The 60,948-nt window shown below is 54.2% G+C and overlaps 2 protein-coding genes across 3 annotated transcripts; both read left to right on the top strand.

Moving 5' to 3' along the window:
- Positions 1-1,316: 1,316 nt before the first annotated feature.
- CARD10 (caspase recruitment domain family member 10) lies at positions 1,317-26,393 on the top strand. Of its 2 annotated transcripts, none has more exons than XM_074375511.1 (21): positions 1,317-1,526; positions 1,708-1,959; positions 2,902-3,039; positions 4,632-4,957; positions 8,639-8,830; positions 9,744-9,899; positions 10,497-10,622; positions 11,839-12,030; positions 13,055-13,189; positions 13,526-13,641; positions 14,505-14,533; positions 14,975-15,098; positions 20,113-20,272; positions 20,712-20,823; positions 21,298-21,541; positions 21,705-21,774; positions 22,828-22,930; positions 24,143-24,301; positions 24,390-24,505; positions 25,003-25,118; positions 25,371-26,393. In XM_074375511.1, the coding sequence occupies exons 1-21, from the start codon at positions 1,388-1,390 to the stop codon at positions 25,606-25,608; spliced, it is 3,243 nt and encodes a 1,080-aa protein (XP_074231612.1). In that variant the 5' UTR covers positions 1,317-1,387; the 3' UTR covers positions 25,609-26,393. The 2 variants fall into 2 exon arrangements, with proteins under 2 accessions (XP_074231612.1, XP_074231613.1); XM_074375512.1 differs by having other exon boundaries at positions 1,318-1,526; positions 25,006-25,118.
- Positions 26,394-29,026: 2,633 nt separating this feature from the next.
- Positions 29,027-42,963, top strand: MFNG (MFNG O-fucosylpeptide 3-beta-N-acetylglucosaminyltransferase). The gene is made up of 8 exons (XM_010960344.3): positions 29,027-29,531; positions 33,336-33,384; positions 33,795-33,897; positions 34,333-34,486; positions 37,443-37,528; positions 39,551-39,716; positions 40,469-40,554; positions 42,006-42,963. The coding sequence occupies exons 1-8, from the start codon at positions 29,280-29,282 to the stop codon at positions 42,070-42,072; spliced, it is 963 nt and encodes a 320-aa protein (XP_010958646.1). The 5' UTR covers positions 29,027-29,279; the 3' UTR covers positions 42,073-42,963.
- Positions 42,964-60,948: the final 17,985 nt, after the last annotated feature.

The raw sequence follows: 60,948 nt of genomic DNA, 5'->3' as shown, positions 1-60,948 counted from the left end.
TACTAGAATATATAAAGTTAAACCAGTTTCTTTATGCAGGGCTTTTCAGGGCCTTCATTTGTTGAAAACTTTTATTTCTTTGGATAAATAACACAAATGTACATGGTGTTTAATTCAGACAGTATGGAAGGAGTTCAGGGAACTCACACCTCTTTGCTGTACCAGCTCTGCCCCTCCACTCCTCACTTGCAGTGGGCCCCACTGGCAGTTTCTACGGCATGGAGAGATGGTATCGCCTGCGCCGGCAGATATGGGTATGCACCTTATCATGGTAAGTGCCCACGAGTTTCCTAAGGGGGGAGGGGGGAGAATGGATGCAGTGTTTCTCCAACTTACTTGACTTGACCACAGAACCACTCCCGAGCACTTCTGGATCCAGCAGCTGGAGGAACACCCTTTGGGAAATGTGGGGTTCCTGGTCCTGTCTCCATGTTCTCCGTTGAGACTTTATGTAGGAGGGGAGCAGGCAGGGATGCCCTGAGAGTTCAGACTCTCATCTCTGAGAAGGCAGCCACAACCTCTGCCTTTGCTGCCCACCCAGGGGCTGCCCTTTAGCTTGAGTGAAGGTGCCAGAGCTGGCAGTCTATCTGGGGACACTGGGGCCAGGTCAGGAGAAGGTCAGAGGCCTGGCTGGGAACAGGATTCAGTGTTCCTGGACAGTGCTGTCACCGAGTGTCCCAGTAGGCCCACAGCTAAGCCGAGCCATGGAAGTGCTCTGCACCTGGGAGAATTCTGAAGGAGAGACCTGTGAGAGTTCTTGGAAGCGTGGGAGCCCTGCCGCACACTGCACGGTCATTTCCTGAGAAACGGAGCGGATAGGACTGTGACAGGGTGTGTGGTGTGTGGCGTATGCACAAGGTTGGTGTGACGTCCAGGTTGTGTGGGACCTTTGAGCTCAGAGTACACTGTGCGCTGGCGTGACCTGTGCGACAGTGTGACGTGTGCGCGCTGTAGGGTGACCCTGTGTGTGATACAATGCTGTGTGCTGGTGTGACCGGGTGTGCCACGTGCTGATGTGACGTGTGGCCGCCGTGCAGGCTGCGTGCCAAGGTCGGCGCCAGGTGCGAGCGGTGGGCCGGCGGGGCCCCGGGCGCGTAGTGGGCCAGGGGAGCCGAGACCGCGTGCCCCGCGAGCGCGGGAGAGGGTGTGTGGCGGCGAGCGGGAGGGTGTGAGCGAGCGTGTCCCGTCGGGCTCCGCCCCGCCCCGAGGCCGGGCAGGTGTGGGCGGGCCGCCGGGACCCCGCCGAGCCAGGGCCGGGAGAGCCGGCGGGAAACAGGAAGCGTGGGGCGGGGGGAGGCGCGCGGCGGCCGGACGGCGGGGAGCCGGGCTTGCGGGCGGACGTGCGGGTGGCTGGCCGGCCGGACACTCGGCAGGGACCGGGGCGGCGATGTGGGGCGGTCCGGGCAGCCCCGGCGGCCGCGGGGGAGGGGGCGGGGCCGGGGGCGTCGCGGACCCCGCCCCCCCGCGCCGGCGGAGCCGCCGCCCGAGCGCCGACCCCGGAGTCCCAGGCGGCTGTGGCGTGCGGGGTGAGTTCCCCGGGCGCGGGGGCTGGGCACCCCCAACCCCGGGCGGACCGGGTGCGCGTGGGGCCGGGTGGCTCCGGCGGCGACGGGCGGCCCGTCCTGCGGGCGACGCCCCGAGCTGGGATCAGCCCGCGCACCCGGTCCCCGGCGCCCTTGCTGACCCCTGTGCGCCGCTGGCCCGCAGATCCAGAGGACGCTGCCATGCCGGGCGGGGCTGAGGCGGGGGAGGCCGAGGAGGAGGCTGGGGCCGGCTCGGGGTCCGAGGCGGAGGAGGACGCGCTGTGGGAGCGGATCGAGAGCGTCCGGCACCGGCTGACGCGCGCCCTCAACCCGGCCAAGCTCACGCCGTATCTGCGCCAATGCCGGGTCATCGACGAGCAGGACGAGGAAGAGGTGCTGAGCACCTACCGCTTCCCGTGCCGTGCCAACCGCACCGGTGAGCCGTGGGGGGCGCGCGGGGTCCGGCCTGAGCGGGCGGTGCCCCAGGGCCTTCCCTGGGGCCTTCTTCTGGGCCAGCCGTGTGCTTGAGCGTCGCGCACAGAGTCCTGGAGCGCGAGGCCAAAAGCTCTGGTTCCCGGGGCCTCGGTCTCCACATCCGTAGAGTGGGGTAGTTGTTGTGCCTACCATTCTATGTTCTCCTGAACCACCATTACGACCCAGCGTGTCCGCCGTGCCCACACCGCGTTTGGGTTTTGTCTATCTTGGGTTTTTCTCCCACTTCCTGGGCCCACCTTAGAGCAGGGAGTTGTCTATGGTTACCAGGGCAGGATAGGCTTGGGACCTCCTGGTCACAGCTGGTGGACTTGGCATCTTTCCTGTATTCTTTCATCTTTTCAATTCTTTCTGCCCCCTGCCTTCTGTGTGCCACTCACTCCTTAAGAGTTATTTTTCCTCAAGTGCTCAAGACCCATCTCAGTATTATTGAGGGTGCCTTCTCCCATAAGTTGTGCCTTCGAACCAGAGCTGGCAGAGGGATGAGGGTCTAGTGGAATTTCAGGCATTGGCCAAGGAGAGAAATATTTTACTTTGTGTTTAGAGGTGGAGGGGGCTTCTCCTTGCCATTGAAAAGGCAGGCTGCACTTGCTGGCCCTGTATCTGTGTGTGTGTGTCGGGAGGAGGCAGGGGCTGTCAGAGGGATGGCAGGGGCTTGGGGAGCTGTTGAAACACGGGTGCCATGGTGGGGGGTGGGTCCTGGCTCTCCTGGCTGTGGCAGACGGGTTCTCCTCCATGATGTGTTGAGACAGGCTCCTGTGTGTGTCACTGATTTAAAAATCTGGGGAACGTGGGCCCTGGAGTGTTGGAGGGGAGGGGAAGAGAATGGCTAGGCACTGGGGGAAGCCCTCACCTTGACCCTTGGGCACCCTTTGCCTCTCCCCAGGGCGACTGATGGATATCTTGCGCTGCCGTGGCAAGAGGGGCTATGAGGCCTTCCTGGAAGCCCTGGAGTTCTACTACCCTGAGCACTTCACGCTCCTCACGGGCCAAGAACCTGCCCAGCGCTGCTCCATGATCCTTGGTGAGTGGGTCCGCAGTGGGTGCCAGTGCCTCGGACACCAGTGCAGAGGTTCCTTTCTCTGTCCATGTGAGGGAGGCACTCCCATTATCCTTGCTGAACAGATGGGGAAACTGAGGCACAGAGCGAACTGAAGCTATTTGCCCAAGGCCTCCTAGCAGGCTGAGTGTGGGGCTGCGATTCTAACGCAGTTAGTCTGAGTTCAGAGCCCACACTCTTAATGTGGCTCTTTCCCCCTAAAATTGTTCTCTGACGTGTGTGTCAGGCGTGCACCAGTTTACAGTTTCTTCTGTAAAAAATTCAAGTACTCCAGGAGACTTTAGAATACATAGGAAAGATGTTTACTTCTTCCTTCAGCTCTGGTCTGTCTGGTAACAGTTTGGCAAATCCCCCTTCTCTGCATTTACACACACACACACACGATCATCTTACATATCTTGCTCCGTATTTTGCGTTTTCTCAGAACAACTGCTTTTGTGATTTGTCTACATCTATTACGCTTGTTTTAAATGACTGCATAGGCTTCATTAGTAACGTGCCGTAAGTAATTTAACCCGTTCCCTATTGATGGATGTCTAGGTTGTTTATAGTTTGCAACATTACAAACAATGCTGGGAACATCCTTCTAGGTGTGTCTTTGTGGAAATGTGTGTCTCAGGAGGAGAGGTTCCAAGAAGTCAGACTTCTTAAAGAGAATGTGTATTTTATTTTGTTTAATTAGTTAATTAATTTATTTTCCCATCCCCTTGTCTGAAGGTGACTGACAGCAATGGCTAAATTAGTCATGCTGCTAATTTATCTCCAAAGGTTAATTTAGCACATTAGCAATTTCTTTTCTCTGAGAATGCTTATTTTAAATGTTAACTAAACATACATCCCTCCAGCAGTGTTTGAGTGCCCATTTTGCAGGACCCTCATCCATCCTGGGAATCATTTAAAAACATTCTCGCAGTCAGATATGTCTAAGATAATATGTTGTTGTTTTAAGTTTGTACTTTGTTGAGAGATATTCACAGCTTACTAGTTAGTAAACCCTGGGTGAATGACATTTCTGTGCCTCAGTTTTTCTGTCTTTAAAATGGGAACAATAAATAGTACCTACCTTAATTGTTATTGTGAAGATTAAATAAATTAACGTGTATCTAACCCAAAGAGTAAAGTCAAATGTTAGTGGTACAATTATTATTGTTATTATTGCTAGTGAGTTGGAACATATTTTCCCATGTTTACCAGCTATTTTTGTTTTAGGATTTGCCTGTTGATAATTTTTGCCCACATTTTTATTTGGTTGTTTGCTTATTGATTTGTAGGAGCTCTTTATATATTGTAGCTCTGAGTCCTTAGTTATATTTGTTATATTTTCTCCCACTCTGTTGCTTGTCTTTTAACTTTGTTGCATCTGTCATCATGCAGAAATCTCCTATAGCTCTTGGATTTTGCGCCTTGTTTAGGAATGCCTTCTCTACCCCGAATTATAAAACTAGACTCCAATATTTCCTGCTAGTGTTTTTCTGGTTTGCATTTTTCTGTGCAGTCTGCTATCCTCCTGGATTTTATTTGCCTGATTTGACTTTTCTCTCCCCTGTCCCTGGCAGATGAGGAGGGGCCCGAGGGCCTGACCCAGTTCCTGATGACAGAGGTGCGGAGGCTGCGGGAAGCCCGTAAGAGCCAGCTGCAGCGGGAGCAGCAGCTGCAGGCCCGGGGCCGGATGCTAGAGGAGGAGCGGGCAGGGCTGGAGCAGCGGCTGCGGGAGCAGCAACAGACACAAGAGCGCTGCCAGCGGCTGCGGGAGGACTGGGAGGCGGGGAGCCTGGAGCTGTTGCGGCTTAAGGACGAGAACTACATGATTGCCATGCGCCTGGCACAGCTCAGTGAGGAGAAGAACTCGGCCGTGCTGCGCAGCCGGGACTTGCAGCTGGCGGTAGGCCCTGGGGAGATGGGCGGGGACAGTGGGGAAGGGGCAGCTTTTCAAAAAAGGATGGTAATGTGGTAGCCAGCTGGTGTCCCAGAGCCACCAGCTGCCTGCTATTGGATCGTGGGCAAATCCCTTTTCTGCCCTGTGCCTCAGTGTTCTCATCTGTAACATGGGGATGTTGATAGCACTGATTTCATTGAGTTATGACTGTGGTTCTCAACTGGGGGTGATTGTGCTCCCCAGAAACAATTGGCCATGCCTGAAGATATTTTTGGTGGTTACAACCAGGAATGTGCTGTTGGCATCTAGTGGGTAGAGGCCAGGGATGCTGCTAAAAACCCTAAGCGCACAGGACAGCTCCACAGTCAGTGGCCTGGCCCAGAGTGTCCGCATGTGCGGGGGCAGTTGGTGCTGGTACACAGTGCTCAAAACTTGTATCATCTTAGCCGCTGTAGTGAATATTATTATTATTAAGTGCCACTCTGTGCCATGCTGGTTATGTGCATCGTGTCAGGCAATCTCACCAAGGCACCAGGCACCAGGTTCTCATATTGACATACAGACACAGGCTTAGATGTAAAGAGACCTACTCAAGGTCACAAAGTGGGAAATGGCACACCTGGATTTGAACCAGGTCTCCTGGCACCAGCGCTGGCCTCTGCCCCACGCTGCTGTTCTGCTTACTCCCGTCCCGGTGAAGTCTCACCCGGTTTTCTCCATGAGTGAGTGAGGCTGTGCCTCTTACAGGCTGAGAAACAGAGCCTCTCCTTCTTGGTTTCTTGTTGCGACTTAGCATGGGGATAAAGCTGGTATTTTATGGCCAAAGGGACTTGTCCCAAAGATTTAATTAGCTAGTGCTGGGCAGGATTTATCACTGCCAGTGGCGCACAGTAGGCTGTGCCCAGCAATACTGTGCGAAGTTCTACAGGGGGATGCTGACTGTGGGATGTGAAACCCCTGACCCCATGAGCCTCAGTGGTGGCTGTTGCAGGGGGTGACAGGTGCTTGTGGATGATGGGTGGCACATGTGAGGCTGTAAGTGCAGGGGCACTGGTGTGATGGAGCTCTCGACTCTGTGTGCGGAGGGGTTGACGTCTGGGGAAACGAGTCCTGACTGGGGACTTTGAGGACACAGATTGACGAGCCCAGGCTGCCAGGCCCACTTGAGCCTCAGTTTCCTCTTCCTCGAAGCAAGCAGTCACAGATGCAGATGACATCACAGCAAAACATCATCTCCTGTGAACTAGGAATGGTCCTCCAGGCTTGACATCCATCAGTTCCTTTAATTTTCCAGCAACTCTGTTGGGAGGGGGGTTGGCGGGGGCACTGTCCCCATTTGATGATGAAGGAACGGAGGCACAGAGAGGTTGGTTGGAGCACTTTCCCAGGGTTCCAAGATTGAGAATTCCTGACTTTGCTCTGGGCACTGCTGGGGGTGGAGTGGGGTGGGTGGCAGGCAGGGTGAGCCTGCTCGGAGAGGACAGCATGATGGCTGTCGGCTCCCGGGTGTTGGGAGGGGCTGTGGTCGGCACGGTTTGTCTCACCTTTGGGTTGGGTGTGATTGTGAGTTAGGCCCCTGAAGTGGCTGATGTGTGCATATGACTGGGGGGATGTCCTGTGTGTGTGTGTGTGTCCAACCACCTGGGGGTCTCCTGGGATGGGGTAGGGGGATGAAGAAGAGGTTCCTCTGTGTGTCTGTGGATCAGTTGCAGGTGCACATAGTGTGGCCACCTAGAGGTGCAGAAATTTACCAGTAGGATGATAATGACTGCTTTCCCCCAGTTTAGTGGGTAGAGGGTAAAGGGTGAAATTCAATTCATAGATAAGATTTTAGACGTAGCTACTGTAAATGTGCCTTAACTTATTGGAGCTTTTCTGCCACAAAATTTACAAAGGCTTTGCAGATGGAAATGAGCAGAGCAGCTGATCCTGCTTTTCTTGGCAGCTTGGGTTCCCTCCCCTCACCCCCTACCCATGGACAGGTGTGTAGTGGCTGTGATTTAATACTGTGTTTTATAAGGTGCAAATTTAATGAGCTGTTATTTCTAAGCAACATAAACTTAAGGGAACGAACGCTGTAATTTTGTGCTAAGTGAGTTTGTACACTGGGATTAAATACATCTGTATTTCCTGGCGTTCGGTGAAGACTCCGGGTGCCCTGTCCCCTGAGCTCATCCGGGGAGCCTGCTGGCCGCGGATCAGGTGGGAGGCCATGGTGTGTGGCTGCGGTTTGCTGGAGAGGGTGTGACCATGCTTGCCCTTGTAGCTAGCTGTCTTTCTCTGGTGGTTCACAAAGCATGTTTTGTGAGGGGAAAGGAATGTGAGAGTCATGAATTTCTTTCTGAGTCCTTTGCGGAGGAGAGGAGCGCACTGTTAATTCATGGAACTGCCTGACCCAGCTTCCAGACCCTTGCGTGTGTGTGTGTGTGTGTGTGTGTGTGTGTGTGTGTGTGTGTTGCCATGCCAGGCCCTGGCGGGGGTGCTGCAAGGCCTTTCCAAGCGAGGCCAGGGCACTCCCAGGGCACCAGACATTGGCACGCCTGAGTGTAGCCCCAGAGGCCATTGTGCCTCTTTTCCAGCAATGACTTCATTTTGTGGCTTGCCACCTGCTGCCACTCTTGTCACTGTCTAGCCACCTCAGACCCTACATGCATTTGGAAAATCACTCTGGCTGATTGCATTCATAATCCAGCAAACTGGCCATGCATGTCTGCTCTCTGCCAGGCGGCTACCACCCAGCCTCCTACTCAGTACCCCTGGCCAGCTTCTGGCTGCCCACGCTGAGCTGGTGACAGCCTGGGGTTGTAGGATTTTATTTAAAGCTGTAAAGACGGCCACTGTCACACCCCCAGCAGCTTTACAGCCAGCCTCTGACAATTTAAAGGCCTCTGCCCACCTGCTGTCTTGTTTGATTCTTGCAATGACTTTGGGAGGCAGGTGGTGGAGCAGGGGATTGAATGGGCCCATTTTACCGATGGGGAAACTGAGGCCCAGAGGAGGTAGGTGACTTGCTTAGGATGGCAGAGGGTAGAGTGGTGCCATTGAAACCTGGACCCTGGACTTGGAATTCTTGTTGGGGATGAACCTATAGCACAGTCTTCCCGAGTGGAAGCTCTGGTGGGAGGATCTTTAAGGGCAGGTCACACTCACATCTGTTCCCTGAGTGTATGTTGAGTTGGGGGGGGGCTGGGTGAGAGGGGGACATCCTGGCTCTTGGGCTGGGTGAGACCCTCAAAACCATCCTCCTCCTTCTCCCCCCCGGGGAGATAAGGAAATGGAGGCACAGAGGGGGGCCATGACTGCTCAAGGCCACACTGAGTCAGGGGCAGAGCGGGGCCCAGCCCCTGGGTCCTCCTGTTCTTGGTGCAGCCCTCCTTCCCCGTCACACTGGTGCCGTGCTCAGCTGCCTGTGCCCAGCGTCGGAACTGCGGTACAGATGCACGCATTGTGACGCACCCACAAGTCCTTGAGGCAGACTCTCCTGGAAGGGTGGCTGGCCTTGCTGCCTCCCTTCCTTCCTCGTTGTATTTTTCCAGTCTGTCCCTTCTTCATAGACATGTCCGGGGAGGACTCCAGCTCAGGCCCCTCTGGGATTTGGGAAGGCACCCAGGAGTGAGGGAGCGGGACCTCTGACTTTTGGCCTGGCTGGTGGTCCCTCTCTGGCCTGACTCCTGTCCTGGGCCCCAGGTGGATCAGCTCAAGCTCAAAGTGAGCCGGCTGGAGGAAGAGTGCACGCTGCTGCGAAGGGCCAGAGGGCCACTCCCTGGGGCCGAGGAGAAGGAGAAGGAGCCCGACAGCGCGGACCTTGTCTCTGAGCTGCGCGCCGAGAACCAGCGGCTCGTGGCGTCGCTGCAGGAGCTACAGGAGGGCCTGCAGCAGGTATGGGGCGGGGTGGGGGGCACGGGACATCAGACCCTCCTGCTGCTCACTCTTCCCGCTGAGGCCTGGAGAAAGAGGATTCTAGATCCTGGGATCTGAGATCTGGTTGGAATCCTGGCTGGCCTCTTGTCTTAAGCTCTGAACGGAGGGCCCTCAGTGCTGGGTTCACCCTGGACTCAGTCTGGGGTCTGTGGGTGGCCCCAGGAGGCCTCTGAACTCCGTGAAACTGTGTGTGAGCATTTTTCTGGGGAGAAGGCCCCAGCTTTCCTTAGATTTGTAGAGGAGTCTGACCCCGGAAAGGTTGAGACCCCTGAGGTCTGGGTGGCGCTGGGGCTTGCTCGGTGTCCTGTGGCAGGTCAGTGCCAGGTCATTGGCAATGTGGGCCTGCCACCTGGCCATTGTTCCACACAGGAAGTGGGAGAGGGAGCTGGGGCCCTAATGTACTTCATGGGATTGGGGGTGCCTGGCTGGGGCATGGGTCTGAGGGCTGGACCTTGGGCTCATGGTCTACTTGCCTGGGCCAGGCTCAGCCCCTGTGAAGACCCCTTGTTGGGGCCGGAGGAATAGGCCTTGGAAATGGCACCCATCTGCTGTCCTGGGCGACGGTTTGGGGCCAGAGCAAGAGAGAACAGGCCTGGTTCTTGTTGAGGAATAAGTTTCCGGCCCAGCTTGTCTGAGCACGCCCTCATCCACTTACCTCATTTGTACCTCAGATGCTCCCTGGAGGGTGGGCAGGGCTGATGGGGCCACACCTACTCACATAAGGGAAGCGAGGTCCAGAGAGGTCAAGGTCCTGGGACAAGATGGCAGAGCTAGTGGGGGTGGGGCCGAGGGCCTTGTGTCCTCCTTACTCCCACACTCAAGGTGGGCCCTGAGCCAGAGGCTGAGGCAGCCCTGAACTCTGAACCCCCAGGAGGCGAGCCGGCCTGGAGCCCCAGGCTCCGAGCGGATCCTGCTGGACATCCTGGAGCATGACTGGCGGGAGGCGCAGGACAGCAGGCAGGAGCTGTGCCAGAAGCTGCATGCCGTGCAGGGGGAGCTGCAGTGGGCCGAGGAGCTGCGGGACAAGGTGGTGTCCACATGCTCCCCTCCCCACCACCTTCTCGCTAACAGCCTGGGGAGGCTCCTGGGGAGGGGAGGGTGGTGGGCATCACCAGTTTAGCCAGCCTTCCCCCAGCATCTGCTGTGTGCCCAGTTCCTGTGCCAAGAACTGTGCACTCAGTTGTCCTCAGATATTTATTGAGATACATCAGTGAACAAAACAGAGGACCTGCTCCTGTGGAGGGCAGATTCTAGCTGGGGAGACAAACAGGGCGCAATACACGTAATCCTCAGTCCGTTCGTTCATGTAACAAGGTGATAAGGGCTGTGGAAGAAGCAGAGCAGAGTAAAGAGGCAGACCAGAGTTTAGATGGGGAGGCTGAGGCGGGCTGGGATGGGGTCGTTAGCCCTGTTTTAAGATTAGGCAGCTGAGGCCCAGTGAGGTGAAGTCAGTCGTCCCAGCCGCCCAGCTGGGAAGGTGGGCACTCATTACTGGGGCTCAGGCCTCTCTCTCTGGATCTGCTGGGCACCTGCTGGGCACCTGCTGGGTAGCTTCCCCTGGTCCCCAGTCCTGGGACCTGACCCTGGGTGTGTCCCACCCTGCTCCGCCCTGCCCTGCCCACAGTACCTGCAGGAGATGGAGGACCTGCGGCTGAAGCACCGGACGCTGCAGAAAGACTGTGACCTGTACAAGCACCGCATGGCCACCGTCCTGGCCCAGTTGGAGGAGATCGAGAAGGAGCGGGACCAGGTGAGGCCGTCCTGCAGTCTGCACAGCCCTTCTCTGGCCGCTAGTTCTCATCCTGGGGAAGATGAGGAGGGGCAGGTGGGACCAGAATTGTAGACAGAGGTAAACAGTGCACTCATTCATTTAAGATGGGGCAGGTAGGCCAGGAGAATCAGACATGGGACCTGAGCACTCGAGATGCTCCAGCCTGCCCCCCGAACACCCCTGCCTCACCTGGGCTCCTAGGACAGTTACAAAAGTTGGTCCTGGCAGCCTTTCCATCTGAATCCCTTGTTCTCCCCACAACCAGGGCAAGGTCTACATGGGGAGGTGCTTACAAATGTTTGCTGATGAATAAATTCTCAAAAGTTCTGGCTCCCAGGCCCTGGGTACCATGGCCCTCATCTCCTGAGGCTACAGGGTGGGCTGAGGGCCCCCAGGCCTCCTTGTCTGAGGCTCCCAATGCAGTGGGGCGGGCAGGAAGTTTTGTCCTTGGACCAAATTTGAGTCCCACTAGAGGATTTGAAGTCCACGCATGAGAATGGGCCTTAGGATCCCCTGGTGGGCCTGGTGAAAATTCAGATTTGAAGTTTCGTCCCCAGACATTCTGATTCAGGTGGTCTGGGTAGGCCCAGGAACCTGCATTTACCCACCTGCTCCTAGCCCGTAGGTCTCTAGCCCTAGCTCCCTCTCAGACAGTGAGTGGCAGGTCCCAGCCGTGGGCCCAGCTCTCAGGGACCCTGGTCTTCATTGTGCAGAAAAGTGCTTTTGGTGCAGTGGCTGGGTTTGGACCCTAGAGGCTGGGAATAGAGTGCCCTGCACACCGTAGATCTCACAGGGAAGTTTTATGGTTTTTTTTTTTTTTCATTTTAGTACTGAGGATTGAACCCAGGACCTCGTGCATGCTAAACATGCGCCCTGCCACTGAGCTATCACCCTCCCCCCTTAAGTTGTTTTTGGGAAATGCTCAGAGCCTGGATTCTGCAGCTCTGTCCCTGCTGGTTTGGTTTCCCTGTGTATAAAATGAGCATAACGAAAAATCTCTTAACTTGGAGAGTTTGTCTGAAGATTAAATGAGCTGATATTTAGCATGGGGCCTGGCCCACGGGAATTCTGTAATAAATGTTAGCTGCTGTGCCTGTTGCCACCACCCCCATCTGAGAGGTCGGAGGCCAGGACAGCTGAGCCAGCCTGGCTCCTTCGGCTGCTGGCCCAACACCTCCCTGCCCGTTCTCGCCAGGCCATCCAGAGCCGAGACCGGATCCAGCTGCAGTACTCACAGAGCCTCATCGAGAAGGACCAGTACCGGAAGCAGGTGCGGGGCCTGGAGGCTGAGCGGGATGAGCTGCTGACCACGCTCACCAGCCTGGAGGGGGCCAAGGCCTTGCTGGAGGTGCAGCTGCAGCGGGTCCAGGGTGGCCCCTACCTCAAGGTGAGCGGGGTCATGAGTACGAGCGGGAACTCTTGGCCAGGGTTGGTGCATCAGGGGACAGGCCAGGAGCATGTTGGTCTCTGAGTTTCTGGGGTTGCACCTAGGGCACAGAGAACAGTTTGAAGTCTGTCTTAGTATACACTTGGAGAAGCCTGGCTGCCCGAGGGCCTGTGAGCATCTTAGAATGCAAATCATGGGCCATACAAGTCCCTCAGAGATTAGCTAGTCCAGTTCCCACAGGGCCCAGAGAGAGTCAGAGGCTTGCCCAAGATCACTTAGCCAGCCAGCAAATGGAGCTGGGCTCTCAGACCACTTATAAACCAGACACTGGCTCTCAGACCTCTGCCAGGAACTCTGTCTTTTCCCATCTTGGGTTTGCTTAAACTGCTTGTCAATTAGCCAGGAGTTTAATGCCTGAAGAAATAGAATAAAGGGAGCATGAATCTGTGATATCTGACTGTTAAAAATCCTCAGTGGGTTTTAGGTGAAAGGCAAAGCCCCTTACCATGCCCTAGAGGCCCTGCAGAGGGGCCCTTTACCCCAGCTTCCACACCCAGCCTGGTTCCCTGGGTCTCAGCCTTTCAATTCCTGGAATGTGTCACAGTCCTGCCTCAGGGCCTTTGCACATACTGTTCTGTCTTTGCACATACTGTTCTGTCTGCCTAGACCATCCTTTCCAACTTTATCTACTTAACACCTATTTATCCTTAAGCTCTCAGTTCTAACCACACTTTCTCTGGAAGGCACTCTGATGCCCCAGGCTGGGTGGGGCTTTTGAGTGCCTTTCCCACCCTGGGTACCTTCCTTCCTGAGTCTCTTGGCAGCTGGGCTTTATTTCCTTCATCTGTCTGCTTGTTTATAGTTTGTCTCCTCTGCTCGGCAGTGAGCTCCACGAGGGCAGGGATCCAGCTCCCTCATTCCCAACCGTGTCCCTGGTCCTGGCACGTGGCAGGCATTTAGAAAATGGCAGTGGCTGGCCCTGGCCCAGCGCTGCTGACCTCTCCCCACCCTCTTCCTCTCCCAGGCCTGTGCATCTTCCCATTCCCTGTGCTCCAACCTCAGCAGTACCTGGAGCCTGAGCGAGTTCCCCTCCCCACTCGGAGGCCCGGAAGCAGCAGGGGAGGCGGCTGTCATGGGGGGTTCTGAGCCCCACACCTCGGTAAGACAGCTGTCCTAGCCCGGATATCGGGGGGTACTGATGGCCGTCGTGTAATTACTGACATGTAGAGTGCTTTCCAGTTTGCTAACAGTTCTGTTTCACATGAGAGGAAATCGATGCCCACGAAGGCCAAGTGCCTTATTTAAGCTTATGCAGAGAGCTCAGAGCTGAACCTGGGCACCCGGAGACCAGGGGAGCCACTCACACACCGTAACCCCACAGAGCCCACTCCTCTGCTCTGGGCCCTAGTTCTCATCTGTGAAATGGACACAAACTAGATATGTTCAGTTTTAGGCAGGTACCTGGGGGTGACCAGGCCCTGCCATGGCGTTGCAGGAAGAGGCCACCGACAGCGAGAAGGAGATCAACCGCCTCTCCATCCTGCCCTTCCCCCCCAGCGCTGGTTCCATCCTCCGCCGGCAGCGTGAGGAGGACCCTGCACCCCCTAAGAGGTAAACAGGCTGGGAAGAGGGCAGCAGTGGCCCAGGGAGGGGGTGCTGCTGTTACCCGAAACAGCCATCTCCCAGAATCCCTGATGCCAGGGTCAGGTCCAGGCTGTCACCTCCCTTTACTGCCCTTGAATGGCTGGAGCTCTGGAAACCCAGGTCCCAGGAGTCATAGGTGTAACTGAGGTCAGGGATTAAGACAAGGTCAAAGCACAGAGTGGGCTCAGTCCCTGCTGAGCACCCTGGCATGAGAGTCATTGGAGGTTAAGTCTCAAAGATCCTAAATCCACGGGGAAGCCTGGGTGGTTCAAGACTAGGAGACACGGAGGCAGTTCCAAGGGGTTGGGGACCTCAGGCAAGAAAGTCAGGCCTCAGGTTCAGGCAGTGGCAGTAAATGGGAGCTGGAAAAACCGAACTGTGCTTGCTGGCGCAAGACCGAGGGCAGGGAATGTCCTGCCTCCTGGTGTATGTCCCCCTGTCAGATGACTGACCCCGCCATGATGGGTGTGTGATGAGGAGGTGATGGTGTAGTGTGGGAGGCAGACCCCAGAGCCATGAATGACAGAAATGGAAAGTGGGGCTGAGATGAGGTGTGAGAGGTCAGGGCAGGCTTCTGAGAGGGAGTGGCATTAGAGGACAGGCCAGGCCTTCTAGGTGGAAGGACACAGGGCAGAGTTCAGGATGTTAGCTTCTTGCCCTTAAGGGGATTGGATGGCATGAGCACCCTGTGCCTGAGACCCCCGCCTTGGGTCTAGCTTGCATGTGCTTGAGTGTTGCTGGCCTATTGGTGGCCCAGGGGCGGGAGCAGGGGTTGGGGCTGAGCACCCACTGTGCCTCATGCCGGCCCCTCCCGTCCTCTGTCCGCCCAGGTCCTTCAGCAGCATGTCGGACATCACAGGTAAAGGCCAGGGGACTCCACGGGGAGGGTGCATCTGGGGGCCCACCTGAGCCCTATGCCGCCTGCTCTGCCCTTGGCCTGCATCCCCTCCCTGAGGCTTTGCTGTCCCCTGGTCAGGCAGGGGGATTCTGCCCTCCTGGGGAAGTTGGTTCACACCTCTCACCCTGAGCCCACCCTGGTCCTCTCTCCCTGTCCTGGCTGTCCTGTATGGGCCTCCTCAGTTCCAGTCCACCCTCCACCTTTTTCCAGGAAACTCAAGGGTCACCCTGGCCAGCCCAGGCTAGTGGGTCCAATGTGTTCCTGGAGCATCAAACCTGCGAAGTCCCAGGCCTCTGGGCCCTGGGCCATCCCTGGGCTCGAGGGGCTCAACCCTTTCTCATGGACCCCGGCCCTCTCCCATTGCTCAGTCTGGCACCCCTGAACCTCACTTTTCCTCCCCAGGGAGCGTGACCCTTAAGCCCTGGTCTCCCGGCCTCTCATCATCCTCATCCTCTGACAGCGTGTGGCCTCTGGGAAAGCCGGACGGCCTTCTGGCCAGAGGCTGTGGCCTGGATCTCCTCAACAGGTATCCCAGCCGCCTGCGGTGGGTGGAGCAGGGGCAAGGTGGGAGGGAGCAGCAGCAAAATCTTTGCCTTATGCAGCTGCCAGACTATTAAGGTCTTTAGACAGAAGCAGAGATTGGATTCAAAACCACCGCTTATCATCTGGGAGACTTGGGCTGGTCACTTCACCTCTCTGGGCCTCAGTTTCCTCATCGGCTAAAGGGGCACAGTTATCTCTTCTGCAGATGGTGTTTGGAGGTTTAAGACTTGTCGCAGAAAAGCACCCCGCTTCGCCAGGCGTATGGTGGATGCTCGGTAAATGGTAGCTGTTACTTGTACCGACATTCTGCTCGCCTGTCCTCCTGGCTTGGAGCTCCCAGCAGGAGTGAACCTCCCAGCAAACTTCGTGCTGAGGGTCGGGTGGGGCCGCCCTGGGAGCCCCTGCAGCTGGGCTGGCCTCAGGCCCACGACCGGAGTCATGAACCACATCGGCTCAGAGCGAGCTGCAGGCAGTGTGCTCTGTTCTGGTGGATGAGTGGCCTCCCTGGTCAAGCCCGTCAGTGATCTCAGGAGGGTGGGCAATAGAAGAGGCCGATCTGAGAATGTGGCCTTTGAACTCAGACAGCTGGGTGACGTGGAAAAGGAGGCTGTCCAGGGCCTGGAGTATGGTGGTGACTGGAGCAGGGGGTGAGGGCGGGGGAGGGGAAAAGGCGAAAGTCGAGGCCAGGGCAGGCTTTGTGAGTCAGGCTGGGGAAGTGTGGATTTTGGCTTGTCCGAGCTGGGAAACCTGGGCTGGCTTAGCTATTGCTAAATGCAAGGCGGGCTGCTGGCTGCCTTACAGCATTCCCTCTGTTCTGGGAGGTAGGTGTTATTATGATTACCCCTGTTTTATGGAAGAGGAAACTGAGACTCAGAGAGGTTAAGCGATTTGCTGGAGGTCACACAGCTGGGAGGTGCCAGGGTCAAGGTCCAGAGTGAGCTGATCAGATCTGGGTTTTGGAGCGGACATAGGAAGCACTGATTGTCAGAGCTATAATGCAGGGATGCTGGATAGAGAGGACAAGAAATCAGAGCAGAGCAGAACCGGGGCCTCCTGCCTCCTGGAAGCAGCTTGGCCAGGCCCCTGGCCAGGTCCCTGCCCCCACCCTCACCCTCCGGCACAGGGCCCAGTGTGACATTGTTTCTCACTGTGCAGGACGTGCTTCTAGGGGAAGGGGCGGAGGCGCCTCCCTTCCTGCCTGCCTCGGCCCTTCCTCCCTGCCTCCGCTCTGGCCTGCAGCAGGGGTCCTGGCTGCTGTCCAGGGGGCGCCGGGATGCAGCAGAGGGAGCTGGAGTTTCTGGTCCAACCCCCACCTGGGCCCCATGATCACATGGGGCCACCTCTGCTGCCCACACAGTTCCTGGGAGGGGGAAGATGGGGGAGAACACAGACTTGGGTAGGGGCAGGGTGGTGGTCTGAGAAGAAAGGGGTGGACAGATGGGAGGTCAAGGATGTTTTAGCCCTAACTGGCTGGGGGTTGCTGTTTGCATGTGTCCTGAAGTGGGGGCAGGGTTCCAGCTCGGAGCATAGTGGGGAAGAACAGACTTGGGAGCCAGCTGAAATCCCAGCTCTGTCACTTGTGACCACGGGGCCTTGGGCAAATTTCCCAGTGCCTCAGTTTCCTGCTCTGTAAAATGGGGTCACAGTAGTGCCTGTCCCCTGAGGTCATTGTAGGGGTTGGGGTATTCCTATCAGAGTGCTTAGAACAGCGCCTGGCTCTCAGGCAGTGATAAGTTAGCTCTTAGCTATTATGATTATTGCTGTTGTGGCTTAATCCTCAGAGTAGCCCTGCGAGCCCCATTATACAGATGAAGAAAATGAGGCTCAGAGAGTCAGGAATTTTACCCAAGGCCTCTTGGTGGTGGAGCGGGGGATTCCTTGTCCTTTCGTTCTGTGGAACCTGCGTTGACTTCATGCTCGGGTTGAGCGCTCACTGTGTACTGGGCGTTTTCAGCCCTCCGCTCTCCTCTGCCCGTCTTGGCTCCCAGGGCCTTGGGGCGAGCTGGGGCGGGGGGCATGTGCAACGCTGGGGCAGGCCGGCGGTTGGACAGGCCGGTGGGAAAGAGTGAAAGTGAGTTGCTGAGTGGGGAGGGCATTAGGAGAGTATGGGGGTGCTGTCACCTTGGCAGGGCTGCCCTTGCCCACACTTGTCACACAGACACAGGGTCTCCGGCACCGGCCGACCTTGCACAGGGAGGGTTCGAGTAGGTCATTGCCTGACTCACCACCCACCAGCTGTGTAACTCATCAAGGTATAAATTCCCCGGGCCTCAGCTTCCCTCTTCTTTAATAACAGATGGCCCCCTTAGGGTTGTCAGGATGGTTCAGTGAGGTAATCTGTGTGACATGCTTAAGTCTCAGCTTCATGGGTCCCTGACCTGACTAGGGATCTTCCCATAGTGCTCTAGGGTGGGACAACACTCATCCAGGCCACTTGGGTCATCACTGCTCAGGCTGGCAGAGTGAAGGACTTGGCCCCGTTCCCCTGTGCCCCCAGGTCCCCTGTGACCTGACACTGGGGGAAGGGGTTAGGAGTTTTCTCCTGTCCTTCCCACAGGCAGGGTTGGGGTCAATCAGATTATGTTGCCGGAGACCCAGGAGTCCTGAGAGGTTGGTGTAGGTAGACCCCCACTCGTGTTCTTCTCTCTTCTCCCACCCACTTGTCTGCTGAGGCCTGGGGCTGAGGGACCTGATCTGGACCCTCCCCGCAGTGAGCCCCCAGGTGGTAGCCTGGGGCCGTGGAGGCCCAGAGAAGTCACTTGGTCCTTCAGGAAGGTGGGCAGGGCGTCTTGAAGGAAGGGATGGCTGAGCTGGGTCTCGGAGCATGAAAACCTTGGGGTAGCCGAGGACTTGCCCTGATGCTGGAATTGCAGGGAAGGGAGGGGTGTGCCGAGGCAGGGGCTGGGGGCTAGCAGGTGAGGCCTGGAGGGCCTGGGTGCAGGCTGCTCACCGGGCCCTCGACTAGGGAAGCTGTGATGGTCAGTTGTCTGTGGGTTTGAAATGGGTGGGGAAACAGGGCCACAGGGAGGTGACTTGTCTTGAATCACACCTGTTGACAATGAATGTCTAATTTTTATTGAGCACTTAGTTTTCTTGGGCACTGTTCTAACAACCTCCTATGTTTTAACTAACTGAATTGTACAACAAGGTAGTTAGATGCAGATAGGATGGCTGAGGCCAAGAGGTAGGCTGCCAGGCTGCCTGGCCCCAGAGTTCCTGCTGGCGCCCTCCATGTCTTTCTCAAACTCTTCTGACCACAGCCCACACTGAGAGAAACCCAGTACATGTGCCTGAAACAAAAGGGGCACAGGAAGATAGTTGGATTTACTTGAAGGGAGGCAGGCTTCTATTTTCTAACCCATCTCATTAAAAAACAGTGTTAATTATGACCCAGTGAATTGCACAACCCATTTCGGGGCAGGCCTGCAGCTGGAAGGTCCTGGAGCCCTCTGGTTTCCACCTCTACCTGCATTATCTCTACATTTGCCTGACCCTCACAGCCACGGTGGGAGATGCGTGCCCTTGCTTTATGCATGTGATGGTAGAATCAAGTGGCCACCTCACTTGCCCAGGTCTTCATATGGTTAACACTGGGGCTGGAGCTGGACTGTGTTGCTTCAGCTGTACGGCCATTGGGCAGCATAGCCAGCCCTGGCCTCAGGCCTCTTCTCTCTCCCCAGGCCTTTCTTGCCACATCAGTGCGGCCAGGACAGTCCCAGGACTGAAGAAGCCTGCAAAGGCGGCGCTGGTGCTTCCAACATCCATGTCTAGCCACAGCCCTTTGGGCCTGGCTCTCTGTATTGACTGAGGGGGCAGGAGCTAGACGGACTCCCCAAGGCTGGGGTTTCCCCGCTCTGCATGGGTGCTGATTGGCTTAAGGTCCTTGCAGCCTTGCCCACTCCCGGCTGGCAGCAGGAGGCAGTGTGGCAGTGTGGCTGCAGCTGCCAGGGTGGGTGGGTGGGGAGGTGAGTGAACGCCCCAGCTCTGCCTGGGCCTCCCCTCCAGCTGGGGAACACCCACTGACCCTGGCCTCTCCCTTCCTCAGAGCCATAGCAGAGGGTTTATGGGGAGACTTCTGGTCAGTTTTCTCTGAATCTGGCCACAGGGTGCCACCAGTTCTCATCCAGGGACAGGCAGAGTCCTGCCATGATGGGGATCTTGGTGACTCTTTGTGTTAACTGTCCCGGTTCCCACTGCCCATGAGAGGGAGGCCAGAGTTCATTCCATGCCCTCCACAGGCTGGCTCCAGCGTGCCTTGGAGCTATTTCCCTGGATGTTAAATGAGTTAATTAGGGCAAGGAGCTTAGCATGGTGTCTGGCACATGGGAGGCACCCAGTAAGTGTTTGCTTCTCCTGTTATTATTGTTGTTATTAAATTCTTCCATCCTGTATCCTGTCCTCCACTCCTTTGCCCATACCAGCCCTTCAGCCTGGAACCATGTTCTCCCTTGTCGGTTCCCAGAGTGCTTCTGTTCTTCACTGTGATGCAGCCCAGCTGCTGCTTCCTCTGGGAAGCCGTTCCCCTTTGTGCTCCCACTGCTGGCTGTAACCATCTCTGATCTGTGTTATGTTCTAAGGGCGAGCTCCCTCCCTGGGCTGTGAGCATAACAAGCTTTTAAGTCATCTGCTATGTGCCAGACACAGTGTTTGGGGCTAGGGATCTGGAGTTGAACATGATAGCAGGCTGGTTCTCAGGGTGTTCTTTCTTAGGGAGGGAACAAAAGGAAAAATACAAAACTACGGCACTCCGGCAGGAAGCCTCCGCCTCATTGTGTGCAGGGGTCTTGGAGGGAGCAGCCTCTTTTGACCTGAGCTTTGAAGGATGAGCATAATTTGCCAGGCGGAGAATGAGGGGGAAGGGCATTGCAGCAGGTGCAGTGGCCCGATGGTGGGAGTCATGGCATCCTTGGGGGAATCACTGTGGTTTTCCAAGAATGTTGAACTGAATCAAAATACCTGACTAAACTCGAATTCCCATCTTCTTTCTCTCTTCTCAGGTCTCTGGCCATCCGAGTGTCAGGCTGGAGTCCCCCAGGGGGGCCCGAGTCCCAGGACAAGGGCTCAGATGGCTTGTCGTTCCCTGGGGATAACTGGCCTGGGGCCGTGGTGCGGAGGGTGCTCTCTGGGCCAGGGTCTGCGAAGGTGGAGCCAAGAGAGGTGAGGCCCCGCCCCTCTAAGCTGTGGGCGGAGTCAGTGCGATAGCTGAGGCGGGATGTCCTCTGATTGGTGGAGCTAGGTCACTGCGCAGTTTTGGGGGATTGGCCAAAGCAGAGGCGGGCTCAGTGACCAGCTGCTGGTTGCCCCGCCTCAGCCAGCATTAATTGAAATCTGATTGGGCGGGGGCTGGGAGGTGGGGCAGACTGACTGTACCTGGACATCTCCCCACCCTTACACGTGGGGAAGACCAGACTGAACCAGGCTTGGGGCAAGAGTCCTGTTGCTGTGAGCACTGATTCTACTGGGCACATGCACTATGAGGTGGGGGCATCTGAATTTTGAGACATAGCCACCCCCACGCCCGGTGTTCTCCAGCCTCAGGGCTGTCCTGGGAAGCCCTGGGAAACTCACTTCCCTCCCTGCCTGTGTTTTCTCCCAGCCAAGGGCAGAGGCTGCTGGCTTGGAGGGGGCAGGCCTGGAAGGGGAGGCCCAGCAGAGAACCTTGCCCTGGAACCAGGCATCCACACTCCCCTTCCTGATGGACTTCAAGGGTAAGTCTGGCTTGGGGGAAGGTACTGGGAACTCAGGAGTCCTGGATGGTCAGAACTGAGGGCGCAAGAGAGGGCTCATCCTGCCCATGGTGTGAGTGGGACAACTGAGGCCTGAGGGAGGACACTCCACCTCCTGACTCCTGGCCCTTCCCTTCTGCACTGCTGCCTCCTGGCTGGTCGTCTGTTCTTGTGCCCTTCCTCTGTCCTGTCTTCAGTATGCAACTTACAGTGAAAGGAGCACTGGAAAGGAGTCCGGAGACCTGGGTTCGGGTCCTGGGTCTGTCCCTAGAGGGGTTGGTGGTTTTGGGCCAGTCCCTGCCCTCTATGGGCCTTGGACTCTCATTTAAGATGGGGGAGATGGGGTCCTGGCCGCTTAGGCCTCGAGAGGGCCATGTCTGTGGCCTCTCCGAGGTTGATCCCTGACTTCCTCCTCCTCTTATCCTCCCTGCTACCCCCTGCCCTGTCCATGCCCAGCCTGCCAGTCCTTCCATGAGGCCCTAGATGCCTGGGTGAAGAGGCCAGGTGCTGAGCCCTTCTACATTCGAGCCAACCTCACCCTGCCTGAGCGGGCCGACCCCCACGCCCTGTGTGTGAAGGCCCAAGAGATCCTGCGGCTGGTGGACCCTGCGTACAAGCGGCGGCAGGAGTGGTTCTGCACACGGGTTGACCCCCTCACGCTGCGGGACCTGGACCGAGGCACTGTGCCCAATTATCAGAGGTGACACAGCCAAGAGCCCTGGGAGCTGAGACTGGGATGGGGGACTCTTTCTCCTTCCTCGCGCATTCCTTTGCTATCCTCTGGGATAGGATGGGGGCCTGGAGGAGAGGAGGTGAGGGGCTCCCTTTCTCCCTACAAATGCATGATCCCCCAACCCCCACAGAGCCCAGCAGCTCCTAGAAGTTCAGGAGAAATGCCTGCCCTCCAGCCGACACCGGGGGCCCCGCAGTAATGTAAGCAAGGCTGGGAGGGCAGGGTGAGGGCCTGGGAGGGGGGTTCCAAGGGTGGGGCCCAAAAGGGAGAGGACAGGCTGCACTCTCTGGCAGTTGGGGGAGGAGGCCCCACCCAGACTTGGTTGCTCACCTCTTGGTGATCTCCTTGGTTGCTCCTCCACTTGGACTGGTTGAGCCTCTACGATGTGCCCAGCAAAGGGAGTGGCAGGGCTCCCTGTTCAGATAGTTGAGAGGAGGAAGTGAGGCAGGGTGCCTGTTGCCCAGGAGCATGCGTGGCATGTGGTGAGCACTTAACAGAACAATGACCACACCCCCTTCTCTAATCCCTGGACCAGGACTGGGCTGGGTGGTGGTCCCCACGTCCCCTGGGGCAGAGGGAGGCTGAGAGAGGTCAAATATCTCAAGAGACCATGGTGCTAGAGAGAAGGTGGGGAGCCTGGGTTCTGGAGCCAGGCCGCCTGGATTTGAATCCCAGCTCTGCTCCTTCTCAGCCCTGTGACCTTGGACAACCACCTGACCCTCCCTTGAGGCTCTGTTTCCCCATCTGTAAATTGAGGGGATTATGCTGCCTGCCTTGTGGGCAGTGGAGGGCTTCAGTGAATCCATGCACACGTGGGGTCTGGGCAGTGTTTGTCTCATTGTAGGCTTTCGATACCTGTCAGCTGTTGGTATCATCAGGGCTGTCGTTACTGGTTTCCGTAGTCTTCCTACCCGAGGTCACGTTGCTAATTCATTGGAAGAGACTCCAAAGTGTGTATCCTTGTGTGATTTCTGGTCCTCGGTTTCCCCATCTGTAAAGTGGGGGGAGATCTAAGGCTCCTCTGGCTCTAACTGGCTCTGGCAGGCTTGCTTCCCTGGGCCCTTAGAAATGGTCACCCTCCTTGCCTCAGGGGCTGTGCTGGGCCCGGTGGAGACGGGGGGAAGCCTGGTGGGTGGGGGCTCCTGTGCTGACCTGTGAGCCTGGACAGCACTGGCAGCGGGGGAACCCCCTCTCCGGGAGGGTGGGGTGGAGCTGAGCTCTCAGGTGCCCCTCTTTCCCTACCCCCACCCCAGCTGAAGAAGCGAGCCTTGGACCAGCTGCGGCTGGTGAAGCCCAAGCACGTGGGGAGTCCTGCTGGGGACTCCCCGGAGCAGCTGCTGCTGGAGCCCTGCTCAGGTGGGTGCAGAGGTGCGAAGGCGTGTCCTGCGCTGCCCAGTGTCCAGGAGTGTGCACATCTGGAGGTCTTTTGGCCTTGGTGGTCCCTCTGGTCCTGAAGGGCCTGTTGGAGGGTTCTGGTGGGGGGCAGGGCCCATGCCAGGGCCTGGTGGGAGATGCCAGGGTTGAGGGAGCTTGCTGGGGGAGGCACATGTGTCCAAGTGTGACTGTGGGTCTGTGTGAGTTTGGGGCCCGCATGAGCATGGGCCTGTCCTCGTCTGGCAAAGCACGCGGAGCTGTGCTTCTAGCCTGTGTGTGATGGCAGGTGCCATGACAACCCTGGATGGAGTTCCTGGAGGCAGGAGGGTGAGGCCTGGCCAGATCAGGGAAAAGGGACTAGGGGAGCCCAGATAAGGGAATAGCAGTTCTGAAGGGCAAGGAGGAGAGGGTGGTTAGGAAAGACTTCCTGGAAGGGAGATGGTTTGAACGGGGGCCTTCAAGAATGAAGAGGCATTTGTGCCAGGCAGAAGGCATAGCTTGTGCAAAGGCTCAGAGGCATGGCTAAGTGTAGTGTGTTTGGAGGACACAGTACAGCAAGTGAGTACTGAGCACTAACTCTGTCACGCATTGTGGCCTGATGGGAGCACAGGCTGGAGACCCTGCCCATCTGGGGACCTGGGAAAATGTGACTTGGGCTCTGAAAGGAGAGTTAACTGGGCCAAGAGGTGCAAAGGTGGGGCTGTGTCACCCCTGGGCATGCAAAAGCCCATGGTTAGAGCCGTTGAGCTGTGAGGCAGGAATGGAGGCTGTTATGATGGGGCACGTGGCTCGCTGCCTCTCCAGGCTCTGGCAGGGCTGGGTCACCCGCATGGAGGATGTGGCCTTCTTCCTGAGAGTTGTGGGAAGTCACTGGTGCTTTGAAAGCAGGGGAGTTAACAGGATCTGACTTCAGCTTTAAAGCCTCTCTCCAGCTGTTGAGAGGAGAATGGCCTGTAGGGGGCAAGGGTGAGGCAGAGGATCCGGGAGGAGCCCACTGCACGGGTCCCAGAGAGGGAGGGGCAGCTCTGCTGTGGCTGTGGGAGAAGCAGCAGTGGGACTTAGGAATGGAAGTGGGTGGGGTGACTTTAGGAGAGGCATTGGGGTTTTGAGTATCGAGAGGAAGGCCGCCCCAGGGAAGATGAGCTGGGGCCCTGCCCCCACTCTCATCTTTTCCGCACCCGCTCCGCCACCCAGAGCCCGAGCAGAGCCTCAAACCCTACAGCCTGGTGCGGCCCCTGCTGGTGTCTGCCTTGCGGCCCGTGGTGCTTCTGCCTGAGTGCCTGGCGCCCCGGCTCATCCGCAACCTCCTAGACCTGCCCAGCTCCCGTCTGGACTTCCAAGTGTGCCCAGCGGGTGAGCCTGCGTGCCGGACAGGGGAGGCAGCACCCTCGGGGCAGCCAGGCCTACTGGCCCTTCATTCTTGCCTCTCCTGGCTCTTCAGAAAGCCTCTCTGGGGAGGAGCAGTGCACATCCTCAGCGCCTGGAGCCCCCAAAGCCTGGCCTGCCCCTCCGGGGCTGGGCAGCAGGATCCGTGCCATCCAGGAGTCTGTCGGGAAGGTAGGTGCTTGGGGCAGGGTGGCAGTGAGTGGGGGCGGTCCTCTGGGCCCGAGAGTAGAGTCTGAGTGCAGGCCTGTGCCGCTCACCTGCAGAGTGACCCTGGGCAAGTCCCTTCCCTTCCCTTCTTTGGGCCTTTTTCGTCACCTGTGAAGTGAGTGGGCTGGGGCAGCCAGCCTCATGTGGGTCGCCCTAGAGGCTGATACATTTCACCTGTTCGTCCTTGTGGTCAGACTTGCCGCTTCCCTGGAGCTGGCCCGGGCTGCTGGGGGTGGGGTCAGCTCCATTCTACGGATGGGGAGGCTGAGGTCCAGTGGTGGGTAGTGACTTATGTCCCTTGGTCTTGGGCCTACCCTTCCAGTTCTTTCCTTGTTGCCAAGGTCCCTCTGGGTGAGGACACAGGACCTGTAGGGGGCTGTGCTTTCGGGCCCAGTCAGGGGGTGGGGGGTTAGTGGGGTCTCTGGTCTGGGAGTAAAATGTAGCCTTGACCCACCCCCGAGAAGAAGCACTGCTTGTTGGAGCTGGGTGCGCGGGGTGTGCGGGAGCTGGTCCAGAACGAGATCTACCCCATCATCATCCACGTGGAGGTGACTGAGAAGAATGTCCGGGAGGTCAGGTGAGACGGGCTGGGAGGATGGGGAGGACCCCTCTTCCTCCCTTTCCGATGCCTCTGTCTCTTTGTCTCTGTCTCTGTCTCTTCCTCTTCTCCATCTCTTTGTTTGCCTCCCGTTCTCTTTTTATCTCTCTTTGTCCATCCTCTTTCTCAGGCTCTCCACATCTTAGTCTGTCCCCTTCTCTCCATCTCATGGTCCATCTTTATCCCCCACTCTGACCACCCTGACCACCGCCTACTCTCCTCTCTCCGCAGGGGTCTGCTGGGCCGGCCGGGCTGGCGGGACTCCGAGCTGCTGCGGCAGTGCCGAGGCTCAGAGCAGGTGCTCTGGGGGCTACCCTGCTCGTGGGTGCAGGTGCTGGCCCACGAGTGGGGCCACTCGGAGGAGCTGGCCAAGGTGGTGCGTGGCCGCATCCTGCAGGAGCAGGCCCGCCTCGTGTGGGTGGAGCGCGGCAGCGCCAGAGGCTGCAGCAGCAGCAGCAGCGAGGCCTGAGGGGCCCCTTCTGATGCCTGTGCCTTCCTCACGCACTTCAGAAGCCACCAGCAGGGACCCTGGTGTCTGCGGTGGAGCCGGGTCCTCCCCATCCTGAGCCTTCCCAGATCCTGGGATTTTTGCTTCTGGGCTCTGGGCTCTCTCACCCGCAGGAGCCCCTGGGGCAGAGCTTCCGCCCACCCCTCTACTTGCTGCTCTGGGCCTTCCCGTGGCCTCGTGTCTCCATGGACCCGTTCTCGTGGGTCTCACGCACACCTGTGTCCTCTCCCTCGTTGCTCACCTCAGAGCATCTGCGTTCTCACTCCTGTGCACTGGTTTGCACACCTGGGTTCTTTTGGGGCAGCTCGTGTCTGTCCCTCCCTCCGGCACGAGGTCTCCCGGCTTCGGGGCCTCTTCTGCTCACAGGGGCCCCGAGCCCATCTCTCGTGACCCGCCCGTCCAGCTCACATTTCCTGTGTGTACCTCCACAGGGGCGTTGTGGCTTCCCCCGGTCCACTGTCACCTGTAACCCTCGTGTCTTACAGTCACGTGTATCTGTGGTTCTCCCCTGTGTAAATGTCATGCCCCCACTCCCATGACACTTGGCACTAACACATGTGTGTTCCTGGTGAGCACACCCAGGACCATGTTCTCATGGCGCCCCTGCCCTGCCCTGCCTCTTGGAGGGTTGGGTGGGGAGGGGCCAGCCGCTCAGTTACCAGAATGTACAGCTCGTGAAATTATAACGGGCCTTTTTTTCACTCAGAAGCCGCACATTATGGAACATTAAATAGTTTGTCATAGAAGCTGGTGGCCTTTTGCTTGCTTGCATCCCTGGCCTGGGGCCCCCCCTTTCCATTCACCCACTTGTCGCCACCCCCAGCTGAGGTTGATACCACCTTTCAGGTCTCTGCTTGCCCGAGGGGAGGGTCAGATTTCACCCCTGACTCATCCCAGAGCTGCCTGCCATCTGTGCTGGCATCACCTTACCTGCCCCTAAATGACCGGAGTGGGGCCCCACAGATGGGCCACCCCTGTGCTCAGCCCTGCCTATGTCTGAGCATCAGAGGAGTGCCCCTGGAGTGGAGATGCTGGGCCGGCAGGGTGTGGTCTTAGGCTTAAGGGGCCCTGCTGCTGAATCCAGGAGACTAAGAGCAAACCCTCAGTATACTGTCAGGGCCCTGAGACTGCTCCACCAGAGAGGATGGTCACTACCAATGAAAGAAATCCAGGTGGGCTTACTGGAGGAGGTGCCGCATGAACTTGAGGTGTTGGATTCCTTTCTTCAAGAAGCGCTTATTGGACTTACATGCCTATATATTGTTCTTGGTCTTCCTACAACTGTCCTCAGTCACAATGATGAACTCGGGCAGGCCTCTGGGAGGTTTTTGGGGGAGTGGGTTTACTAAGTGGAGGGAACCTCAAGAACAAAGTCTCAGAGGCAGAAAATGGGTTGAGTTTGGCTGCCTGGGGACTGTAGGAAATAAGGCTGGGAAGGCCAAGTCCAGGGGTGGAGGCTGCCTAAATCTCAGTGTCCTTTGAAGTCTGGGTCAGGCACCATTTCCACGAAGCCTGCCTGAGTCTCCCAGTCCTTAGGAATTCTGGGCCATGCCATACTCTGCTTTGTGGCAGCATTATGGGTCTCTGTGGGCTTCCTGGGTGTGGAGACTCGGTCATGCTCATTTCAGTAAATGAACCTCCCCTATTGCTTGCTGTGTGTCTGGCCCAGTGCTCTGTCTATGGACATAGGAGTCTAGGGGAAGATGCAGGAGCCCAGTGTCTCAGCTGTGATTGCCTGGTCCCTTGTTAGATGTCCTTTCCATGGGGTGGAGAAGCCCACCAATCCTTTCATCTTCACCAAGTCTTCTTTTTGTCCCTATTTTACAAATGAAAGTAAAGTTCAGAGATGTGAAGTAACTTGCCCCGAGTCACACAGCTTTTGAGTGGCCAAATCAGGATCTGACCCCTGGTCTGTGTGACACAAAGCCTGAGATCATCCCTTGATGATGCTGTTCTGAGAAGATGGGCAGTGAAGAGGCCTGGCACGGGGCTGGCTCATAGGAGAGTGAGTCCAGAGGATTGATTTTCCTTTGCTCTCCCTCTACAGTGCTAATGCAGGGTTGGGCCACAGCAGGCCCAGTTCAATTCACCAGCCATCTGGTACTTTTTTCTGTTTAATTAACAAATCTTTATTGAGCTCCTACCATGTGCCAGGCATTCTTCTAGGCACTGGGGATTCAGTGAATAAAAAGAAATCTCTGCTCTGATATTCTCATGAGGAATACAGACAATAAATAAGTAAAATATACAGGATGTTGGCAGATGAAAAATGCTATGGAGAGAACACAGCAGAAAAGGGGACCTGGGAAGGAGAGACCTGGGGGGCTGGGAAGGAGGGAGAAGGGATTGCACTTCAAATAAAATAGTCTGGGAAGGCCTCATGGAGAAGAAAACATTTGCGTAGACTTGAAGGAGGTGAGGGTGTGAGTTGTGTGGATCTCTAGGGAGAGGCTGAGGCAGGAACAGCATGTGCAAAGGTCCTGAGGTGAGTGTGTCCTTGAGCTGGCCAGAAGCCCACTGGGTCTGGAGTGAGCGAGCAAGGGGACGATAGTAGGAGAGATGGGGTTGGAGGTAACAGGGGCCCAGCTTACACAAGGCCTGTAGGCTGGTGTCTGATCTTTGGCTTTTGGTCTGAGGGAGATGGGAGCCAGTGCAGTGTTCTAGTGGAGGGAGGACAAGATGTGAGTGACCTTATACAAAACAAGACAGAGATGGTAGCTGGAGAAGGTCCTCCATTCACTGGCTTGGCTGGGAGAGAGGCAGAAATAAAGACTGCTGAGTAAGATAGAGTATGGTGGACCACAGCAGGACATGCACCCTCAGGGGAACTCCTGTGAGCCAGATGAGGGCCAGAGACCTGGGTTCCACCTGGCTCTGTGGCTGAGCTGCTGGATCATCTTAGATCATTCTGAGCCTTATGTGTTCAGCAATAAATTGGAAATAACAATTCTAGTACTGTTGTAAAGATTAAAGGAACTACTGTGGGAGCCCCCGAGGTTGGGGGGCTTCCTGGAAGAGGGAACAATTGAGTTGAGCCTTAAAGTCTAAATAACATCAAGCCTGGTAGAGGGAACATGAGTGAGGATGGTGGGGGCTGGGGGAGAGCATCCAGGATGAGGAATGATGTGAGCAAAACCTGGGAGGCTGGCTACCAGGACACCAGAAAATAGAGTGTTGAATGAGCTTAGCCAGTGGTCCCTGGGGAGTGGGAAGGCTGGAGGGCCCCTGCCTCCCATCCAAGCATGGAGGGGTTGTTGTTGCCCCCACCCCCACTGTGGCAGCTGGCAGAGCCGGGGCTGTCCCTTCAGCCAGTGCCTCTTTTCAGCCACCTCTGGGGCTTCCCTGGGCCGGCCCCGCCCCTGGGCTGCGCTGGAGGCAGAGGCGGGGCCAGGCGCTCCAGAGCCCGCGGTGGCGGTGGTGGCGGGAGGGCTGCGGAGCAGGTGGAGGGCTGGTGGCGGCGGGGCTGCCATGGCTCAGCCTCCGGGGCCAGAGCACCAGCTCCCACTTCTCCCCTCCTGGCCCGCCCCTGATGCCTGGCAGACTTTTGCCTTTGCTGGGGCTCCCTCCTGAGCAGCCTCCCCTCCCCGTCTAGTTGGGATTTGGGGGCTGAGCTGTCTGAGGTCCCAGAGCCAATGCAGTGCCGGCTCCGGGGCCTGGCCGGAGCCCTCCTCACCCTTCTGTGCATGGGGCTCCTCTCCCTCCGGTACCACTCCAGCCTGTCCCCGCAGGGCGGGCTGGAGACCCCTGGGCTGAGCCCGCCAAGCCGTCTGTTCCCTGAGCTGCAGCTGCACGACGTCTTCATCGCAGTCAAGACGACCCGGGTCTTCCACCGCTCCCGCTTGGAGCTGCTGCTGGACACATGGGTCTCCAGGACCAGGGAACAGGTGACAAGTGGGCGGCTGCGGGCCCAGGAGGGACTCACAGAGGCCTTTCTACTGAGTTGAGGTCCTTGGCAGCCTCGAGGGAGAAACTGCTCACCCACCTGCTTCACCTGGGCTGTCTTGCCCTCCTTGCTCCCAGCATCAGGGGCTCCTGTGGCCCTGACTGTGCCCGTCGCTGGCCTCAGAGCCAGGTGTCCTCTGCTTGGTTTCTTTTTGGGGCCAGGCTGGGCCCCTACCCTAGGCTCCTGGGTCCCTCCTGGGGGTCCCTCTATTCCTTAGTTGTTACAGTGCAGGCTTCCTTCCTGCCCATCCTGGCCCAGCCTGGCATCGGGGGCAGTGGTGGGTGTTGGGCAGCTGGGGCAAGGCCCTGACTCTGACATGTGTCCAGGCCCGGCTGCCCCTGTCCAGGCCCTGGGTGTTGTCCTCCTGCCTTGGCTGTGAGGGTGGAGCACAGGGGCTGAGCTGATGAGGAGGGGAACGTCCTGGTAGGACCTTGTTTGGGGAGAGGGGCAGGGGGGTATCCTTTCAGAATTCCCGACAGCCCCTGCCCCCATGCCTCTGCTGCCCAGGGTGTGCCCAGGGCACTGGCACCTCACCTCCTGTGCTCCATTTCCTGTGGGGCGGTTTCCGAGGGAGGGAGGGAGTGAGGATGTGTGCTGGGATGGTGGTGGCTGAGGCAGTGGTGGGCAAGAGGTGGAGGGAGAGGCCTGCCTGGCCTGCAGGATTTCATGCGTATGTGTGTGTGTATACACATGTGTGTATGCTCACATGCATGGAGCCAAGGTGTCAGTGTTAGATGTGCAAACGATGAGGCGTGTGTGTGACAGGGGTGCATGGCTTGTGTCTTTCTGGGAAGGCGGCGCTGACAAGCAGAGTCCCTTCTGGGTCTTCCCCTCCCCACACCCAGTGCCCTCCTCAAGCAAAGTCAGTGATTTGGGGGTGTTGGGAGCCGCCTCTGGGGGAGGTGGTGGGGCAGATTTGTACACGTACCTGCGCACGTGCGTGGCACACACACGTGCTGCCCCACTTTGGTGGCTGGTACAGTGGGAGGAAGTGACTGACTGAGACTTTGGAGGGGGTTGGGGCTCCTGGAGACCAAGGAGAGGGGAGGTGGTACCTGGAAAAGGCCAGGGCCCCCTAGGGAGGGGACACCCCCACCCTGATTTCTTGGCCCTAATGTCTTGGCACCCTGGATGAACACTTCCCTTGCTGGACCGCCCACACCTCGGGCTTTTCCCTGGGGCTCTGTGCGGCTTCTCATCTTGGGGAGGTTCTGGTTCCGCTTGCGGAAGCCGCTGAGCCTGGCCCTCCCCACAGACCTTCCTGTTTATGGTGCTGTGTCTGTGTGTACCCGGGAGCATGGCCTCACGTGGTCTGAGGCCCTTTCCTGTCTTGTCTTGATCACTATGGTGGTGCCCCTGCTCCAGATGAAGGAACTGAGGCCAGAGAGGAGGAAGTGCTTGCCAGCATCACCCGGGAGGCCTGAGGGGGCGGAGCCCAGTGGGACCCAGCCCCCACCTCCCGGCAGGGGCCTCTCCTTCCCTGTGGAGACCTGGGATCCCACAGCTACCCGGTCACTTGCGCCTCCAGCCTGAGGGTCTAGGTCTGGGAGGACCAGGCTGCTAGAGGAGAGGCAAGCAGCCACCCGGTCTGTGCCATGAGGTCAATCCCAGATGCTAACCAGGCAGCCAGAGGGAGTACCCGCCAGCTCGCAGCATCTAAGGGACATACATCAGGTGTATCCATCTATTTAAGCCTCACAACAACCCAAGTGGGAGGTACTGATAGTCCCATTTTACAGGTGAGGAAACTGAGCCAAGTTAAGCAGATGTAGGAGATGAATTCGCTTAGTTTTACACTCCCATCCCCCCCATCCTTGCCCCTAGCACAAGGAGCAGAGTCTAGAATCTTGTCCTTTCAGGCAGAGTCGAAAAGAGGAAGGATGCTCAAACAGAGAACGAGGAGAGGAGACAGGGAGACCCACTCTGGTCACTGCCTCTGGGCCCCCTTTGTCTCCACCCTTTGGCTCATTTCTACCGGTGACCTTGTCCAAAGGGCTTCCCTTTCAGCTCTCAGTTTCCCAGCTGCACAGGGCAGGAGGATCTCGGCGCCTCTCTCAGCTCTGCCATCAGGAGCAGGCCTGAGCTAGTTAACTCCAGGGCTGGGCACCCGCCCCAGCTGGTTAAAGGCGGCCGGGTGGCAGGTGGGCCTTTGTGGCAGCGGGCCAGGGCTCGTGTGCAGCCTTTGTCCCAGGCAGAGGGGGTGGGCTTGGGGGAGGCACGTTTTTTGATCCAGGGGGAGACTTTCTCTTCCCCACTGTCCTCGAGGGCAGGGGCGGGTGGGGGGAGAAACGACAGCCCCACATCTCCCCTCCTCTGTAGCAGATGGTCCCCGGCCACCCCCTCCCCTGACCCCAGCAGGCTGTCTGTCCCTTTGTTTTCCTGCGAGGTTTTAACCATTGTCAGGGTCCCTCCTTGAAACAAATCAAATGCAACCCTCAGCTTAGAAGAAATTCTGCCTACCGCCCTGTGCCAGCCTCAGGATTCCCGGGGACCAAAAACACCAGCCTGCCGGGCTCTGCTGTGGGACCCGTCTTCCCCTCTCCCCACCATGGATTCATTCACAAGCATTCCCTGGCCCATTTGGCCCATGCTCCAGACTTCAGAGAGTTCCACTATCTGGTGACTGTTTGGTGGCAAAAGTTTGCCAGGGAGCAGGGAGAGAAAGATCTGACTTACTTCACAGGCTCCCCTGGGGCTGTGTTGAAAACAGACTTAGGGTGGGCAGGACAGAGCAGGCAGAGCAGGGAAAAGGTGATGGCAGCAAAGTGGGCAGGAGGTGACGAGGGGGGCTGGACTGCGGCTGGCCGTGGAGGCTGCGGGGAGAGGACGCATGCTGGTAGTTTGAGAATTGGGTGGACAGAATTTGCTGACAGATTGGATGTGGGTGTGAGAGAAAGAGAGGAGGCATGGTGACCCCAAGGTGTTGGGTCCCAGTGAAAAAGGGAAGAGTGAGAGGGGCCCAGGTCTGGGGGCACACGGGCGCTCACACACTGAGTCTGAGGCCCCTGCTAGGTCCCTGGGGAGATGTCTGGCCGCGGTGGGAGGTGACAGCTAGGGAGAGGTCCAGGCCTGTGGGTTCGAATCTTAGCTCAGCTCTGGCCACCTGCACAGCCATGATCCATCACTTAGCCTCCATCTGCCATCTGCAAAGGGGACAGATCACAACACCTGTCTGGAGGTCTAGTGAGGTTACAGGGGACCAGGAGTGTGAATGCTATTGGTCGGCACCTGTCCTATTAGGGAGATGTATAAGGGCCCTGACACTTACGCAGGGAGTTTGCGTGGCTGTCAAAGTCCTGCCTATCTCCTTAAGGAGTACAGTGTCCCAGTGTTGTGTATATGTGTTTGTGGGACTGTGATGTGTGTGTGTGTGAGTGTGGTTGAAGAAGGTGTGATTCTGCCAAGGGTGTGTGATTCTGCCAAGGGTGTGTGATTCTGGCAGGGTCCCAGTGGGTGCTGGTCTGTAAGGGGGCTGAGTGTGAGACTCATGGGCTGGTGTACACTTTAAAGTTGTGTGTCTACAAAAGCTGGCTTATGTGTGTTGTATGGGGGAGGGGGGCTGGGTAGCTGAGAAAGTCATGTTGTCCTAAAGGAGTGTGTGACTGTGAGAGGGGCATGTGCCCCTCACTGAAGGAGGACAGAGGTCTGCTGTGTGCCTCCACCTGGACTTGGCGGTGGTGGGCTGTGGGCTGGCACCGGCCTCCCCTTGGCTGACCCTAGTTTTGATTCGATTTCTCTTTCCTAGACATTCATCTTCACTGACAGCCCGGATGAAGGTCTCCAGGAGAGACTGGGTAACTCTGGGTTGGGTAGGGGCACCTTGGCTGTTACCAAGGAAAGCTGGGGTGGCTGCTCCCTGGCCTGGGGGGTCTCCGGGAGACAAGGCTGCCCACCTTGGCACATGGGGATTCCCCCTGTGCCCAGGAAGGGAGCAGGCTTCTTGCCTGGCAACAAGGATGGGTGTGGGGAGGGACTGTGCTGGACAAAGCCCTGGACACCTGGGTCCCAGCTCTGCCTACTGTCCATTAGCTCTGGGGTCCTGAGCAGGTCAGCCCTCCCTGGCTTCAGTTTCCTTATATGTAAAATGGGAGTGGGTGGACCGCTCCAGGCTCTCTGAGGCCTCTCCTTAATCTGCATGCTCACACTGTGCAGGGCTCTGGGGAGGAGCTGGGCAGGGGCCCCTGACTTGTCCTCACTTCTCTAGGGTCCCACCTCGTGATCACCAATTGCTCTGCGGAGCACAGCCACCCTGCCCTGTCCTGCAAGATGGCTGCTGAGTTCGATGCCTTCCTGGCCAGTGGGCTGAGGTGAGTTCACCTTGGACTTTGGGGGCAGGCGTGACCTTTGCTTTAGGCCAATTCCTTATTGGAATGGTTGTGTCAAAAAAGTAAAGTTGTTTAGGTCTTGTGAATTTAATTATGTAGGGCTTGCCTGGGGTCTGTCTCTGGGCAGATAGTCTGGGTTCGAATCCTGCCATTCACTGGCTGTGTGACTTTGAGCAAGTGTTTTAACCTTTCTGAGTCTAGGTCCGGACCTGTGAAGTGTGCACAGCTTCCTCATGAGCTTACACAAGATGCTGCTTGGCACAGAACAGGTGCCTTAAATGTTAGCCACCCCCACCCCATAGCTGTTTGTTGACTCCTTATCGGGGCGCAGGCGGAGTGTGGCTGGCTGGCTGGCTGGCTGGCTGGCAGCCTTTGGGACCCCCTGCAAGCTCACTGTCCCCCCTCGCACCCCCACAGATGGTTCTGCCATGTGGACGACGACAACTATCTGAACCCTAGGGCGCTGCTGAAGCTGCTGAAAGCCTTTCCGCAGACCCTCGACGTCTACGTAGGCCGGCCCAGCCTGAACCGGCCCATCCACGCTTCTGAGCCACAGCCCCGCAACCGCACGGTGGGTAGCTCCCTGCATTGGCCGCTGGTCCCGGGGGCGGGGCCACGCGGGGGCGGGGCTGTAGAAGGGCCTGATGGATTTCCTGGGTTTCTGATTTGTCTGCATCCCTGCCTGTCTAGGCTGGTGGCTTGGCCTCTGATCCTGTCTCCTCCTTTATGAAATGGGGAGACTGAGATAACGCAGACGAGGCATCGAGATGGCACTTAGTAGGGCCTGGGCCACTGAGGAGCAGCGGCTCGTCCTGGGCACACAGTGAGATGGGGGTGGGCTGAGGCTTCCTGACTCCATGGCAGGGCGCCTAACCACCTGGTATCACCATGCAGTTGTACAGGTTGTTAAAATGCTAAGTACTGCTGGGCCAGGTGGGAAATTGCTGCTGCCGGGAGCCCTGAACCCTCCCCTCCCCTAGGTACCCCTCATCTCTAACCAGCAACTGAGGAGTTGACACTTGGCACAACAGGGTCCCCAGCACCAGCTTCAGCTCCAGACCTGAATGGACAGATTAAGGTCACTAGATTTAGAAGACAAACGAAAAACCAGGATACCTGTTAAATTTGACTTTCAGAGAAACAGTGTAGAATTTTTTTTAGTAGAGGTATGTTGGATGGTTTTCCCTCATCCCCAGCACCCACCAGGCTCCCAGTGTTGGGATGGCACAGGACCCTCGGGCTCCTTTGGCCCCAGTGAAAGGGCAAGTCAGGGGTCCTCCTCCCTAGAGGCAGCGCCTGGAGCGGAACTGGGCCTGCTGTGGGGCTTTCTCCCTCCCGGGGTCACCATCTGCTTCACTAGGGAAACCAAAGCAGGAAACACAAAACCTTAATTATCTGCAGCTAATCAGCCTCTGAGCCCTAATTAATCCTCCTGGGCCCTGGAGGTATGTGTGTGAACGAGCTGATTCCAGGTGAGCTGACAGGTCCCCGAGGCTCCCACGCACCTGACCCTTGGCCTGGAGTTGGGAGCTCTGCTCTGGGACCTGACTCCCAGAGTTCACACACCTTGCTACCTTTTGGCTTTGTGACCTTGATTGAAGTCATCTCACCTCTCTGTGCCTCAGTTTCCTCATCTGTAAAATCAATAATAGTCACTACCTCATAGGGTGGTTGTGGGCAAAAAAAGAATTAAATGAGGTCATCTATCCAAGTGCTTGGGAAGGGGCCTGGCATGTGGCAGGCACTACTGAGTCTTACAGATCAGCACCCGGCTCAGCTCAGCCTCATGACTCCAAGCCGTGTTCTTCCTGTGCAGATTTGGAGCCCTGCTGGGCACACCCACGCCCCAACCCCACAACGTGCATGAATGCCCTCCTTTAGACTCCACAGGTGGGATCCCAGGACTCTGACCCAAAGGTCCTGGCCTGTTCAGACCCTGGCATCCCCTGGGGTGGGACAGCAAACGGGGCAAGAGCTCTGGCTCAGGGTCAGTCCCAGCTCTGGGACCTCAGGCAAGCGACCTCAGTTCTGTGCACCTTGGTCACCTCACCTGCATTACAGCTCTTAGCGCAGGGCTCGGCACAGTCAGCGCTCGGGGTTAGGTGCCTATACGGTCACCGCTGGTGTTACTATAATTCCTTGGGAGTGGGACCCCTGCCCTCATCAATTCATTAAACTAGTAGCATTTATTGGGCGCCTCCTGTGTGTCAGGGCCTCAAGAAACCATTCATTCTGCCTGGTTGAGGCCCGACCTCTCTCTAAGAGCTCAGCGTCTCAGAAGTAAGCTCACAGAGGTCTTTAGGAGGAGGACACCTCTGGGCCAGGAGAGCCACTGGATTTCAGAACTGGAACCAGTGTTGTACTCACAGTTGACAAATCTGAGGTCCGGGGAGGGGCTTTCTCAAGGTTACACAGCTGTGCAGTGGAGGAGGCGGGGGGCCCACTGTCAGACTTTCCAACTCCCTGCCCAGGGCTCTTCTCACTGCTGCATCGCGGGAGATAACTCAACCCAATGCAACACGCATCAATGAAGCACCAACTGTGTACTTGGGAGAAGGTAACCTTAGGGCACTTGTTTGACCAAGAGGTGGTACAGCTGAAAATGTAGTGTTTCTCAAAAGCTTTAAAGAAATCCATGGGTGAATTTCCAGGTCCCCGTAGAGGAGGTAGAAGAGACTTTGGGCCGTGGTGATGTTGGGTGAGGGCAGAAAGTGGTTGAAACCCCAAAGGAATGGTATTGGTTCCTGAGATTGAGATGTCAAGGTGTTTGCTGGCCTCATGGGCTCACAGGCCTCTGCCCTTCTCTCTACTCCATAAGAGGCCTCATTCTCTCCTTTTGTGGAAAAGCATTCTTGATCCCAGGAGTTGGGAGTGGTAAGGTCAGTGTAAGTAGCCTGGTGGAAATGGCATCAGCATTATATTTACTGGTGACCCTGTAAAAGCATCTCTCTCTCATAGCATATGGAGCTCAGGAAAGGACTCTGATTGGCTAGCCTAAGTCATGTGCCTGCTGCTGAGCCAGTCACTGGGTCAAGGGGTGTGGTCTTGTGATCCGTCATTCCTGGGGCACTTTCCCGCCTCTGTGGCTTGTGGGAGCAGGTGCTGTGTTTAGCAGCCCCTCCTGAACCGCATGGGGTGAGGCAGAGACATTTCTCTGGGGATAGGAGTAAGGTGAAGCGGTTGGACAAATATGATATGTGGCCTCTTTAACTGAAATCCAGCCAGACTGAGGTCTAACTGGTGTCACCATCATTTTTTTTTTTTTTTAAATTTAGTTTTTTATTGAAGTGTAGTTGATTTACAATGTTAGTTTCAGGTGCTATCATTCTTAATTAGCTGTGTTACTTTGGGCCTCAGTTTCCTTATCTATAAAATGAACATAATAATGCCAGGCTGTAGCAAGACTCTAGACAGATGTGAAATGCAAAGCTTTTGAGTCATGCTGGATGGAGGCAAGGGGTGGCCTGGCTCTTGCCCCCACCCCCAGGCTCACCCTGCACTTTGGCCCACCCCCTTTCTCCCCTCAGAGGCTTGTACAGTTCTGGTTCGCCACTGGAGGTGCTGGCTTCTGCATCAACCGCAAACTGGCTTTGAAGATGGCCCCATGGGCCAGGTAAGTGGAGACCAGCAGGCAGGTGGGGGAGGGTGGGGGTTGCAGAAAAGGGGTGGTGGCTGGTGTGTGTGTGGGACTTTGCAGCAGGAAGGATTTGAGAACAAGCTCAAGAGGAACTCCCTCTCATTCCCACTGAGTCACAGATTTACACATTTAGTGGTGGGTAAGCTGCCTGCCACCTTGCCTTTGGGGGTACACAGCCTAGTGCACTCTGCCACACACAGGCAAGTTGTGTAATCTCCTGGAGCCTCAGTACCCCCATCTGTAAAATGGATCTGATGGTCGTCCGTTGTGAGTAGGGTTAAATGAGAGAGTGTCTGGGCTGGCACGTGGTCCAAGCCAGGCAAATATTAGGTTCTATTTTAGCCCTCTTCTGACTGGTCACTCTTGCAGGGGAGGTGAAGGCCAAGTGCAGGGACACTCAGAGGAGGAAGTAGGGCCTTCTGCTTGGGGATGGGAGGGCAGGCTTCCTGGCAGAGGTAGCATTTGAGCTAAGGTGGTCTGAGAGAGGCCCAGAGTGAAGGGGATTGTGGGTGCAGTGGGAGCTCTCAGTATGGGGCAGGGGTACTGGTGTTCCAGAGAGGACATGGCAAAGGTCTAGCCTCTTGAGATTAGCTGGGCAGGCCACTATTGTCATTAACAGCCACATCGCTGTCACTACCTCATATTAAGGGTTGACTCTGAGCCAGGCCTGTGCTTTGCTAACAGTATCACAGCCCCCCTGGGAGGAAGGGAGGAAGGGAGGAAGGGATATTGGCCTTATTTTTTTAAGTCTTTATTTTTGGAGGGGGAGGTAATTTGGTTGTATTTATTTTATTTTATTTTGAAATGGAGGTACTGGGGATTGAACTCAGGACCTCGTGCATGTTAACACCTACGTTCCTACCCACCACCCTGGGCCTTATTTCTACTTGACTGAGGAAACTGAGGCACTGAGAGGTTAAGCAAGTGATTGGTTCAAGGTCACTCAGCTGCTGGGTTTGGTTCCAAGATCTGAGTGCTTTGCCTCTGCACCAGCCTGTCCTGGATGGAAGGGGTCCTGCAGGGGCAGTTTGTGCCCTGACTGGGAGCAGGAATGCTGTCCTAGGTCCTGTTGACAGCAGGCGTGTACACAGGGTCCGGGGTCATCCCTGTGCCTGGCATGCCCCCATCTGGGCTTTGGCCCACCTCTATGGTACATTTGTGTGAATTAAAAAAAAAGGCGCCCCCTCTCTGTGCCTCAGCCCCTGGCACGGCCCCTTGGGGAGGGGAGTGAAGGCTGGGCTTCTGCATGCACTTGATCCCTTAGTCAGGCATTCTGAGCAGTGGGGCCAGCTGCCCAGCCTGGCCCCAGGGTGTTCACGGGGTAGGCAGTCAGGTGATGCCTTTGCCTGGGACACTGCTTCTCTCCCTCGTGGCACTTGGCTGACTCCAGCTCATCCTGTAAGACTCCTTTTAACAACTGCCACTGCCACGATTAAATGAAAAGCAAAACAGAAGACTGCCACCTCCTCTGGGAATCCACCTTCCCTCTCTGTGTCCCCAGCCCTTGTGCTTCCCTCTGACTTAGCACCAGTCCTTCTCTGAAATGGCCTGCTCATCTGTCTGTCTCCCTCCAAAAGCGGGGCTGCTGGTGAGGGCAGGAAACATTTCTTTCTCACCTCTGTGTCCTCAGCCCTAGCATGGTGGCACCAGGCAGATGCTCAAACTCAAGAACAAACGAATGAGTGAATGAATGAACGAAAAGAAAGAGAGAGAAGGAAAGGATGCATTTATAAAAGTTTCATCTCATCATTCCGCTTAATCCTCACAACAGCCCTGGGAGGGCAGTGCCATTATCATGTCCATTTTACAGAGGAGGAAACTGAGGCTCCCAGAGGTTTGTGACTTGCTGGAGGTCACACAGTATGCAGGAGGCAGATGCTAGAGCTGAGCTCTGCTCTCCCAGCTGGCCGTGGTGGAGGGACGGTCTTCTGAGAGGCAGGGGGAGCTCAAGGTGTCGAAGGCCTAGGCCAGTGGCCACAGCATGGCTTTTTCCCTCAGTGGCCCCAGCTTCGTGGACACATCTGCCCTCATTCGGCTGCCGGACGACTGCACTGTGGGCTACATTGTTGAGTGCAAGCTGGGCGGCCACCTGCAGCCCAGCCCCCTCTTCCACTCCCACCTGGAGACCCTGCAGCTGCTGGGGGCCGCCCAGCTCCCGGAGCAGGTGAGTCAGCCTCGGGGCTAAGGTGGCAATGGGGGAGGTGTGCATGTGCGGCAGATCTGGGGCAACCAAAAGCAAAGCACCCTAATGGTTGGGGTTTTCAGAGCCCCTGCTGTGCCAGGCACCATACTGGGGGCCTTATCTTCTTTATTTCTCTGGTTCCTTACAACATTCATATGGGTGGATCCTAACATTATTCCCATACTACAGATGGAGAAACTGAGATCCAGAGAGCAAAATTAACTGGCACACAGCTAGAACAAGACAGAGAGGGATCTGAACTCTGGTTGGATGACCCCCTAAGCCCACAGTCTTTAACCTGTGTGCCTGACTGCCTCTTGTGTGGGGTCAGCATCCCACATCTTCACTGCACGTGAAGTAACCTGAGGCTGTGGGTGGAGAAGGATTGCCAAGGCCCTAGAGTGGGTCTCAGGAAACCTCCGTCCAGGCACACAACTTACTGGAAATGTGCCTTCCCCTCTTGAGCCTCAGTTTCCCAATCTGTAAATGAGGGAATTGGTCCAGCCTCCCACATAAACTAGACTCTTAGGGGCACAGATAGGTTTATGGGCAAATGGGAGTGGGGTGGGATCCTCATTGCTACTGGTGGAATTTCAGGCACAGAGGCAGGCTTTCTGTGCCCCTCAAAAGCCTTATGTGCCTTCTCTGTTTCTGCCCAAATGATGCCCCCTGGTGGGGTCCCCAGTGGGCTACCCCTCAACCCTTCACTCTCTTCTCTGCTTCTCTCTGCACAGGTCACGCTCAGCTATGGTGTCTTTGAAGGGAAACTCAATGTCATTAAACTCCATGGCCCCTTCTCCCCTGAGGAGGACCCCTCCAGGTAAGTCTGGGGGCTGAAACTGTAGAATGGAAGAGTGGGGCCTGAGTCCAGGCATCCGAAGATGGGGGAGCTGGGAGGGAAGGGAGTGAGAGAGGTCAGTGGCTGACAGCACAAAGCTGGGAGTGGAGGGAGTGGATTTCAGTCTCCGCTCTGTCACTGGATTGCTGTGTGACCATGAGCAAGTGACTTGCCCTCTCTGGACCTCAGTCACCCTATTTGTAATACAAGGAGGCTGGGCGTCATGGATCTGAAGGTCTCTCCCGGGCCTAAGCCTCTGGGGTTCTTCAGGAGCCCCTGGAAGACAGAAATGTCCTCACTGAACAAAGGAGATGCTCTAATGGAGGAAACCTCAGGCATTCGTGGGGAATTTAAAAAAGAATATTTCTTAGGCTCTTTGTCTCTTTGGTGATACTTTTCGATGGATAGAGGGTTGCAGTGGGGGCTAAAATATCACCTAGGCACCTTCCAGTTCTGTCCCCAAACAGGCCCCAGGGGGATTAGGACTGTTCAGCTCAGCCCTCTTTGTCCTGCCCTGGTTGCTGTAAAGCAGCTTTGTGCACAGCCTCTGACACCCTGGGGCAGGGGAACAAGACCTACTCAAGGAAGTAAAAGAAGTCAGTGTGACCGGAACGTGGGAGAGGAGAGGAAAGTGGCATTAGATTCAGTGGGGGAGGTGGCAGGGAACCCCCCTGCCCCACCCCATGCCCCAAAGGCCTTCTGGACTCTGTCTGGCTTTGGATTTATCTGAGGTGTGTAATTCTTAGAGGAGCCAGCACTTCTGCCCTTGAAGTCCTATAGAGCTGTCTGTCTGTCTGTCCCAAGGCTGCTGGGGCCAGGGCTGTTGTGAACCAGTTGGACATTACAAGGAGACAGAGTTTGGCTCTATACGGGGAAAAAACATTCAAATTCCAAGATGAAAGGTGTTGCCTTCTAATGGAGTGAGCTCCCCATCAGTGGAGGTGTGCAAGCTATGGCTATACTGCCAGGAGGTTTAAGACTTGGTATTAAATTCTCTCAAAGCCTGAAGATTCTAGATTCTCTAAGTTCCTGCCTAATGGTGATGGAACCAACATGTGTGGTCAGATGGTATGGCCTCAGCTGAGGTCTCTTCATGGTTTCCCTGGCTTTTGAAGTCTTTATAAGCTAGTGGTTCTCAACCAGGGGCCATTTTGCACCACTCCCTGCCCCAGCCAAGGGACAATCGGCAATGTGTGGAGACATTTTTAATTGTTAAGACTCGCAGGGATGCTACTGGCATCTTGTAGGCAGAGACAAGGGATGCTGCTAAAATCCTACAATGCAAAGGACAGCCGCCCACAACAAAGAATTACCTGGCCCCAAATGTTAATCATGCTGAGGTGCAAAACCCTGCTCCAAACCATCTCTAGGACACATGTTCCCCTAGGAGCCCATGGGGGTGACTGTCTCGTCCATTTCTGGTCTCTCCACAGGTTTCGTTCCCTCCATTGTCTCCTCTACCCGGATACTCCCTGGTGCCCACAGCTGCTGGCCCGGTGAACCCTGAGCTGCGGGGCAAAGTTTGGGCTGAGGCTTCTGATTGTCCTTCACCTTCCGGGCAGCCTTGGGGGCTTGTGGCAGGTCCTGTGTGGTTGGCAGTTCCCAGCAGGGCCTCTGAGTGGTGGGCAAGCCCAGGATTGGATGGTGGCTGGTGCTGCAGGCATCCCAAGCCCCTGGGAGGTGGGTCGGACAGCTCAGGACCAGGTGCACCGAGTGAGGGCCAGAAAGGCCTCAGGGGCTGGGCTTCCACGGGCCTTCGGTGGCTGAACTGGAACGAAGGTGGGAGTCCTTGAGCTGCTTAGGCTCGGGGAGTCCTAACCCTCCAGAGAATTCACGGGCCTCTGGGTGCATTCTGGCTTCTGCCCCTAGCTCTGGTCTCTCAGTCACTCCCCTATGGCCAAACACTGAGCCACCCATTCTTGGCTTCCTTGGCTGGATCCCCAGTCACTGGCAGGACCCAGGTGGCAGAATGGCAGGCTCTGTGGCAGATACTGCTGCTGGTGACCAGTCTCCAGCCCCTGCTCCCCATCTGATTTTGTTCGGAGCATCAGCATGCTCAGATCCAGATGGGGGTCAGAATGGGTTCCAGCCAATCTTGATGATCCTTTTGCTCACTTCCCTGGCTTCCCTTGCTGTTAGGGGCTGCCATGTGACCCAGATCTGGCCAGAGCCAGAGCTCTGTCTGTTAGTGTGAACTAAGCAAGGACAGCAGAGACGCTTCTGGGGAAGGTTTTGCAGCCCTATAACTCATCTTCCTGCTGTGAATGTGGGTGTGATGTCTGGATCTCGGGCAGCCACCTTGCTGCCATGAAGGAAAGGCCAAGACAATCATCCACAGCTATCCCTTCCAAAATCTGCTTCTGTAAGAAAATTAAACCCTTATTTGTTTAAGCCTCTCTTGATTCATTTTTCTGTTAAATGCAACCAAAGTCATTTCTGACTGGGGCAGGGTCTTTGATCCGTTCTCTCAGTGGTGTCTATTTGGGTCCTCGAGCTAGACAGCCCTGCTCTGCCTTTGCTGGTTGTGTGACTTTGGGGAAACTGTTTGGTCTCTTTGGCCCATTCACTCATTTTATAGATGAGAAAAGGAGTTGATATGTGGGTGAAATGATGCAGGGTTTGTAAAGGGCACAGCACAGAGCCTGGCATGGGGAAAGGAATGGCTCAGTGAACAGTAACTGTTAGGAGCGAGTACTGTGTTCTGGTGTGTCAGGGCATGTGAGCATGTGCATAGGTGTGTGTGTGCCATGTACCCTTCTACCCTTGTCTGTGCATAAGGACAGATGTGTGGTGGTGTGTGGATGTGTTGGTGCCTATGTCACACTTCTGTGTGACACGCACACATGGGAATATATGTGTGCCACGAGGTGCTGGTTTGCCGGAGTGATTCCTCCTTTTATCTGCCCTCATGGCCTGGGTTGGCGGTTAATTAGGGAAGGCAGAATGGAGCTGAGAAATTCAGCCTCTGGTATTAGGGAAGAATTAGGGAAGAGACAATTAGGGAAGGCAGAATGGAGCTGAGAAATTCAGCCTCTGGTATTAGATAAAGGGACACTTTGACAGCCAGGGTAGGAGCTGAGTATGTACGTGCCTGCAGAATTTCAGGCCCCAAAGAGATTGCATGACTGAATGAAAGTGATCATGGTGAAACTTCAGGCCTGGTGGTGCCTGGCGGGAGGGGAGGGAGGGAAGAAGAGGAGATGTCCGCTCCCAGTCCGCATCGTGCCCTGTGATGCTGGGGAGTCAGGGTCACAGCGGGCTCGGGGCTGGGTGGGAGGAGGGACAAGAGGGCCCAAGAGATGGAGGAGCTCTGACCCAGGCAGCCGAGCCTGGGGGCTCCTCTGGAGCACGTCCTCCGGCCCTTGGAGGACCTTGTCCCTGCCGCAACGCTGTCTGGGCTGGTGGGAATCTCTGAGCACTGGAACCTTAGCACCGTGTTTTCCGAGGAGGAGCCTGACCCAGAGAGGGACCACCGTGTACTTGTTGGTGCAGAGCCAGGCTGCTTGGACTCTTCCAAACCCCCTTTCTATCTGGGTTGACCTAAGACTGGGTTTGTGGGATGTGGGCCAAGTGGGGCGGACCCTGGGCCCACAGCCTGGTGGGGACGGACTGGTGTGCTCCACAGCCGTTGTCCCCTCCACCCTGTGTGCAGAAGGCGGCCGGCCAGCCCACTTTTAGAAGCAGCAGCAGATTTGCGGGTTGTTCCCAGATCCTGAGGGTCGGGTGGAGGGAACAGGACTCGGGCCATCTGCTGCCTCCATTGTCCCAGAATAGCTACGGTCGGGAGGGGGAGCAGAGTCAGCAAGGATCAGAATTGGGATGGAGGAAGGAGGGAGTCTGGGTTTAACCCTTTGTGACTCTGTGTGGCAGGGTGTGTAGCTGCCCGTAGGCTGTCCTCAGGTGACCCTTGTGGGCCCCACAGGCAGGGATTGTGGGGAGGCGAGTTTGGACCACCCTGTCTTAGCCTTGCTGGGCCCCTTGGGCAAGTGTTATTCCCATTTTACAGGTTAGGAAACTGAAGCACAGAGAAGGAGGAGGCCTTTGGTCCAGGACAGAGGGCTTTTAGGGGCCAGAGCCAAGGTTTGAGGCTCCACAGTGGTCATCTCAGTGTGGGACAACTCTGGAGGGTCGGAGGGCCTCATCAGGCCTGGGCGGTACTCTGCTTTGCACCTCTGCCTCTTTGCCCTTGGGCAGGTGACTTCATTGTTCACTGGCCTCACCTGTAAAATACACAATGACTTCTCCATAGTGTGCTGTGTGGTTTTGAGATGCTGCACTGAAAGCTCCTGGTGCAGGTATTTGCTCAATAATCAGTGTCTCCCTGCCCTCCCCGAGCTCAGTGTTCTTGGCTATAAAAGGGGGCAGAAGGCGTGCTGGACTGGCCATCACCTCCCCTCCGCCATCATGCCTGGGCCATGGTCAGTCTCTCCTGTGTTGCCACAGCTGGCATCCCCTCAGGCCCCTCACCTATGCCCACCGGTGCTGGGCACACTCGCCTCCTCGTTACTCCTGGTGGATGCGCACCCCTCTGCCTGCACCAGCTCGTCCCTCTCCCTGCACCCCGATCCCTGCACAGCTGATTGCTCTTATTAAGTGTCAGTGTCCTCTCCTAGGGAGGCCCTCCCTGATCACCCACCACAGTGCGGCTGCCTGACCGCCATCTCTTCACTCTGGGGTAGCTCTCTATGTAGCTGTAAACTTCGCAGACGTGTCTCTTGTCGGGGCATCTGCTTGCACATGTGTTTGTTGTTTGCCCCCATCTGACTGTTGGCTCAGTGATCCCAGGGACCGTGTTGGTTTTGCTCACTGCTGCTCACCTCCTGGCACAGATATTTGTGGGATGAGTAGGAAAATGAGTGAAATGGTTTTCTCAGAGCTCTGTCAGTTTTAAGATTCTTCGGAAGGTGCTAAAACCCCTCGGGGGCAAGGTGACAGAGAAGCTTTATAATGGAGGGGTCCGGCTGGAGACATTGAGCGTTTTTAAATCTCACACAGAAAGGGAAAATCTGACCATAAGTGCTCCTAATATCATGCAATTGGAAGGACATAGCTCTACCTGGGAGTCTGCTCACCAAAATAGGACCAATGTCCTACACAGATCAGCCCTCTGGATCTAAATATCAGGTTTCAGGAAATGGGGTGGGGTACAGTAGGAACGTGTTAAAGGGCTCAACCCACCAAATCAACAATCAGGACAATTCTGCAGGACAAAAGACCTGATTTCTCCAACAAGTAAAACAGTATTAAGAGAGGGAGTAAGGAATGTTAGAGGTGAAAAGAGATTTAAGAGTCATAACAATAAAATGCAATGCATGGACCTTGCTTAGATCCTAGTTCAAATGAATGGACCCTAAAAAGACATTGTGGAGAAAAATGAGGAAATTTGAACACAGACTCTATATTAAATGGTATTAAGAAATTACTAATTTTATTAGGTGTGATGAGGTTACTTTTTTCAGAAATGTTCTAATGTGGGAGAGATACATCTGAAATATATATGGATGAAATGATATACTGTCCAGAATTTTCTTTAAAGAGATGCTTGGGAGGAAGGAATGAAATAAGGATGTTAAAATGGGGATGGCTGTTGAAGTGGGGTGATGGGCACGTGGAGATTCATTATGCTATTCCCTTTACTTTGGTGTGTGTTTGAAATTTTCCATAGTAAAAAGTAAAATTAAATAAATGAGAGGGCCTGTGGATATTCCATTTTGCTGGCTCTGTCCCTCCTCCTTCCCTTTTTCAGTTTCTCCCTCCTGTCCCCTCCTCCACGCCCCACATTCAGGCCCGGAGAACTTCAGTTCTCATCAGACACTTCGGTCCTGACTCTACTTCCTGTTTCCCCCAAACACCCAGAGAAAGGAGAGGCAGACCTTGACCAGAAGCTGGCCCCTGCCTGATTTGCATTTTGCCTGTTTCCTGGTTTCCCTGAGGCCCATCCTGGTTTCTTTTCGTTCTAAGCAATTGTCCCAGCAGCTTTGTAGCCCACCAGCACTTCCCTTGGGCACAGTCACTGGGCAGATTCCTCTGCCCACTTACCACTCTCCCCAGTTATCCATCCAATAAAAATGTACTGCTCACCTCTTCTTGTGTGTGTGGGGGTGTGGGTCCCTGTGTTACAGGCTACACAGGGGAGTCAGACACAAGCCCTATCCTCATGAGGGAGCTCAAATCCCACTTGGAACAGTATTGAAAACGGCATATCATGTAGATGATGAAATGTGACCATGGGGCAGAAGAAGGGAGGACTAAATTCTAAGGGGTACGCGGGGCAGTAGGAATCAGGAAGGTCTGGGTCTTGAGCCACAAGGAAGTCAGAAGGAACAGAATGCATTACATACTGCCTTGCAGATAGGGCTAGGGAGACCCTCAGGAGAGATATGAAAGTTAGCTGTGGGTATGAGTACTGTCTTCATATGCCTACTTGTGCCTTGCAGGCTAAAGGTGAAGAAAGTACCTGGCACAGCGTCCACATAACACAGAGGGAGTAGTTTCCCTCCTTCCCTCCTTACATCTCCTCCTGAATCACTTTGTAAATTCCCCCTGAGCAGAGACCCTGCTTGATGCATCTCTGTGCTTCCTAGTCTCTGGCACAGTGCTTGGCACGTAGCGGGCTCTTCATGAAGACTAATGAGTATGTAGGTGAGTGAGTCAATCTCAGGCTAGTACCAGCTTGGCTGTATTAGAATGACAGGTTCTTGGTAGAAACAGATTCCAAAAGCCCCATCTTAGATCCTCAGAACCCAAGTCTCCAAAGAATGGGCCAGGGAATCTGCATTTTTACCTGATTTCCCAAGAGGATCTAAGTTGCTGCTGTGTTAGAGAACAAGGTGGGATTTGAGGTGAGTTCAGCACCATGGACAGAAAGCCACACTGCTGCGTCTGTCTATTCTCCTTCCAGGGACCAGCTGCGGCAAGGGCACTCTGGGTGTATGTGACGGAAGTTCATGGTCTAATTCTGATGGAGGCCATGTGATACCTGTGGCCTTGGTCCGCTTGTGACTCAGCCCTCGTCTGAGCTTCAGGAGGGAATTTCCGGTGGGCACCGGTCCTGCGGTGGGAGACAACTTTGACTGCACAGGGAGAGGCAGGATAATAAATCTCTCCTCCATTTCTTTTATAAGTTGTAAGCGACCCCCATACTGTGCAAGCAGGAAAGCATGAAACCTGAGCCAGTGTGAACAAATTAATCCCCCAAACGTGGTTTGAGCACCTACTGGGTTCACGAGCTGTGCTGATAGCCAAGGGGCACCTCGGGACGAGTGGGATACAGCTGCCGCCCCAAGGAACCCACAGCTTGTCAAATACAGTTCATTGACTATGAGAAAGGAGAGCGGCCTTGAAGATAACCAGACCCGGAGTCAGTGAATGTGTTTACTGGAGAGGCAGCCAGGGGAGTGGAGAGAACAGATATGTGACAGAAGAGGCTTCCTGGGTTTGAGACGTGGCCCTGGCACCCACTAGCTGTGTGGCCTTGTGCTTGCTGTTTGGCTTTCAGAGCCTCAGTTTCCTGATCTGAGAAATGAAAGTGAGCACATCCTCCCACCCCCAGGACATTTGTAAAGAAAGTGCCCACTCAGCCTGGTTCCAGGGATGCAGCCTCATCACCATTCATTCACTCATAGACTCCACATTTATGCCAGGCATGGTGACAGGCACTGAGCAAGAGAGCTGGCACGCATGGATCTTATATTGGGGGGGTGGGTAGGGCAATATTTCTGGCCCCCAGCGAGACTATATTTCCAGCCTCCCTTGAAGTGAGAGGTGGCCATGTGTCTGAGTTCTGGCTGTTGAATGTGCCCCACTTGCAAGCCTGGCCCATAAAACCCGCCCCCACAAGATGATCTCTCTCTACCCATGTCGCTGGCTGTTTGGCGAGAACTTTGGGTTACAGGAGCCTGGAGATGGGAGGGACCCAGGTCCCAGAATCTCTTTGTGGAAATCTGTCCACCAAACAGCTGCACTGAATTGTTAGAAGAACCAGAAACAAGCTGGTGTTGATGAGTCCCTGGGTTTTGGGGTGTTTGTTATAGCCCTTAGTCTACCCTGACTAGTACAGGGAGATACAACGAACAGTTAAAAACAAGCAGGAGTTCCAGAAACTGAAGGAATGATGAGGGCCACACGCAAGAAAGAGACAGCAGTTTGGAGGACATACTTTGGATTTTTAACGAAATTCTTCTAAGCTTAACAAATAAACCTTTAGCCCCTCAATCGTCCTGGTTTGAAATTCTCTAGCTTTGGCCACATAACTTCCTTCTCAAGCCTCCTGGAACCCCATCTTGCATGATACATACACTCACCACTCCACCTTCTGGATTTTATTTCAAGGACCTGCTGACTAGATTTGTCTTTCATTTGGCCCTGCTGGTTTGCAAACCTGTCTCTTCATGCTACGTAGTTCCAGCGACCTTTCTCTTTCCCACCCATATCTGGGCCTTCTGGGAAAAGGGGCTCCAGATGGACCTGTGTTCCCATCTCTCCAGTCCATTGAACAGACCCCACCCCCAGCTTTGTTTGGGATTCAAGTAAAAGTAGATTTGCACTTTTAATGACTTTACAGAGGCAGGACACAGATCATGAGAGTGAAAACATCCAATTTACCAGTTGGTTTGCAAGAGACATTTATGTAGTCCAAATCTGTTTTGTTTCTGTCTGATTATTTTTAAATTAAATTGAAATAAATTCTAATACATAAGTAATGTGTTTACTGTTCCATTTACCCACTGTTGCATAACAAGCTACCCTAAAACTTAGTGCCTTAAATAGTGACACCACTTATTTTGTTCATGAATCTGTAGTGTGGGCAGGGCTTGATGCGACAGCTTGACTCTACTCCACTGGGTGTCAGCCGGGGTGGCTCTGGCTGGAGCTAGGATCATCTGAAGGCTCTCCCACGTGTCTGATGCCCAGGTGGGGAAGAGTCAAATTGCTGTTTTTGTTCTATGAGGTCTTTCTGATGTGACATTGCAGGGTAGCTGGACTTCCTACCTGCTGGGTCAGGGCTCCTAGCCAAGAGAGTTAGGTATAGGCTGGGTTGCCTCTTATGACTCAGCTTAGGAAGTCAAGCAGCATCAACCAAGGCCAGCCCAGATTCAAAGACAGGGGATTTAGACTCCCTACCCCTGCCTTTAAAACATTACATTATTAATTTAAAAAATTGTATTGAAATATATATATAATATAAAAATATGCCATTTAAACCATTTTTAAGTGCATTTCAGTGGCACTAATTACTTTCACAATGTTGTGCAACCACCACCCAAACTTTTTCATAATAGTTAAGCATAATGTTTTCAAGGTTCCTCCATGTTGTAAAATGTATCACAACTCCATTTCTTTTTATGACTGCATACTATTCCATTGTATGTATATGTCCCATTTTGTTTATCCATTCATCCACCCATGGACTCTTGGGTTGCTTCAGTCTTTTGACTATTGGGAATCATTCTGCTATGAACACAAGTGTACAAATATTTGTTTGCATTCCTGCTTTCAATTCTTTTGGGAATATACCAAGGAATGTAGTTGCTGGATCACATGGTAATTTTGTATACATTTTTTTTTTTTTTGAGGAACTCACATTCTGTTTTCCACAGCAGCTGTGCCATTTTGCATTCCCATCAGCAATGCACAAGAATGAACTTCTCCACTTGTTTTTTCTGTGTGTTTTTAAATAATCATCATCCTAATGGGTACGAAGTGGTATCTCATTGTGTTTTTGATTTACATTTCCCTAATGATTAGTGATTTTGAGGATCTTTTCATGGGCTTATTGGCCATTTATGTATCTCCTTTGGAGAAATATCTTTTCAAGTTCTTTGCCCAGCTTTTAATTGGGTTATTTTTGATGAGCCCTCATTCTTTTTTGCAACCATATATTGTTTCAAAGGAGAGTTATACAGTTTCTTTTATTAACTAGCCCTCTATTAATGGAAATTCAGGTTGTTTCCAGTCATGTGCTAGTCGAGCAATGCAACAATGAATTTTCTCATACATATGTTTTTATGCTTATGTCTGAGTATATTGGAGGGTAAATTCCTAGCAGTGGAATCAATGAATTAAAGAGAAGATGCATTTATTATTTAGGTAGATACTGTCCAATTGCTCTTGAGAGAGGATGTAATGATTTATATTCTCTGTAGCTATGTAAGAGAGCAAGGTACAGCTTTAAAACTAACACATATGTTTTCAGGATTTCTTCTTCCTTGGGGACGCTAATCTGACATTTCCTAATACCGATTAAAATGTTGGCATAACACTGCCCTCTGTTATGGGATTTGCAAATTATTGCATGTGCTCATAAAATGGAATTAATATTGAATAACTTACCATCAACAGAACTAATTTTTGACCCTGTGCTATGACAAATCTATTCATGTTTTATGTCTAAAAATCCACTCAAAGTTTTAAAAAAGCTGCTACTTCAATACTATTAAAATGCTCTAAAAGTAGACTCGATCTCAATGAGTATGCCAATCTTTCCAAATAAGATAGAATTATTTTCATCAGTTTTTTTTTCCCCAGAGGTATAGCCATGAAGATTCGCAACTAGAAATTCTTTTCTCTTATCAATGGTATCTAACAAGATAATGGAACAACTCACATATCAAATGTTAACTCAACCTGCACTTTCTCGACCATGTGTGGATTTAGAAGCAAACAGCACCCCTTTCCAAAGCCAACACCAAACCCCTCATTCCTCCAACTTCTAACTAAGAAAGTAACTGAAAGTTGTTGTAGGCAAACCAAGATCCAATTAGAACAGATAAACAGATTGTAGCCACACTAACTACATTATATTAATATATGTTCATAATTAACTAGACACAATTTTCAAGAAGAAGGGGATTAAACATTTTTTTTACAATTTTTTTTCCTTCTAGTTTATTGATATACAATTGACATACAGCATTCTATATCTGAGGGGGATAATTACGTTTTATTTATTTAGTTTTTAATGGAGGTACTGGGGATTGAACCCAGGACTTCATGCATGCTAGGCACACACTCTACCACTGAGCTATATATACCCTCCTCCAACCAGGAAGAGGATCTTTTAAGGGAGAAAACTCCTGTAAACGAAGAACTAACTTGTAAATCAACTCAGGACAGCAAATTCTAAATGCTCTGCACAGCAACTAATGTAACATTTATACGAACTGATAATAAAGACATACGCCAAATAAAACATGTTGCACAAGGTGAATAAATGAGAAATAGTGTGTTAAAACTATAGTAAATACACATTAACTTTATGCTATGTATCCATTTAGAAGCTAGTGTACATAAATAATAGCTCACTCCTCTTTCCTTGCATGTTACCTTTGAGTCCATCTACTCCAACCTCTTACCCAGCAAAGAACTCCCAGGTCACCCAAGCACTGCTTGCTTCCTCCAGTGATGGTGATTTCATTATTTCAAATGGTAATGAAGGTGGTATTAGTTTATGTCACCTAATTTGGGTGCTTTGTGGTTTTTCCCTCCTCTGGGAGCTGTCCAGGACACACTGGCTTCTTCCTCAGCCATCTGAGACACATACCTGCCCAGAGATATTTTTTAAAACTCTCCAGGTGATTTCAGTGCACAGCAAAGTTTGGGACCTACTGCTCTATAAAGATCACCAGTATCTGCATAGCCAGCTCTTCATTCATGAGTGACAGTAGCATTTATTGAACATCATTTATGTTAGGTCCTGAGGGTACCCACCTGTTATTTACCTAATGTTTTTCTTTTGTACTAAAGACATTTGTTTTAAACAGAAAAGTTTATACAATGGACTTGATGGCCCAGATATATCTAACATACAACAAAATAAGTCTATGATTCTTAAAATAAACAAGAATTATTGTCTACAAAGTACATTACTATCTAAAAAGTAAACTATTATCTAAAAGGTACCTTGTATGTTACTAGTGATATTCACACCACCTTTTAGGAAACAAATAATTCATTTCTGCATTTGTTCACTCATTCTTTCATTCATCCATCCCACGTTTCCTGAGCTCCTCTGATGGACCATGCTTGATGCTGGAAATCCTTTCCTGTCTTCTTGCTTTACTGTGCCTGGTATGTACATGCCATCTGGGAGCCTCGTATCGTCCCTTCTCCTGGGACAGGAATAGAGCCATCTCCAACGTCCTCTGCTCTCTGCTTCTTCCAGAAGCACCCATCTTGCTCCTCTCTTAGGCTGGCAGTCCTGGAGGTAAGTGTGTGTGGGGGGTATGTATACAGGGTACTGTTGCCTAGACCCTCAAGTTGGAGTCCCAGTGTGTAGTGTAGACTGTCACCACCAGGGGGCACTCCTGCTTCATTGCTGGCTTCTTGCCCAGGCCAGGGCCAGTGGGCCTAGCCTGAAGGTTAGCATGCCTGCGGTGCTGCTGGGGGTGGGGGTGGACAGCAGGGGGTGGGACAAGGCCGGGCTTGGGAAGGGCCTTATGAGACAAAGGTCATGAAAATAGGCTTCCTGCACTCAGATTCTAGGAAATTTCCCCTCCTCCTTGTTAGGGGAAAAGAGCATACCGTACATCTTTTTACCAGGCTCAGTGACACAGGAGCAGCACGGGCAGCAGCCATCAATTAAATAATCTTGCCATTTGGTGAAGGCCATGTGCGGATGCTGAGTCCACCATGAGCATCAGACAGTGTGCCTCTGGCCGATTCTGAACCTGCCCTGTGCTTCAACCCTTTGCTGGTTCTTTCCAGGGAGAGGCGAGGGCCAATGGGGCAATGGGGGCCTCTCCTCAGGACTAGGGCTACCCTGATCCTCACCCCCAGTTAGGAAGACCAGTCTGGGTGGACCAGGCCTTCTGCAACTGTTCTTCCCCTGAGCCTCAGTTTTCCCTTCTATGAAATGGGACTGAACTCATTTCTGCCCTGCCTGCCTCTCTTGGGAGCATGGATGTGAAAACTGCTGCAAACATCTGAGAATAGGCTTAAACAGAAACAAGGAAATCTAACCCAAAATGGAACCTGACTCCCCCCTCCCCACCCCTTCCTGCTTTGGAATTTGTGCCAATTTGTAATCTGTGCGAGTGGGTCTGTGGATGCCTTGCTGGAGCTGGTAATTAGGTGCGGTGGTGGCTCCTGCCTTGCCCTCCGATGACTCTTCTCTAATTGCTCTAATCTGAGTTTTCACGCACTTGCTGGAAAACGAGAAGAGCCTCCAGCTCCACTGAGGAGGGAAGATGTGGGGAGCAAACCCCAGGCAAGGGAGGGGGAGGCTTGCCGTCCAGCACCTACTATCTGCAGCCCTGGTCCTGGGAGCCGTGGTAATGGAGGAAGTATGGGAGGGTGAAGGTTCCCGGGGGGCCTGAGTACCTGGGAAAGGGGGTAGGGGAGGAAAGGGAACCCTGGTTGGGTTTGGCTCCCAGGGAGAAGACTCTGGGGGCAGAGAGACCCCAGGGGAGCAGGTCTGTGGGTGAGCGTTTTCTGTGCACAGGTCTCCCTTGTTTCTGGGAGTGTGCAGCTGTGGCATTTTCTGAGACAAGACAATTACCTGTAGTCTCTCTGGCTTTGTCTTGCCTTTGGGAGGACAGTTCAGTGCGCGTCTGCGTCTGGTGTGTTGTCTCTGGCTATGTTTCGGTGCGTGCGTGTGTGTGTGTGAGGGAGGGAGGGCTGATGTTACCACTGGTAGCTGCTAGCTGTGTGGGATTCAGCTTCCAGCCCTGCAGAGTTTCCTTGCTGAGCCTCTGGGAACCCCACCTTGGGACAGAGGTGGCTGGTGCAGCTAGGGGCGGGGATGGTGCCAGCCTAGATAGCAGCTTAAGCCCCTACTGCTGGGGTAAAGCGATTATGTGCATGTGTGTGTGTGTGTGTGTGTGTGTGTGTGTGTGTGTGTGTGTGTGTGTTCACACGCTCATGGGCTTGCGTAGGTGGATGAGACTGAGCTCATGGCTTTTAGCGGCTGCAGAATCCTCAACCACCCCCAAGAAGGTCCAAAAATTTGCCCATGGCGTTTCCCTCCCTCTCTTCCCTTGACATAATTCAGTACCCCTGGCTGACCTGGATACGTGCATTTACTCCAAGATGCTTTGCTCTTAAATTGCTTCTCCTCCTAGGGGTTCTCTGGCTCTAATGGTAGAATTTGTCAGTCAGAAGAGAGAGAGTTTGGGATGTAGGGCACTTCCTGATGCTGCCTTAGTGACACGGACAAATTGAGATTCTTGACCTTGTGCTTGACAAATGAATCGCGGATAATCACCACTTAGTTTTACTTGCATAAACCTAAGCAAGAGGAAAAGCTTTGGGCTCTTCCTCCTGGTGCCGGGAGACACTCCACCAGGTTAATTACGATCAGAGCAGCGAATGTGGAGTCAGCAGATGAAATGTTCCAAAACTGGTTGAGGAAATTGTTTCCTACAGCAAACATACAATTAAGAAAGTTCTCAACATGAACGTGTCAACAGTGGCTGATATGTAGAAGCTCCTCCTGTGTATCAGGCATCAAACTCTTCCCAGGTCAGCTCTGTAACCCTCACAGCCACCTTATGGTGCCCATTTTACAGATGAAGACACTAAGGCACGAAGAAGGTAAGGCATTTGCCTTGAGAGTACACAGTTCATGGAGCAGGGACTTGAACCCAGGCTGTCCGGTGTCCTAGCCCAGTATCCAGCTGCTATGGCCTGAATTGTAGGACATTCCTGGCCTCAGGGTGGATTTCATGGCTCCCCATCTTGTAAGCGACCCAGGCAAACCTCCCGTTTCACAAGGCAAAGACAGGGGAGGGCAAATTTAAAGGAGACTTGTACCCTACCAGGCTAGTATTCGTTTCGATTGCTTGTTTGCTCTTTGCCTCCCCTTTACCTCTACAAGAGATACGAGGTCCAGCCGAGTACTCTGCTGTCTCACTGCACTGTGACCACAGCTCCAGCTCCAGTGCTCTGTGCGGAGCCCTACTAACTCTGGGTTGTGGGTCCCCTCCAGGGCAGGCCAAGGCTGATTCACAGTGTCTGGGAGCTGGGATTTGAATACTTTCAGGCATCATGAATATCTGAGAGGGAGGCAGAGCGGCTGGGGGTGCAACTGTAAAACTGGGGTGCAAGAGGTGGAGGTTGCGCAGTGATATCTCCCTCACAAGGCTTTTGTGTTTGAGTGAGGGATTGCTTCTCATTGCTGATAATAGAGACTAGAAATAACAGTGGCTTAAACCAGATTGAGGCTTATCTCCCTCTTACATAAAGGATGTCAGGAGGTAGGCATTTAGGACCGGTGAGGGGCTCAACAAATTCATTAGGAACCTAGGCTCCGTCTCTTTCTTAGTCCCACCAACCTTAGCATGTGGCTTCCATCCTCAGGGGCACCTCATGCTCCAAGATGGCTGCTGGATCTCCATCATTACATCTACTACCTGGGTGGGGTGGGCACAGTCTGGCACAATGTTCCCCTCTGTCCCACGTAACAAGTTACACTCATCCCTTATTGGCCTCTTCTGTCTCCAAGGGAGGCTGGAAAATGGAATCTTTTGGCTGGACCCAAGTGAGTATTTACTACTAAGGTAAATAGGAGACAGGAGATTATGCCTCTGCCACAGAGTATAGAAGAGTCCTGTGACCTTACTCCCAAGGTGAAAACCATCTCTTTGTCCAGGTTCTGTGACTGTTTCAAAACAAACCACCAGAGAAGGTGAGGGGAAGGAGACCCAGCAGGAAGTTCCAGGACCCAGGCCCTCCAGGGTCCAGCTATTTTGGGGTTTTATTTCTCCTTTAGTATCTGTGGCAGTTCCAGCCATACGGAAGGGGGTTCTGCTAGACAACCATGGAGGGGTTCTGGAGGGGAGAGGGAGAAAGCCGCCAAGAATGATGTTCTGTATCTTGCAGGTATGTTCCAGAAGAAATTGTGATGACAGTGGTGATTTTGTAACTTGGCACTGAGTTGGGGGGTCCAGGTGGTCCACCTGGGAGGGCAGGTTGGGGTATCCTGGAGTCATGAGGATGTGGGTGGCCAGCAGAGTGTGGCCCATCTCAGAAGACCTCCTGACACTCTCCAGCAGGCCCAGCCAGCTCCAGGTGACCCAGGCCCAGGGACCAAAGGACAGTCCCACTGGCTACGTAAGGAGGGTTGATGCTCATCCTTCCAATATTTGATACTATCAGTCTTTTTAAAATTTTGGCCACTTGTTGGGTGTGAATTGTAGCTTATTGTGCTTTCAATTTGAGTATCTCTAGTAATCACTAATGTGGAGTATCTTTTCATGTGCAAATTGGCCATTTTGATATTCTCTTTTGTGAAGTGCCAGTTCCTATCCTTTGCCTATTTAACTGTGTTTTTTTCTTATTAATTGGTAGGAGTTCTTTATATATGCTGGATACTAGTCTGTGTATTGAATTATCTTTTCTGCATCTGTGGATTGGCTTTTCTTTCTCTTAATGGTGTCTTTGAGTAGAAGTTCTTAATTGTAATGAAACCCAATTCATAATTTTTTGTAATATTGTTTGTGTCCTGTTTAAGAAAGCTTTGCCCCCCAAAGGGGTCTTTTTAACACATGAGTCCATCTGGTCTAACCTCATCTGGCTTCTCTCTCTGCCTCCTCATCCCCTATGAGGAGTGTCTCCCAGGAGCAGGGGGCGAGGAAGGCAGAGATGGAATGGGAGATCCATGGGGAAGGGCAGAGTTAAAGCCTCCCCAGGACACGAGATCTGTGTCCCCCGCCCCCTTCCTTCCCCTGTGCGGATTTGGGTTTATGATGGGCTGCAAGATTAAAGCCAAAGAGATTAAAAGATTACCTCTGGCAGGGAAGGCAAATTCTGTCTCTTTGCTCCTAGAGCCATGGGGGAAAGGGGGTGGGGGTGGGGGGGATGGAGGGGTGAAGAGGTGGTAGTGATGGAGCCGCCTCCACCTCCAGGGCCCTCCTCTTCCTGCTGAGAGTGGCTACCCCCAGAGGCCAAGCCAGAGCCACTCTCTGTGTGTGGCCTTGGGCACTAGCTCACTTGTCTGGGCCCTGGTTCCCAAATTATAGAGTGGGTGGGGAGCTGAGCTGGAGACTGAGCACCAACATGGGCTTCAGTGGGTTTTCAAAATGTGGCCCTTGGACCAGTGGTCCCAGTATCAGCTGGTAAAGTGGTAGAAATGAAGACTTCAGGCCCCTCCCCAGACCCACTGAGGCCAAAACTCTAGGGGATGAGGGGGACGGCGATCTGGGTTTTCAAAGCCCTCCAGGGACTCTTATGCACACGAATGTCTGTGCACCATGCCTTGAATTATGGCACAAGTGCTAATTTTTAGAGCATTTAACTGTGCTCACCAGTGACTCTTCTAAAGAGGATGTACCCACTCACTTACGGTGTAGGTACTATAACTCAACCTACTTTACACATAAGGGAACTGAGGCACAGAGAGGTGAAGGAGCTTACCCAGGGTCACACAGCTGCTAAATGGCTAAATCTGGACTTGAGCTTGAGGAGGCTGGCTCCAGAGGCTGAACCACCAACCACTGCTCTATACGGTTTTGAATTCCCAGTGCTGGGCATCCTAGACCTTTCCAGAAGCCTGCAGCTTTTGTCACTGCTTCAGGGAGTGGTGGCTCCAAAAAGGGTGCCCCTGGCTCTAAGGTTCCTTTCCCAGCTTCCCCCAGGGCCCGCTGACCAAGAGGGCACCTTCCTGCTTCCTCTTCCTGCCTCTCAAGTGCTTCCGGGAGCCCCTCGGCTGAGGCTGAGGGAAGTGAATGCTGAGAGCTGACCTCAGCTACACAGTAAGCCAGACCCACAGACAGAGACCCACAGCCCCACATCTCAAGAATTCATTCACGTCTTGGTTCATTCCCTCATCCAATGTCTAGTGAGCCTGACCAGAGTGAAGTCGAGGCCAGCAGAAAGCCGGAGGCAGAGAGAAGGGAGAAGGGAAGAGGAAACATGTCCATTAATTTTACGATGTTCCCTGCGAGTCTCCTCCTGCCACTCGGGATGGTGAAAAACCCCAGCCCCCGATGCTGGAAAGTGATCAAAGAACAGCCAAGGCTGAGATGAGGAGGCTGATTTATGGGGGCAGCGCCGGGGAGCGGGAGTGAGCACACCAGCTGCAGGAGAAAGCAATTCATCACAGCTCCCTAGGGGAGCGGACAGGGCCACAGCGCCGGGCTCCATTGCCTGGACCCGCCCTGGCCTGTCCCCTGCTGGGCTGCCCAGCCTGCCCTGCTCTCAGCCAGAGGGGACATTGCTCACGTGGCTTTGGGGTCCCCAGTATCCCCCACTTCTCTTCCCTAGTTCTCTTGAGTCTTCAGCCTCTTTGAACCTTTGAATGGGGGTTGGGATGGGGAGGAAAGACTCCTGGATATAACCCTGGGCAAATCCCTTCTCTTAGCCTCAGTCTCCCCATCCGTAAAACAGGGGCCTCAGCCCAGCCGGCCAGCCTCACAGGGCGATTGTGGAGGTGAAATGCAGTGGCTGTGAGCTTGCAAAGCTCTGTCTTGCCTAAAAGGTGGTAAGTGTGAGGTCGAAAAGGGACTTGCCTCCCACTGCTGTGTTCCTGGGCATGTGCTGGGCTCTCCATGTGCCAGGCACATGCAGGCTGCTGCAGCGGAGGGTCTGTGTGTGCAGATGTGTCCACCTGTGTGTATACGTGGCGCGCCCAAAGCCACATGTGTGGAGCGTGCATGCGTATGCACGTGCGTGTACGTGTGTGCAGCTGCCCTGACAGCTGGGAGCTGCAGCTCTCCTGTAATCCCTCCACCCCTGTCAGCTTGGGAGGACCCTTCTAGGGGGAGGGGGTGTGGCTGGGTGCTTCTGCCCAGGCCCCATCCAGCTGGTTATTTATTGATTAATTCTGCTGCCAGCTAATAGATGCCAAGCCTGTGCCAGACGCAGGCCCTGGGCTGATTTACATAATTAAAAACCATCAGTAACAGAGCCTGGGCTCACCCGCCAACTGCTTCCTCTAGCATGTCAACAGGCTGAGCCTCTCTCCTCCACCCCCACCCTGTCCTCTTCACCCTCCAGGCATCCTTGCTTCCCCGAATGCTGACCCCCTTGCTCTCCTGGCCTGCCCTGTGTCAGCCTGCTGACCTGGGCTGCTTCCATGACATCAACCACTGTCCAGTCTGTAATGGAGAGATTGTAGTGTTTTGGGCTTCTTGAGTCACTGACTCCAAGATTTTATTAGTCGATGGTTCTAAGGTTCTTTGATGGAGAGTCTCAGATTATAAGATTCAGCTGTGATCCTCTGAGTATGTGATTTTTCAAGAGTCTATTACTCTATGTGACAAAGGGGACAAAATGTTTGCGCTTACAACCCTGCCTGCTCTCAGGGAGGTAGAGCTGCTGTCTGAAGGGGCTCGCTTTCTGTGGAGGCCACTGGGATGGCTTGGGTGTGTCAGTCACCGCTTTACAGAAGGAGGAGAAATTTGTCACTGCAGAGAGCAGGGGGGTGGGGTGGGATGGAGCACTGTAGGAATCTGGCAGGAGGAGGAGGACTCAGGGACACCTGAGGAGAGCTAGAGGGAGAACTCCTTGGTGGCATCCTAGCCTCCAAGAGTGTCTTTGGACAATATCGGATCCTGTGGACTGTGGGATGTCAACCCCTTGCTGGTGTTACCTCCAGTGTCTTCAGGGAAGTCTTTTTGCCTTTCGAGAGGCAGTCTGGGGAGCTAAGTGTGGGCTAGTCTGCTTCCCCGCTGTGTGATCCTGGGGCAGCTACTCAGCCTCTCTGAGCTGCAGTTACTTTCTCACCTGTGAAATGGGGGTTGTTGTGAGGATTGAATACTGACTCATGTAAAGTGCTTAGAATGCCGCTGGCACCTGGGGACCCCTAATGACTGGTCACTATTATTGTGCGGGGAGATGTGTAGCAGGCTGGTCAGACGTAGTCAAAGTAAAATAAACATATGATCCAGCAATTCCACTCCCAGGTATGTACCCAAAGGAGTTTGAAAGTACATAATCTGAGAAAGCAGAGACTGAAACAGCTTGGACCCCAGTGTTCATAGCGGTGTGATTCACAGTAGCCAAAAGGCGGAAACCCAAATGCTCATCTGAAGATGAATGGGTAAACAAAATACAAAACGTATTAAAAAAAAAACATGCATACACCCAATGAAATATTATTTAGCCTTAAAAAAGGAATAAAATTCTGATCCATGCCACCACATGGATGAACCTGGAAGACATTAGGAAACCAGAAACAAAAGGACAAATTCGATTTCCATATTTTTATCAATCAAACTTCCAGATCTGATTCCAATCAAATTTGATTTTCCCTACTATATACTCTTGGCAGTATAGGAGTCCACTTACAGGAGGTACCTAGAAGAGTCAAATTCATAGAGACAGAGAGAGGTGGTCAGGGGCTGGGGGAAGGGTCAGGGGAGTTAATGTTTAATGGGGCAGAATGTCAATTTGGGAAGATGAAAATGTTCTGGAGATGATGGTGGTGATGGCTGCACA

Source organism: Camelus bactrianus, chromosome 12, assembly GCF_048773025.1.
Source record: "Camelus bactrianus isolate YW-2024 breed Bactrian camel chromosome 12, ASM4877302v1, whole genome shotgun sequence".
Classification (NCBI taxonomy): Eukaryota; Metazoa; Chordata; class Mammalia; order Artiodactyla; family Camelidae; genus Camelus; species Camelus bactrianus.
Note: the sequence above shows the minus strand (reverse complement) of the source record. Positions and strands in the feature narration are given on the sequence as shown.

Bases quoted from the DNA above. Each gene is read 5' to 3' on its own strand.
- CARD10 (XM_074375511.1), top strand. From the start codon at position 1,388: ATGTGGGGCGGTCCGGGCAGCCCCGGCGGCCGCGGGGGAGGGGGCGGG. The intron at 8,831-9,743 runs GTATGGGGCGGG...CTGAACCCCCAG, and splicing joins TACAGGAGGGCCTGCAGCAG to GAGGCGAGCCGGCCTGGAGC. The intron at 24,506-25,002 runs GTAGGTGCTTGG...CCCACCCCCGAG, and splicing joins TCCAGGAGTCTGTCGGGAAG to AAGAAGCACTGCTTGTTGGA.
- MFNG (XM_010960344.3), top strand. From the start codon at position 29,280: ATGCAGTGCCGGCTCCGGGGCCTGGCCGGAGCCCTCCTCACCCTTCTG. The intron at 29,532-33,335 runs GTGACAAGTGGG...TCTCTTTCCTAG, and splicing joins TCTCCAGGACCAGGGAACAG to ACATTCATCTTCACTGACAG. The intron at 40,555-42,005 runs GTAAGTCTGGGG...GTCTCTCCACAG, and splicing joins CCTGAGGAGGACCCCTCCAG to GTTTCGTTCCCTCCATTGTC.